Source organism: Chroicocephalus ridibundus, chromosome 4 (assembly GCF_963924245.1).
Source record: "Chroicocephalus ridibundus chromosome 4, bChrRid1.1, whole genome shotgun sequence".
Taxonomy (NCBI): domain Eukaryota; kingdom Metazoa; phylum Chordata; class Aves; order Charadriiformes; family Laridae; genus Chroicocephalus; species Chroicocephalus ridibundus.
The window spans coordinates 91,825,508-91,895,652 of record NC_086287.1 but is presented as its reverse complement, the minus strand read 5'-3'; the positions used below and the strand labels follow the sequence as shown (position 1 = coordinate 91,895,652).

Genomic DNA, 70,145 nt, shown 5'->3' with positions numbered 1-70,145 from the left:
TTTTAAGGCTCGAATAATGATGAAGAAAAGGGAAAGGTTACTACCTGATTGTACACGTTACAGCGCAAAAGCACAGTCTTATTGAAAGGTATGCAGGCATATGTTAAATCGCAACGGCTGCTGGATCTGCACGTATGTGGGGTTTTCCAAGGTGTGGTTTTGTGCTGGCCGGCAAAAGAACTTTTATTCTGAATTCAGTCTTACCTCCTGTCATTCTGCCTATAATAGAGAGTTTAAATTTCTTCACGCCTGCGTTGGCAAAGGAAATGCCACTTCGGGACCATCTGTTGGGGTTGCGTGCCAGCTTGTATGGCCAGCATTCAGCGTTTCCCCCGGCTGTGCGCTCCCAGCAGCCACGGCGCTGGCTCTCCTCCGGCACAGCCACAACGGCAAAGCAGAGAATTAGAGCTCAGCGCAGGCAGAAGTATCTGCCGACTGCTGTCACGAAGGCTTAGGATGCCTTCGAGCACCTCAGGCTCTCACTGGGTGTGAATCAGCACTGCATCAACTCCGCTAAGTGCTGGGTATTTGCGGCAACTGAGAACGTGTCCTGTAAAGCTGCCTATCTAATTTTTCTTTAAAATGCCAAAACAAGCAGTTTCAAGTTACCAAAACAACCGTTGGCTCAACCAGTGTAGCAAAATCTCAGCTTTTACACACGCGAGCGGCTCCCAACACCGATACGTGCTAATGATGGCACCAGTTAGCACTTCTGATTGCACACCGCGGGTGCTCCCAGTGCCTTATTTCTGGTTATTTAAACAGGACTGACAAGCTCAGGAATGCCTCCATTTTCATGGTCAAGTAGCACATCGGCATGTTAATACCTACCTCAAAGTGTGCCAAAATCATGACGTAACGGTAAATCTCAGACCAGTCCCGGATACCTGCAAAAAAAAAAAAGAGCAAAATCACCCAACCTAAAGTTCACCATTGCTGGAAAAAGTGAACTAATAGTACCCGACTTGAACCGAACTTCGGATAAAGAAATATCCAGTAATTCACAACATGGTAAGCATATGCGTGTCCTCAAAACAGTAATGGTATTTCCTATGAAATGTCTTAACATCGTGCCCAGTCATGAAATTGGTCATTTTTAAGGATAATCTATAGTCCCACTGCCCTGCCAGTACCAGCTACAGTGAAGGCAGCCGAGGGAGCGAATTGTTTCTGGTGCTGTTACCGTAGGAGTGGCTCCGAACGCCTTTGAGGGAAAGTTCCGTTTTCTCGTGATTTTTTATTTCAATTTCTCCAACAGACTGGCCCCACTGCTCATGTCGGAAATGTTGTTCCCTTTGCCTGGGAGACAGAAAAGGGTAAATGGAGAGGCCAAATCAACAAGGCAAAATCAAGGCGGCCCCAATGCCAATCTGATAGACTTATATTCCAAAATGAAGGAGAGATTTCAGAGCGTCTGGATCACGGCTATGCCAGATTTTACACATTAGCAACCACTTCTACATTTTCCAGTTATTGCTAATAATGGCTCTGAGACACCTGAAGAATGAAACGGCGACAAATTTCCACCCTGACAGACTATAAAATTTCCCTCTGTTTGACAAAAAGCTGCACTGCCAAACAGTCGCTGCTTAGAAGTCGGCGGGTATCGCCGAGCACAATACACTTTCGGTATACGTATCTTCTGCCTGTATTTAGACAACACGCTATTGATAACTCATTTTTTCTTCCCGTCTTTTCAGCTCTCCGGAGCTCGTGTAGTAATTGAAACACCAAGTTTGGCCCTCCTTTCACACGATTATGTTCGATCCTTTGCTTAGCTACACCTGCACCATCGGCTTTGGAAGCGGCCCAAATCAGGTTGTTAGCAATGAAATACAGTCAGAATAAGAAATATTCCTAATGCTCAAGGTTTTACAGACCAAAACTGTGGGCAGGTCCCTCCACCCACGCATCAGGAAGACCCCGTCTGTGTGCAGGATCCTCCTTAGATGAAGTAATGAAACCAGGTCTGATGTAGCAATGAAACCAGGAGACACCTGACAGGAGCCATGGCCTTTACTAGCTCACTTCAAATGAAACCCACCTTCTAAAATCACCTACAACAGCACACGACAGACCCTGAAGAGATCTGCAGAAAAATGACTATTAACCCCAGAGGAAATTAATCTCGCCTCTCACTTTTTGACCCTCTGGAAGAACTCGATGGTCCACGGTTCCTGGGCAAAAGCACGTGCAAATGTGCTGGGGTGACTGTCGACACTAAAGTTAAAGACTTCTGTGAAGTTCTCCCAACTACGGAAAGAGGGGGAAAAAAATAAGAGACATTATTAGCTTTCAGGTCATACCAGGCCAAGCTGTGCACTTGCTACTCTGGCAATGGCAATCTTTGGATGTTACATCATCATTGGAAAATTCTGATTTTTGTCATTTGAAATACGTTATGACTTTTCAAGGCAGCAAACAAAAGGAAACCAAGAAGAGCAACGACGGCCTGAAAGACCCAACAGATTACCCAGGAAGGGAAGCTGGCAGGGCAGAGCCACAAGCGACAGCGTGCTGCTTTCTCTCACATCGTCTCTTCAGAGGCACAAATGCAGCATGACTCCAGGACTGCTGTGCTACTTCGACAGCAGATCGTTTTTTATCAGACAAAAGGCCTGTATCAGACATCAGGCACAGAAGCCCATAAACAGAAAGCGGAGGCAGGGCTTCATGCGTTACTTTGTGCACATGAGCCTTTGAAAACAGGAACCAAATCTCTATCCATGAACTCAGCTATACATCCCGGAGCAAAAGTGAAATGCTCTTACTGGAAAGAGAATTTAACCGGCACAAGTTCGCCTTCCTCTTCACTCCATTGCTGTCGGTAGGCTCCTTTCCTGTAAGGCAAAGCGCTACAATTTTGTAACCCTCCCAAACGAACAGCAAAATGTTTCTTACGTGCTTGGAAGTGGACGCAACAGGAGGCGCCGCAGAAGAATGGGGCTCTTGTGTGCTAAGGTGGAATAGCAATGCTGTATTACAACCCTACGCCAGACACAGATATTACTAGCTGTACTTTGATTCCATAAAAATCAACGCACGCTATTGTTACCGAATAGCTTTTGGTTCAAATCGGTTAAATATATTGCCAGAGAGTGTTCAAAACCCCTTCATCTTAAGTGTAGATAAATGAAACTACAGGGTGCTGCAGTACCTGAGTAATCCATCGAAGCTTATTTTCCAGCGACTTTGGGGCTCCAGGTATTCAATAGTGAGCCCTCCTCCACTCCAAATCTCTTCAGACTCATCACTCACCATCATGTTTGGATGCTGTGGGTGCTAAAAAGGCATTTAAGGAAAACAATTGTGGGGATGCAACGCGGGTGAATTCCTGCTCCGACGGTCCTCTGCAGGGGGAACGTTTGGTTGAATTGGTTTTTCAGTTCTACCTGCTTCGCGTAATCAGATTATTAGAGAAGGGAAATTGCACCTAAACCACCTGCGTTCTAAGATAATACAGGATTGTTTCAGATAACGCAACTGAATTAGCTGCGTGCAGGGAGGTCACTGCAAGAGCCCCGCTCCTTGCGTTAGTGACTCTGTCGCTCTGGGGCAGGGCTTTGCGGGTGAATTTATTTTTAGACTAAACTGATTTAAATTTCTAGTGCACGCAAGCTCCCAAAACTCTTCAGCTGCTCTTCGAAAAATACATCTTGTTTCTTAAAGCTGCCGCTTTTCTAAAAGAGAGCTTACGCCTGTTGCTGTAGGGAAGGATCTAAGAAGATCCCGAACTTGGCTGGCAGTTCTAAATGACAAAGCCCCAAAGCGGTGTTGTTTTACTAAATATTCCTAGAAAACCGCATCATGCGCTTCTACAATCAATCTTCCCTGGTTTGTTTTTCGGCAAATCGGACATCTCCTGCTTTTTCTGGTCACGACTACTTAGCAAAACAAATTTGTGGACGTAAAGATAGTCAGTGGATTGCAAAGGGATCTATGTCAGATCTTCCCTCCTTCTTTACTACATTCAGCTATTAACAAAAAATAAAATCCACGGGCAAAATAATGATTAATACTGTCTTCCTTTTAGCAAGAATGAAGCAGATGTACATACAACTCTCCAATAGCTTTCCTTTCTCTCTGAAAAGAGCCAATTCCACAATGGTTTTTACAGTATTCACTCATTAGAAAAGGGGAAAAAAAATCACCCATAACCACACAACGTAACGTATTAACCATGTGCTGCACGTCACCAAAAAGACAGAATGCTCAAATTCTTCCTGGGAGACTTCCCAAGACGTATTTTAGAAAATATGCTCTGTTCTGTGCACATTATGGGAAAAAGGGAATGAGTGTCAGACACCTCACTCCTAAAACGAGACATAAGCAGTAATCTGGCCAGTTCTACCACTGCCTTCAGTCACAGCACCGATGTGGCACCGTTAGGGGAGTGAAGATGCAGAGAACATGCAAGGGCATGGAAAAAGGGGAGATTTAGATTAGATATTAGGAAGAAATTATTTACTGTGAGGGTGGTGAGCCCCTGGCCCAGGTTGCCCAGAGAAGCTGTGGCTGCCCCATCCCTGGAGGGGTTCAAGGCCAGGCTGGACGGGGCTTGGAGCAGCCTGGTCTGGTGGGAGGTGTCCCTGCCCAGGGCAGGGGGTTGGAACTAGATGATCTTTAAGGTCCCTTCTAACCTGAACCATTCTGTGATTCTATGATTCATTTTTGCCCGGGATCCTAACACAGGCTGAAGGCAGGAGTTAAGCGCTGCTCTTGAACGTCATTCCGCCTCCACCACTCACTTCAAACTCTCCTATTCCGTCCACCCTCAGGAAGAGCCACATCTCACAGGTCCCGTTGGGACGTTTGGCCAGACGAGCAATCACAAAGGTCTTGTTGGTCTCTGCAAAGCCGGTGAAGTAAACCGAATCCAGCGCCTAGGGAAAGGGAAACGGATTTCAGCTCCAGCTGCAGGCAGGAAGGGAGGGGGAGAGGGTGAGTAATCCTTTGTTTTCCATGGGCTTTTTTTCTCAGGAATCACATTTTACTTTCACTTTTTATATTTACTAGCAGGGACCCCAGCGAAGAGCCAGAGAGTTTTGCTGGCAGCAGTGAAACCTCATTCACAAGACAGGACAGTCCACGTCCTCAGAGAACATGGGGTTAATCCGGCACGCAACACGCACGGCATTTATTGACACAAAAGCATTTTTCCTTTCTCGTTTGCCCATTCCCTCATCAGAGAAAGCAGAGAGGGAGCAGATGAGAAGCAGTTTTAGAGACGGAACATAATTATTGCATGATAGCCACGGACGAGCTCAAATATTACCTGAATTGAGGCGATTATTTTGCAGCGAGAAGTTCCTTTGACCAAAATCCTTATGAAATGTGTCCTCAAGAAGAAGAAATTGAGCCACAAACATGCTGTTTCCCCATCTAGCTCCAGCATCTAGTATCCAAGTACCTAAGACGACTATCTAGTATCTAGGACGACTTATACGTAAGGGAAACAGAAATAAGAAGGAAAAAGGAAGAGAAAGAGAGAAAGCCGTAAGAAACCCAGCACTCGACTGACATGATTAGCAGCTGGGCTGGCGTAGGGCCAGTGTACAGCTCCAACCTCAAAACCCGTTAGGCACCGAAGTCCACAGCCTCACGTTCAGATGTATATTTTCATGCACTTGTGCAGAACTTTAAAAGTCGGAATGGGGAAATTAATATTTACGTATGCATTTTTTGGGCACGGATGAAGTTCTGCTTCTGAAAAACTATCCACCATAAAATGCAAAAAAAACCCAAACTGAAATCAGATTATTATTCCCTTTATGCATACAGACGAGGGGGGATTTTGAGGGCACGGGATCTGCAAATACCCACAAAGCGAGCCTACTGGATACCAACGCAAAAATTCAAGGACATCATCTCTGGAAGTATTTTCCAGGTCCGTTTCTGGACCTCCCTTCTAAGTGTTGCTCCAGCGCTGCTGCTGGGAGGAGCGGAGAGGAAAGCCCAGAGCCCTTGGCTGTATCTCAAAGCACCCTGCATGTCAGCTTGATTTGGGAGATGGTGCCACTCCTGCCCTAGCAAATTTGGGCGAGATTGGCAAAACACTTCAAAACGCTCTAAGCGGCAGCTTAATTAGCAGAAAGGAAAAGCTAGAGAAAACAGCTTCTTTTTTAAAAGGCGAAGCAGAAGCCTCAGTGCATTTGTTAAATATGTCTTCAGGATTCCCAGAAGGCTCCAGGAAATGTTAGGAAGAAGTTCATTTTTCACAGAAAATGACTTGGGATCCAAAATCTCAGCTGGCATCTGCAAGACGAATTTCGATGAGGCAAGGAAAAGCAAGGGAAATCCTCTCTCGTCAGCCTTCCTGGTTCCCCCTCTCCCCAAATAATGCAGCAAAGCCCACCCAGAGCTGCCTGTCAGGCACGGGGAGTATTTTGGCAGGGTGGTCCACGAACACAAGCGAGGTACAGGTTGTAGATAGGGGGATGAAGCAGACAAGTACCCCCGCCCTGGAAAATTAGATTCAAATCACCAAGTGTGTTAAAATGAAAGGTTTCTGTGTCCCATAGCGTGTCTGCTTTTCCCCACCAATATCAGCTGGCCTGATCAGAGGCAAATCCTTTTCCCTGCAAGGGACAGCCAAGGCGACATCCCCACCCTGCCCTCCCTGGGATGTGTTGAAAGAGGAAAAAGGATGTGGGTCCTGAGGTGTTATGGGTCAAGCACCGGGGTGCCAGGCACCAGGACGCAGGGGGTGGGGGTTCCTGAGGGATGCAGGTCCCAGGGGGGGCCGCAAGGTGCTGGGTTGCAGGGAGGGGTGCAGGTCCTTGTGGGGTCCTGCAGATGGAGGTGGTGTGGGTCCATGGGGGTACGGCTCCAAGAGGAATGGGTGTTGTGGGAGAACGTGGGGATGGGGGCTCCAGGGACTGGGGGGTAGGGGTGCTGGGGTCCCAGGGGAACAGGGGGTGCCAGGGGTGCAGGGAGATGGGGGTGCTGGGGCCCCAGGGGATGGAGGTTCCAGGGATTGGGGATGGGGGTGCAGCTCCAAAAGGAACGGGTGTTGTGGGGGAATGTGGGGACGGGGGTTCCAGGGACTGGGGGGTAGGGGTGCTGGGGTCCCAGGGGAACAGGGGGGTCCCAGGAGCGCAGGGAGATGGGGGTGCCAGGGATGGGGGATGCAGGGGAGCCAGGGAAAGGGGTGTCACGGAAGGGACTCCCGAGGAAGGGGGATCGCCGGGGAAGGGGGTCCCAGGATTTGGGGGGGTGCCGGGGGGGGGGGGGGGGGGGGCGGCGGGACACTCACGTGGGGGTCGGGGCGGAGCGGTCGCGGCCTCCGCGGCTCTGCGGGGGCTCCGCCGGCCGCCCGCTGCCTGCAGGCGCCGTGGAAGAGCAGGAGGCAGCCCAGCACCCAGCGCTTCAGCGGCCACCAGGCGCCGGGGGGGACCGCCCGCCGCGCCCCCAGCAGCGCCAGCAGCGCCGCCGCCACCAGCGCCAGCAGCCCCGGCATGGCCGGGCGCGGAGCGGTGCGGAGCGGGGCGCGGGGTGCGGAGCGGGGCGCCGGCTGCGGCCAAAGCCCGCGGCGGTGCCGGTCACGGGGGTGTCCCGGGGCCGGTGGCGGTCATTTCCGCGAGGGGCTTGTCCCGGCTGCCGGCGCGCTGAGGTCACCCTGGGAAGTTGCATTTGCTCCTTTTGGTTTTTTTAATTTTTTTTTTTATTAATTTTTTTTTTTTTTTTTCTCCCGAGAAACGCCATCTGTGCGCGCGGTTCACACAGCTGCGTGGAAGCGCGCAGAGGGAGGGTCAGGCAGTTCCCCTGGAGAGGCACTGACAAGTTTTCTAGGAAATCCTCCGGGATAAGCGTTGTGGGCCAGGAGAGGTGGGTTTTGGGGTCTCCCCCCTGGGGCTACCGGGGGCTATGAGGGCAATGTCAGTGGCTCTTCCCCGAGGCTGAAGGTTGTGGCTGTTTCCATCTCTTTGATCTGGATCATAGAATCATTGAATGGATTCGGTTTACTTCACCGGCTTTGCAGGGACCAACAAGACCTTTGTGATTGCTCGTCTGGCCAAACGTCCCAACGGGACCTGTGAGATGTGGCTCTTCCTGAGGGTGGATGGAATAGGAGAGTTTGAAGCGAGTGGTGGAGGCGGAATGACGTTCAAGAGCAGCGCTTAACTCCTGCCTTCAGCCTGTGTTAGGATCCCGGGCAAAAATGAATCATAGAATCACAGAATGGTTCAGGTTAGAAGGGACCTTAAAGATCATCTAGTTCCAATTTTAGATTTCTGACCCTATTTTATTGGGCTCAGGGTAAGTGGGTCCTGCGCTTGCTCCTGCTGAAGGGCTTGGCAGCCCCTTTCATTCAAGGGACCAAAAGGAAAATCGCAGCGGGCATCCCTTCAGCATCCCTTGTAGGTACCATTTCTAGAACCCATATTTTTGAAGGCTTTTGGCTGGCACAATAGATCTTTTTATTCCTTTTGCAATTAGTAAGCGTTTAGTCTCATTTCCCTACACTAAAATAAACCCAGCCTCTCAGGAGTGGTTGAAGTGCAGCTGATCTTGCTTCAGAGAAAGACGGGGCTCCTGGAACCCCTGGTTTCTTTTGTCTTCTGAGTGGTTTGACTCTGTTAGCTCTATGGACTTTTCAACAGATGTCCTGTTACTTGAAGAAGCATTTACTGTACATTTTTACGCCTTGCCTCAGTTGTTCCTCGATTTGGTTTTATAACCACCTCTGCTGTTGTTTGTGTGTAACGGATCAGTACTCATGGTTCTTTGGATTTTCTTCTTTGAATGCAACTGGTTTTTAACAACCTCCTTGGCTCTGCTGCTTCTTTTTGCCTTTTACCTCATCTTTTCTGATACCGATGTGCACTTACTCTGCCTCTATGATCATGTTTCTATCTATGCTTCAGAAGCCTTTAGTGTCTTAGATGTTCCTTTTACCTTCTTCTTAAAAAGCTTCCTTATTTTTACACAGTTCCCCGTTTCTGAGACTGGGCACAGCTGTTCTGTATCGCTTTCTTGCTATCCATAGACCACATCAAATCAAAGGTAGAAAGGAACTAAAAAGCAGAAGGCACCAGAATTAAGACAATGAGGTTCACAAATTTATTTCTGTAAATCGCCATTGCTTCGGTTAATATCCAAGGGGTACATCTTAAAGTTAACCGCATAGAGCAGGCAGAGAGCCAGAGAGCTAATAAAGGTTATTTTCTTCAGATTGTGTCGTGGAGGGACTGAAAATGGTACAAAAATAGGAGACATGTCACAACAGTATCACCCCGCACCTGCAGCACAGCAGATATGTCTCAGTACGGAGAAAGTCTGCAAAGGGAATGGATTATGAAAACCAGCTTTTATTTTTAGTTAAAATTTAAACACGCTATTGACACAAGGCAATATTCAATGGGGAAAAATCCACACAAATGAGAAACCTTTGGGACTTTACAAACATGCGCATAATTAAGCCCCCGACAGCGGAACAGTCTGCTCGAGATGTAAGCGCCTACGGCGAATGACGTATTCTTGTAAACTCTTCCTTTTTTCTCTAACGCAATCCACGAGCAGCTCTACTGCCCTTTGCCAAACTGCTGGAGTCCTTATAAAAATGATTTCAATTTCGGTATTTGCATTGCTGAGGGCAGGATAAATGGGGCGTGAATATTTCATATCTTCCTCTGATATGTGAAGTATTCAAAAACTCCCATAGTCTAAACAACGCATGGGTTAAGGTACTGTGGCTGTCTCTATGGAATCTATAACAGAGATAAGCTCCGTTCCTTCCTACCAGGACAGGAAGCATGGAAACAATTTGCTTCGTGCAGCATTATGTTTCAACATTTCTTAGGTAATTTGTTTGAGGACTCGAAGTTATCTCTGGCAAACAATTTATCTTGGCAATATTGTTTGCTGTGGAAATGGGTTCCAAAACAGCAGGACTCGCAGAAGAACCAAAGTCCTGACATGTCTGGTAATGTTTTTAGCATGGCAAAAAACAATGCTGTGCATATTAAAACAGTCTTAAGATCTGCTCCACACGCTTAGTGAAAATGCGGGGAGGAAAATATTCAACTGTTTTATTTGTTTTTAAGTTCAGGAGGAAATGAGAAACCTGTGACCTGCACGGCGCTAAAAATACAGAGAACAAAGCAAGCTGAATTTAAGAATTTCTGTTAACTTGCTCTTAAGCATCTGCAGTATTGACTGTCAAACTTCTCATTGCGATGCGAACGTTTTAAACAGCACTGCCTCTTTTATATCCAGCTGCCTGGCACAGGAAATTGGTATGTTAGGACTATATTCCCTCAGAAAAAAATGCTTCGACGTCCTCAGGAATCAAGGGCCTGCAAAATCAGAGTAAGCGTAGCCCTGAGGTCCGGGCTGGTTCTCCAGATCTTTGCACTGCAGTGAGCCCTGGCTGTATTTGCTGTACAAAGCTAGCCAGTCTCTCTAGCAGTGTTTGAGCAGAAATCAAAGCCAAGAGAAAAAAAAAAAAAATGCATCATGGCCTCTCCTCCTCAGAGAGCTGCCAATGGAACTGGATTTTCAGAACTACTTCCAGAAAGAATGGCCAAGAAAGCTCAGATCTTGGAGAGAATTTCCTGGTTTCACATTATATGTGATGTTTCTTTAAAAAATGTCAAATAAGTGCTTTGCCTATACACATTTTCTCCCTGCATTTGCATCTGGAGGCAGGCTGTTTGCCAGTGTCATATGGTCAGTATGACTAACGCTACTCAGGGCGGCAGAAATAAGCGATGCACCATCCAGTGGACAAACGCACTAGTTACAGTGTGGTGACAAGTCATTAAACATCAGTTCCACCGAAATCCATTGCAAAACTTCCCCTGAATTAGAAGCTGTCACTGATAAAAGCATGTGTGGGAACTGCTGAAGTGTACAGCCTCCTGGGTGTGACAACATGCAGAGTCCTGTCGAGTTGATACTGCTAAAAACACCCCAACACAGTACATAACTTTTTTCTAAGTTCTGGGTAACTGTCATATATCTGCCATCCCGAGATAAAAGCGCAAGGACAGCAACGTGCTTCAATTTTCTTAAGGGTTAAGCTCACTATAACCATCACTGTGCCCCTGTAATACGTACCCAAGAAAAAAATGCTTTTCTTCATTTCGTTTTTATTCCTGAATAAATGATGTACTAGTGATATCAAGGGAAAACATGGAGGGAGAAGGAAGTTTTAGAAAAAGATCAGCTCTTATGATTTTGCATCTATAGGTGTTGACATACTTTTGAGTAGCAGAGGCGTTGGCATCAGCTACCCCATTTCTTTTGGTGTGTGAAACCAGCTGTTGGGAAATAGAAGACTAGACAAAAAACCAATCTTTTCTGAGGTCCGTATTTTTTCAGCACAGAAGCAGAAGGAAACGCAACAAAAAAACCCCAAACCACACACAGACATGGGGGCAGATGTATTTTATTGCGCTTATCAGCATACACAACCCTTACGCACTTGCTGCCCGTGTCCCACTAGATGGTGTTCATGCTACAAGAAAAAAACAGGGTGCAGAAGCCTGCCTGAGCTGTCACTAATTTGCTTGTCACCCTTCAGCTTTTTTACCTTTATGTGCTTTAAACATATCCTCAGCTCACACACCGCAAGGTTTTTTATTTTACCTTTCGTTTTTAAAGCTACTGGGTATCTCCTTTTCCTGATATGCAGTGGAATACACTGAATGATTATCATGAAGTAGTATCACAGAATTGTCTTGGTTGGAAGGGACCTTTCAGAGCATCGAGTCCAACCATCAACCTAACTCTGACAAAACCATCACTAAGCCATGTCACTAGGCACCACGTCTACCTGTCTTATTTTTAAACACCTCCAGGGATGGCGATTCCACCACTCCCCTGGGCAGCCTGTTCCAATGCTTGATAACCCTTTTGGTGGAGAAATTTTTCCTAATATCCAATCTAAACCTCCCCTGGCGCAACTTGAGGCCGTTTCCTGTTGTCCTTTGGCCTGTTCCTTGGGAGAAGAGACCGACCCTCATCTCTGTACAACTCCCTTTCAGGTCGTTGTAGAGAATGAGAAGGTCTCCCCTCAGCCATATTAAAAATTGTCTAATTTAACTACTGATGTTGAAGCCTAGGTTCGTTCAGTGGCGCGTTTAGTAAAGGGCCACAGAACGGGCTCTCAACTTAGCTGCCAAATCACCCTCTTGAGACCGACTCCTTGGAAGTTACGAGGGACCGTAATGAAGAAGCATCTGGACCTGTATCCAGTGATTTCGGGTGCAGGCAGACGTGCTGCTGCCGGACGGCAGCGCTGCCGGTGGTGAAGACTCCCCAAGGGATGGAGGCCGGTGGGTTCCCGGGGTGCCGGCTCCCCCAGGGAAGTGAAGCCTCCCAAGGGATGGCGGCAGGCCCGTGCCCCAGGTGCCGCCTGCCCCATGGAAGGAGCCAGACGACAGGCCCGGGCTCTGCCCCATCCTGACGCCCGGGGGCAGCGGCCGCCCTGTCCGCAGGCCCGTCACCGCCGCTCCTCGCGACTGAGGTACCGCCTCAGAAGCCTATCGGTACCATTTTAGCCTGAAATCGTGATTCTTTGAAAAACCTGAGGGGGGAAAAGCGCGTAACCGCAGCGGCCGGAGAGGATGCGGGTACCAGATGGCGGGTACCAGGTGGCTGCCACCTCCCGCTCCGCGCCCTCAGGCGGGACAGGGCGCGCGCCGCACGCACGCACGCACGCACGCACGCGCGCCGGCGCCAAGGACGTCCCGCGGGGGGACGCGCATGCGCAGAGCGGCGCGCGGCCCCTCGCCCTCCCACCGCCCGCCGGCGCCTGCGCAGCGCGGCCGGGGCCGGGCCCCGCCCGAGGCGGCGCCTGCGCAGTGCGGGGCGCCCGGCTTCCGCCCTTCCCGCTTCCGGGAGTCCTCGGCTCTGCGGAGCGCCCGGCGTCGGGGCACGGTGGCGGTGGCGACGACGGCAGCCCAGTGGCGGGGGCTCGGCCCCGGCTTGCCCCACCGCGCCGGCGGCACGGCGCCAGGCGCAGCTCTGAGGGCAGCGGGGCCGCCGCCGCTGAGGTAAATTCAACCCCGGGCCACCTTCCCCTCACCCAGCCGGTTCCCCTCAGGGCAGCCGCCTTCCCCTGCCCGCGGAGGCCCGGTGGCCCGCTGAAAGGGTTAGCGGCGCTCAGCCTCCTCTCCTGGGGCAGGTCGGGGCCGAGGGCTGGGCGCCCCGTCGGTCTCCGTCCCGGCCGGTGTTGGGTGTCCGTCCTTAACGGGGTGTTTCTAGGTCTTGGCTGTGCTCCTCCCTCTTTTCGGGTTATTTAAACAAAAATAAATCAGCAGCCATGGAAACAAGTGCGTGGAAGGGTCCCTGCGCCCCGGCACAGTTGTGCTGTGGCGTCTCATCTGCCGCCGTGGGAAGCTGGAAGGAGCTGAGGGAGCATCAGCCATTTGACACACCACGCTTCCCAGGAACGTCCTGGCACTTGCTGTGGGGAGTTTGGCTCGTTTGTGTGGTGCTAGTTTTCCTTCTTTCCAGGAGAGAAGAACAGCGCTTACAGGAAGCGGGAATGCAGACAGTTCACAGTCTGGAAAATGAGGGGGGAGACTGGTACAGCACGGCACGTCTCTAATCCGTGCCGTCAAAAAAAGATTGGGAAATCATTGATGGAAATAATTCACTATTTTCTATACTACATATACAGTTGTATAATGGTATCAGGATGCTGAATTACAGCGATCTAATTGTTCGCGCTGATGAAGACGTAATTAGGTTGAAGTCACTGTGACTGTTCACATTAACAGGCTTAAATTAGATCTTTTGAAGTGGGTGCTCTCTGACTTTGAAAATTTACAGATAAAGTAGAGCCGTGCTGATTCATTAGTAGATGAAACTGATGTAAAATTTTAGTGGTTCTAGTTTGGAATTAAATAGCTGAAAGCTTTTTGTGGCTAAAAGAAATTGATAATACTTTTCATCTCTCTAAAACTTCCTCGGTTTTGCTCTAAAGCATTATATTTTGTATCATATACGTCTGATGGGTTTCTTTTTTATGCCTTTTATGGAGACATAGAACTTTTAAGAAAAGTAAATTGGTAGAATTTTGTAGCAGTTGAAAGGCTGAAGATGAAGAATATAGAGGAAATGTGAGGCTTTGCATGTGTCTGATATGAGGAACCATTGAAACAAAGGCTTTAACGCTCTTTTAATTGGTATTGAGAATTGCTAGTGAAAATAGTTCAGCTTTGATCTATGACATTACTTTTTGGCACCTGGAAGGAAGGATCATGTGTGGATATGGATATACTAACTGACAGAAAAATGTGCTTGCCAGCTTGATATTGCAGTGCGATCAGTAAATGTGATACCCGAGCTATTTTTAATTGAGTGTGAGGATATAGAGTATATTGATAAATGCAAAGATTACAGTATCATTTTTTACTCTATAAAGTAGAATGCCGTGCATCCAATTGACATTGGCAAATGAGTAAAACTTTCAGTTTCCACATAACAATACTGATATTGGTTTAAGCATCTAGCTTTCTGTAGTCTAATCTGAATTTGAGTTTGTGGCCGTATTCCAAAATAGGTAAGATATAAAGCGCAGCCATTACTCACATAGATTGTGTTCGTGTCCTTCTCTCGGGTAAAGGTTGTTCTTTAATCCAGAAGTGTTCTGTCCTTCCTGTTGTAGCTCAGTGAACTCTGTGTATCGGATAGTGTATACCTTTGCTGGGCACCAGCGTCTCATGAAATATATTTTCTTTGACTTCCACAGCTGTGGGGGAAAAAATCTGTTACCAAAAAGATACCTTGCTGAACATCTCAGGAGTTATTTGGTACTTATGGAAAAGTGACTTGATATCGCAAATCATACCAAGTTTATTGCTGATAGCAAAGCTCTTTAATACTTATTATAAATATGTGTTCTGAAGACATGCGTAGTTTTTTTCTTTCACTTTGCCTAACTTGTTTTACCCTGAATTCTCCTTGCTGTGTTTTGAAGATGTTTATAAAGATGCTACTGGAATAAGGACATAAGTAATTAGATGACCAGCTTCCCAGTAAGACATCCATACTTGTGCTTAAGTACTTCTATATCCCTTTTTTCTGAGATTATTTAGAAGAAGCATATCCCCTTTTCAGACGTGAAAAGAAACAATTCCAGTGTCTTCCTATGGCCTGACACTTGCTGTTTAGTAAGAGATGGGCGTAAGGAGAATCATTACAATAGCTAAAAACTTGACTGTGTTAAATATGCATTTACTGAAGATTGTCTCTTGAATTTGTTGCCAGGTGTTTGTGTATAAACAACATCACATTATTTACGTGTTTCCACTGTAAAGTGTCACTGTATGCCTGCAGTAGAGCAGATATGGGTCAGTACAAAGAAGGGCTACAAAGCATAAACAAGAAATTAATGAGATAAATATGGTACAAAATATATTAAGTTAGAGCAAAAGCAACAAGGATTTAGAGAGATGATGAGAAGTGTCACTGAGAGTGTGGGATAGGTTTGGGGATAAGTTGATAATAACGCTTTGGGGTGGTATCATGTGTTGCTGTCACAAGCTATTTCCGTTGCTCTTTTCCAGAGTTGTGTGCGTTGTGTTACATACACCCCAGATTGTTGAAATTGGGCATGTCTCTCTGTAATTACAGATAGCAAAAGTTGAGTCTGGCAGGGCTAAATTGGGGTTGTAGTTGATGGACTAGTTCTTCTGAATACTTGCTACTCTAGCAGTTCTTACACGTGTTATGGTTGCTGACAACAGCCTATGGTTAGGCTGTTGCTGGGGCTGAGCTAAAGGGTTTTCAGTACACTTACTGGTTGAAGTAGTTATTGGAGTAGTTTTATTTGTTTGCCGTGAGGCTGTTTGCTAGACCAGTCACTGAGAAGTTGAAAGAAGCCACAGTTTACTTACTAAACGGCTTTGCAGTTTGTATTGCAGGTATCAGTAATAAAAAGTAGGTTACTCACTTAAATTAGGCGTGATTACATCTAGACATTATCTGATGGATATTTATGTCAGCAGTGAATGGTCCAAATTGCCCATGGAATTGGATGCACTAGTAGGTGTGCCCATTTTGTTTACTTAAAATTTTTGCAGTTATTGAAGTTAATGTTTACACTGTGGCCTTTTAATGAGGCTACAGTTCTGTGATTTTGATTTGCTATTGATGCTGTGCTTTCTTGGTAGGATTTAAATCCATCGTATGCAAGCGCTGCAGGATTATTATTCTAGTGTGCAGTATCTGTTAGTGTCCCTACAACTATTGACTTATCAGGATGCAATCAGAAATTTGGAAACAAAAGCATTCTCTTTACTGTGTTGTAACTAAAATATGAGGAATCTTAGGAACTGTCCGTTGTACAGCTTGAAGGAAAATGCAATCAAAAAACATTTAAGCTTTGACAGTTGATGGATTTTTAGCCTGTATATAAATTCTTAGCTATATATCTGTTTAAAAAAGAAATAAAGAATTAATAATAAAGAATTAATTTTTTTCCTACAACAGTGTTTTTCCTTTCATCCTCAAAAAATAACAGGGAAAAGGACTGTACTTAACCCCATTTTTTTAAATTTAATTGACAGTGCAGGGGCCTCATGATACAATAGCTGTATTGTGTCATTCATCTTCCTAGTGCCCTTGGTAACCTTCTTCCAGTAAGCTTAGAGAAGGGAGGTTTGCTGTTGCAGTAGATCTTCTTTAGCCCCATTAGAAAGGTAAAAACATCTTAGGCACAGTCATTTTGCAATACTATCTTTCCAGTGATCATGAGTTTGTCATGTAACTTCTTCAAAAGTTCTTTTTATTCCAATAATATATCTGCATTTTGAGCCTGCATTTCATTAGCAATGAAGTGCAGGTCAAATGAGATATTCTCAATCTGAGAATTTCAAACACCACCAAAGAGTAGAATGGCATCAGATTAGGTTTAATGCAATGACGTATGCAAATAGGTGACATTTTTCATGAAACATTGAATAATTTCATTTTATCTTCCAATGCTAGATAAAGATTTTTAAACGGGTTGCTTGTATTAGAGACTAAAGTGTTGTGCTTTGTCCTGGAGGTTTGTGCTTTAAACATACAACAAAGACTCAATGTAAATTTGGTTAGGACAGGCATTGAAGCGAATAAATTAATAGTCTAGAGGAAAGCTGTGAGCATCTCAGTGGGGATGCTTAGCTCTTCATAAAGTCTAAGTGCTTTTCAAACATTGATCCCCTTCCCCTTGAAGGGAACCAAGGTGGGGGCTAATGGTGTAGGCAGCTGGAGAGGAAAACAACACAGAGAAGCAGAGGAGATGGAAGGGAAGGGAGAGATCACATGAGAATGACTAAATCTATTATTCTTGCAAAAGCTGAACTGTGGTGGCACTTCCATGTAAACCCGTAACTGATGAGGCTACAATAAACACTGAAGTTTTGCACAGAATTGCATTTAGGAGTAGGGAACTGACTGAACAAATCGTGTCCCTGTCTTGTCGATGAATTCTCCGTTAACAATTTCAAATGATTACTCTGACTTTAATATTTCACCTGCAGAGGCTTAGCATGTCATCTTCGATTGCTTGTCATCTTCAACTCAGAGAATGGGTGGGTGACACTGCAAATTAATGTGATACACTCAACCTGTCGTCGTCTTGTGTGTTTCTACTTAGCTTCCTCAAAATGCCATGTCAATGACAACTTAATGATTGTAGATTTCACAATATTGTGAAAACTTGTTTAACAAAAGTATAAAAGCTTATTTATGAAGCAAAACAGAAATCAGTCATTAGCTTCATGCAGTTATATATGCATAATAAGCATTTACATTACCTTTTAGGCTTGTAATAGAATATATGAGTTCTTTCAAATAAGATAAGGGGCTTCTAATTTTCAAGGGAAGTCTGCATTGGTATAATTCCACTTGAATTGGGAAAATTTACTGAACAACTCCATCATTAACGCTGTACTTGGAATATTTTTTTTTTCTAACAAGCTAGTTTCAGAAGCTTTCCTTTAGAAGTAAGTGGCTTAGTATTTTCTATGGCTGTTAAATGTCAGAATCCTTACATTACTCTCAAAATATATTAATTTAAACTAACCTTCCAGAAAAAAAAAAGTGAAGCTTCCATGTCACAAAGCTTATTTTAAATACTAGAAAATAAAACAATTGAAGAAATAAACCTAGGTACTTCTTTAGCCAACTTTAATCAGATGCAAGTTTGAAATTCCTACTCCAAGCTAGTAATTTTATTCTGTACTGTATAAAAGCAAAAAAAAATATTCCTTGGTCACGTATTGGGGATTTAATTGCCAGACAGATGTCACAGTTTGCAGCAGTAGGACTGGGTGAGAGAACAGCAATGGCAGTCAATGTTGTTGTGCAGAACAGGGGTCCCAACTTAATTTGCCAGAAACCAGCGCAGCAGCGCTTTCTGTGCAGCATGCGTGTGGTCACTAACTTTTCCAGTTAGAAATTGAGGTGACACCTCTTCTGTTCTCTTCCCCAAACAGACATCTAACTCAAGGTTTTGTGCTGCAGCCCTGCTCCAAATGCCACATTGTGATTTCCAGAAGTTAACCACTAAAATTTTCAAGCTTTGAGGTACTTCGTTTTCTAAATAAAATAAGTTCCTCCTCTTCTTTCGTTACGAAAAAGGAAATCTTCTACACTTTAAAAACTACTGATGCTCTCCTACTTTGCACAGTTTGTGTTGGATTTGAGTATTACATCCTTGTGAAAAGGAAGGAATGTGATTCAAGATTGTGGAACATTCATATTGTAAAATTAAGCATGGTTAGAATGGCTTATGCTAGCATTTCAGTCCTTATACTGATTTATATATCATAAGTCATATACGGTAATGATTTGCCTACGTGGTGTAATTCTAGCAAGGAGAACTTTCTAAGTGTGTATTCCCTTTGGCATAGTTGTGGGTCATTTTCTTTTACATACAGATTCTGGAGTGAGTAGCTTCTTTATTTTAAATTGACCGTAGCTTGGTCTAATAATTAGAGTTAAACCAATTTTTTCCTATCTTATCTTACAGTTATAAAAACAGTGGTAGGCATGCATGCTTGTTATTAGAAATCTTCTACCAAAAGCCTTGCTGTAAGCTCTGAAGACAATCAAGTAAGATTATTCATAGTCTATCTCTTAGTCATACAGGAGAGGCAAACAGGAAAAATAAGTAGGTCTTTGGATACATTAGTTTTTAATGCTAAAATCTGGATATCCAACTCCTCTTAAAAAACGATGAACGAGACATATATAATGTTCCTTGAAACACCGTTTCAAGTTTTTTAGTTTGTTCTTTGATAGCTTAATCTAAACGTTTTTTTGTTCTTGATCGGCAGCTTGTTTGCTACAAGTACATGCAGTGTATTTCAAAGTACTTCTATCTATGTATATTATTTGTGGTTTTCTTGATGAAGCAAGAGTGCTTTACTAATCAGTTTGATGATGTCTTTTCAGATTACATCAGATATGACTATGTGAATAGCCTAGGATAGCCCAAAGGAAGGCCATGATGTCAGAATAGCATACAAAACATTTGTGAGGTACGTGGGGCTTTTCTCCTGTTGTGCTAAAAAATTTCTTGATTGTTTTTAATACAGTTAAACAAATTGAATACAGTAATTTTATTCCATTTAATTTGTGTGCTAGAGAAAATAAGAGCGTATGAGAGAGAGAAAAGGTTAGACAATGATATTTCTTAAAAGTTTTATATACCCAGTTTTGATGAAATAGCTGATTTGCCTAATTATCTTTGTGTTCCAGCTGCTAATTATGTAGTCTTTATGAAACTTGACTTTTCTTTTACAAGTCTTGACCACAAGGAGTGGTTGATATCCCAGAGTGCTATTGAAATTAATTGGCATAGATTGTAATTTTAACTGTAAACATTTAGAAAGATTAGAATAACTTCAAGCAGCCAAAAGAGAGGGCCTTCTCTAGGTTAAGTTGTTTGAATTGCTTTTAAGGGAGGTGAAGTTTATTCTTTTCTTAGGTATTTTTCTAGTGTGTGGTTGCTTTTATCCCTGTCTTAGTAGCCGCATTCTGGTAGGAGAGGTGACTTTTTTGTTAAAAAAAAAAAACAACAACAAACAAATAAAAAAAAACCACCAAAAAACCCCAAACAAACAAAAAAACCCCGACCTGTGTATAGAAAACACAATGCAGCCCACATTTAACTGTCTCCTATGAGTATCCCAGCCAGCTATTTTAACTGTAACTTTGGGATTTCTACACTGCAATGTGCGTATACTTGTTTTCATCTAGTTTTTTGGATTATTCCTGCCTAGTTCTAGCATTAAGATTTAAGAATCAGAAAGATTTACTAGGCAGAATATGTTTATCAAGGCCTCAGTGTATAAGGCATATATTCAAGGTCTCGGGATGTAAACTGAAGTGCCATAATTCCTAACAGTCATATATAGGCTATCATTAATAAGGGGGGAAAACGGAGATTTCTGCATGACTGTCATCAGTCAATATAAATGCTTTCAAGTTTCTCTCAGACATGGCCTTTAATAGCATGAATCAATATGATTTTTAGAACATGGTATACTTTTAAAGTAGCGGGCTATTCTTGATGCATAATGTTTAAGCTTTAATTTGTCTCCTGTTTGTTCATAGCACTTCAGTTCTGCCATTTTTTATCTTTGCTTGTTAGACATGTCTGGAAAATAATTCTGTTTTCATGAAAACTATTAAGGTTTCAAGTCTTGTTTTTGTTTCACATTGGAACAACAACAAAGCCCTGAAAGAGTTTTCATGAAATTAATTACTGTGTTCTTTGAAAATCTGATACATGTAATCCATTGTTGTGCTAATTTAACCACCACCATTTGTTTCCCTGAAGTTTGGTCTGATCTGAGACCATTACAATATAACTTTGTAACAGGTTTGGGGTTTTTTTCAACACAATAGCACTTTTGTCAACAAAGTTAGCTTTTTTTCTTATTTGCTCTGAATTTTGTTGTGAACAATGTACTAGAACAGCCTTATTTCCATTCTGTTTTTTCCTCCTGCTCTTCCCTGGGTTGCTGGAGCAGTATTAATAGTGAACAGTCTGGTGCCATAATTTGCTATTTTCCAAGAGACATGAGTTGTCATTTAATGAAGACTTTGTGGCTTAAATTTGAGATAAAAGAAAGAGGTTACATTTTTAACAAAAGGGCAAGAATGATTTACAGGCACACCAAGATGGAAATGAAACCATTCTAAAATCCCTTTGTCAAGCATTGAAGTTGCAGGATGGAAAAAAAAAAAAAAGCTATGGGATTATAAAACTCGGTAAATGGCTTACAAAGTTGTTGATTAAATTTTGTAAACAAGTATCTTTCGATTACAGAAATATTTCATCTTCATGTAGTCATAGAACTGTTCAGGTTTTGATCAAGAAAAAATATCTCAGTAGTCTGTTTTGAACTTGGATATGTTTTATCTTACCGAAATAAAAACTGAGAGCCACCTGTATTTCCAGTTTCCTCACGCATAATAATGGTATCCGTGCTTCCTGCAGGGCAAGGCCAGAAAACCATGCAGTCATCAGGGCACAGATTCCGTGATGTTGAGCACCACCCGCTTCTTGCTGAAAATGACAGCTACGATTCATCTTCCTCAGAGGCCGACATGGCAGAGAGGGTTTGGTTCATCCGAGATGGCTGTGGTATGGTCTGTGCTATAATGACGTGGCTTCTGGTTGTCTATGCAGACTTCGTAGTGACTTTTGTCATGTTGCTGCCTTCCAAAGACTTTTGGTACTCTGTGATCAACGGTGTTCTCTTTAACTGCTTGGCAGTACTAGCTTTGTCATCACATCTGAGAACTATGCTAACTGATCCAGTAAGTATGCGATCATTCCTTGACATTGGATTGTTCTCTCCTGTAGCTCATCGTCTGCAGAGAAATTTGGAGAAGTGGTATCCGCTTTCTCCTGCTAGGAAAAGTAGTGTTAGATGCAGAACCCTCAAGTAGAAGGGATGATGTCTGTACTTCTCCTGTTGTTTTGTTAATGAATCCATAAATAATTTTTAACTTGAGGAGCAGGCAATATAAGATTAACGTATAAGGGAGACGTAGGATCGTGAGAAATACAGTTTATTTGCTAAGTATAACCCAGGTTCTGAAGAAGCTAATAAAGTTTTAGTCTTTACTGTCCTACTTTTTCTTTGTCAGATATATTTTCAAAACTTCATAAGATGTTGTAGCTTCATCCTGTCATATCATTTGAAATGTATCTTCCATTTATGGCACATGAAAGAACTTTTAGAGGTAGACATGCTGAAAAACCTCGGTCACATATTGACATAAAGTAAGAACTACTGTCCTACACGATTCATACATTATTGTGTTTAGGTATTTGGAGTCAGTGGGAAGGGAGATTTAAGTTGCATCCACATTACAACAGTGTAGGTGGTCTTGACAGTACTCATTTCTTAGGAGTTTTACTATTCAATTCCAGAGGTTTGAGAGATGAAATTGTAGATTTTGTATTAAAATCTAGTACTCTTTTTAGGGAATAAATCTGGTGAGAGGAAAAACATCCATTTTCTCCAAATTTTTTGAGACAGTAACAGTGTATATAGAAGTTATGGGAGTGTTCAGAAAAAACAACAGGGTGTTGTAGTTAATGTGTTCTAGGTCTTTGATTTACTTCAGAGCCCACACCCAATAATGAAATGTTGACTTCTACAGACTGTGACAGCTAAGAAAGTTAATCGTTTAAGGATGGATTGCTTCAAAATATGTCCTCGTAAAACTGTGTGTCTTTCTAGAGCGATGTTGTTCTTTATGGATAAAACACAGTAGAAATTGAAATGAATCACTACCTTTTTTTTCTTTTTCCTCCACTCCTTTCCTGCTGACTCCTGGCATGGAAGACATGACTGTGTTATAGAAACAAAGATTCAAGGAAAAAAGGAATAAACTGCCTCAAAACATATGTGAATTAAATTTACTCTTACAACTATAAAAACAGATTTTTCATTGAAAGGAATTGGTGGCAGCCTGAGACTATGAAAGATATGTTTGAAAATGAGCATATTTTTATCAGGAAAATACTAAAATCATGGCATGAAGTTACTGTCCGAAGTGACAGGTGAATAGGTGAATGTGAGATGTGTTTTATAAGCATAAAGTTGCCTGAACAAGATATATTTGTGCTTTAGGAGTTCTCTCTGAGATAATTCATCATGTTTACACCAAAGTATTAACTTCAATGAGAACATTCATATTGCAAAAAACACTTCAGCAATACAACGTGAGTGTTTAAGAAACTCTTTCAGTTTGTATCCCTGCAAATGCCAGCTGGCTCAAAGATGAAGCACCACTTAGCCAGAGAGTTCAGCTGGGGCAGAACTTGGGCTGTGTCTCGGGCAATACAAACACAGGATTGTTATTCCAGGCAAGAGGCAAAAAAACCCCCTTTCTGCCTAGTTGGAGAGGTGTTGTGCAATTGAATCTGAAGTGCCTGCTGCTCTGTTAATTCTGTCCCAAAAACTTCCTTAAGGTGTCTGTGTAAATTGGTGATGTTGCTACTGGGCTTTTTTTTGAATGAGAAATAATTATAGAATGTTGCAGATGATTTTAGCCAACCGGGAGAAGGCTGTCCCTGTCTGAATTTAAGTGCTGGCCTGGAGGAGTTGCTACAGAAAGGCCATTCCATTTACATTTCACATCCTGGTTTATTTCACAATCACTGACTATCACAGATAGGCCTTTTAACCCTATAAATAAGCAAGGTGGCAGTGTTACTTTCCATTATTTTCTTTTTACTAATCCAAAGTTAGATTCTGATCTTGCGAAGCTTTAGATTAAAATTGTTACTGGAAGAAGCAGTCTTGCCTACTATTTCTGTCCGATCATCATCTTCCTCATTGTGTTGAAACAGCTGCTAACGCAGCTCTGAGGTGAACAGCTCAGAGAAGTGATCGCTAAAAAATAATTTCCTGATGGATTATTTTTCTTCTGCATCAATTCCTTCAATGATTGTTGGTTCTCAAAAGCTTGTGTACGTGGGGCAGGTGGCTAAATCTTGGGTTTGGAGAGATGAAATAACATCTTTCAAGTAGTTGTTGCTGATTTAACTTTTGTGGATGGCTTGGCCTAATGTCTGAACATTGCAACAATTAACATATGCTGCTGTAAGAAAGCACGTCTCTTTTAGTAGTGCTCATTCAGATTAAATTCTCAGCAAATATTGTACCTGTAATACTTCTTATCTGTATGTAAAGATGCGTCTTCCTCTTCACTTTATGTATGCTGATCACAGCAGATTCTGTCAGAGTTATGCTAATACTTGGCCACAGATGGGTCTTGCCAAAGCGAAACTGAATTTGAGGTCAAGCAGAGGTAATTTATTCATTTGGAAATTATTCTGACTTATGGCAAAGTAGCTTTGAGTAAATGAACTTATTTCAGCAATTATCCTGAGATTACTGGTATGAAGTCTATATAATGTATTTTTAAACACTCTCATACCATTTAAGAAGCTTTCTCTCCTTTAATTGAAATGATTTCAGGGGGCTGTACCCAAAGGAAACGCCACTAAAGAATACATGGATAATTTGCAACTGAAACCAGGAGAAGTGATCTACAAATGTCCAAAGTGCTGTAGTATCAAACCTGAACGTGCACACCATTGCAGGTATGCCAGAGTTTTCTTTAAAGCAGTTACGCATATTGAGTCTTGGAATAACGTTCCTGATACTTGTTTTAATTTTTTTCCCCGCAAATTTCTTCTGATATCCAGTAAACTTCCAAATTCGTACATTGCAGAGTATTTTATAAGTATACTGTGGCCAAAAATGAATGTGGATGAGGGGAAAGAAGCAAGAGACTTGAGAAGTTTTAAAAATAATCGTACGGTGGTGTCTTAAATACTTTTTGATCTGTGAATATTTTTTCCTCTGCATCATTCTAATTATTGTGCCATACTGTTGATACTGCAGGGCAAAGGGAAGAATCTCAAGGAAATTTCTGATAGAAGCTGATTTAAGAAATGACTCCTGCAGTTTTAAATTAAGAAAATACAGATTAGTTTTAAACTATCTAAAGTGATAGTCTAGTTTGTGTCGCCTTGTCTTCATAGTGCATCGTTTGAAGTTAATGTGTGAATTGGCCGATTATTTTCCCAAAATTGTACACAGAATTGGTTAAATGCACTTTTTCGGGCACTGTGGATTTGCATTTGTAATGGTTATTGTGTGAGAGTTGCAAATAGATATGCCTGCATAATTAAGACTTACATAAACATGTAAATGTTCCTGGTGGCGCTCTCTAGGTGTGAGGAGTGATGCGTATTGAATTGTGTGGCATATTAAATTTAAAAGTCTCTGAGTTAGTTCCCATCAAAAGAACAGAGTGAAGCCTTGTCAGGGCTCTCAAATTATTCTGTAAATTTGTGGTTTCTAAATTAAATGTCTTGGTGTATTACACTTATCTGTGTGAAAGCTATGGCTGAGGAGCTATTTCCATTATAAATACTCTGCCTTGGCACTGAAATCTTGCTCTTCTCTCAGATGTGAGTGGGTTTTTGTATCTGGAGTGTGAAGGGAGAAGTTTCATGTATAAATAGTCAAGTTTAGAATTATCTTCAGTTAGTTTATCTGTATTGTACGTTGGCTTTTGCAGATACCAGGTCTGCCTTCACGTGCAATGAGTTTGGTTCCGGCTGGCTTTATTAGCTCTAGATGAGTGTTACATGAACACAGCTGTACCAATTGCTGGATGGCCCTGGGGGTGGAAGCAGTGCAGCTGCTTTCTTGTGGCAGAATATAAGCTGTTAATCTCTGGGGATCCAGAACAGCTTTGTGCAGTCTGCTCAGATGTCCTGGCACTGTGTCCATGGGAAGCGGTGAAGGGACACCTGAGAGCCTCTGCTGAGCGTAGGTTGGATCTTGCTAATTTTCTCGTCTCAGATTTAGGCTGGCTCCTACGGAGACTTTGCAGGCATCTTTGTAAAGTGTTTCCCACATCCACGGTCCCGATAGGATTTGCTAATTTAGAAGCAGCCCTAAATGAAGACGTCTTATGTTGAACTCTATATATGAGTAAAGAAGCTGGAGTATTGGAGAGGCCAGAGCTGCTGCAGCTCTGTGCCCTGCAGAGTCCCTTGGGTGCATCTGGGCCGTCGTCCTCAGCAGGGACTGGATTACCTTGGATGTTCCAGTAGCTTGTGATCCCAGATAAGGCAGTCTTGATTGGAAAATCATTATTTCTTCGTGGAAGAAGAATAAAAATAAGCTGAGTAGGGACTTTAAATACATTGTTTGTATCAAGAATTTGAGAGGCATTTCTTGTTAAAGCAGAGCAAGAACGGGTAGTGTCTACAGCAGAGGAAATCTGTGATACTTTCAAAGGGTTTGTTTTCACTCACCACTGGTTCAGGGACCTAGCTTTGCAGGTCTTGTGAATTGTTTTACTTTTCTATGCCTTGGTAAAATACCCTGTGGGATGTTCCACGTAAGGGCAAAGGATGCGTTTTAATGCTTGCACAGTGCATAGCTGGCTTCCCAGAACATCTGAAAGAGAAAGCCAGAGCCTGAAAGTGTATGTGCTGTCCTTTTGTAAGCCTGCTGACATGTTTTTCTCAGCAGTTGGATATCTGGTTTAATTGCCGTAGTTTCTGTTACTCATAAAATACATGCTACTGGTAGTTGCTGTTAACTTTTCTGAAGTAAAACAAAAGATTCTTCTGTGATTTTTTTGAATGCTGAATACATACGGCATAGACCAGCTACCAGAATCTGATTCTTTGCCATAGATTTAGCACTGCAGAAGTGTACCGAATAGAAAAGAGGTTTGTTTGATTATACTGCCAATATTTTATTGGTTTACAAACCCATTCGAAGGACATTAAAAGGATGGTCTAGTCCCAAGTAGTCAAAGTGGCAATTTGCTGATAGAAGAGACCTGAAAATGGAAATTGAAGTTGGTTCCTGTTGGGAAATAGTTAGGCTCAAAGCCACAATGCATGTTTTGAGTAGTAAATTATTAACAGAAGAGGCTCTCATGATGTAGTTATGAAAATTGTTGTGCAACACTGCAGCAGAAGTTCTTTTGAGGAAGAAAAATAGTTTCATAATACACATTAGTGTTGGGAAAAAGAACAAGAAACCTTTATTTACAGCTAAATATCTAGCCTCAGTGAAAATACATTAAACAGATTTTACTAAGCAGTTAACATTTTCAGCACAAGGATGAGGTTTACCCTGGATGAATGCTATTTCATGTTCAGTGAAGGAGCACAGCTGTCATTATTTCTAGCCTATTCTGAGAGCCTGCATTTGTGTGTGAGAAGTTTGCGTCGGTCTTCCTGTGAATTTCTGTTCTCCAGACCAGTTTCTCTTTACCCATTAGCTGTGTCTTTCTGAATGTTATATTTGGCATTCAAAACTGTAACTGAACCTGCAGTTTGCTGAGTGCATTCAGCAGCAGTGCCAAGCTGGAGAAGACCTTCCCTCGTCCACAGCTGCTTGTTCTCACTACCACAGTGCTCCTGCCTCTTGTGTAGGCGTGAGCGTTCATGCATAGTGAAATGACCCAGGTTGCAGCTAGTGGAATGACTTCCCAAAACTCTTGCCACATGAACATCTGGGCTTGGACAGGGGAGGGAAGGAGTAGAATACAAGTGATGGAGGTAGGAAGAAGGCAGAACCACTGTTTTAAGCATTCCTGTGAGTTTGTTGGCTGGAAGCGTTCGTTGAATTGTGGTGTGAGATTAGAAATGAAGGCAAGGTTCCAGACATCTGATGTCTTGGAGAGCTCTGCGTGGGCTTGTGAGAAATACTGAATGAGCAAAAGTGTGTCCTGCCCACCCCACATCCTCCACTGTTTGGTTTGATTGAGTCTGGATATGATTTTACTCATTCTTCACGTTAATAGTCTTTTTAGAGTGACAGTATATATTCTGCGTTACATTAGGAGGCTTGCAGGGTTGTGGGGACTGGAGTTAGCTTACCTTCCCGCAGAGCTTGGGAAATTAATGAGAGGCTGAACAGTCAGCAGGCTGTGAAATGAAAATCTTTTGGAGAGCCTTCTGACTGCCTTCTCCGGAATGATACCTGTTTCTTCTGCGCTAGAGAATGGTTGCAGTGTTTAGTTACGGTATTGGGATTTTCATTTGTAACTGGTGGTATTTAAAAAGTAATTTGCATAAGAGGATGAATTGTCTTTAATGTCCGTAAAACAAGAGGCAGTGGGAACATAAGGCCTGGGTTATGATAGCTCAGGGCAAAGGGAGCTTCAGAGGAACAGTGAAAGATCGTATAACCTGCACGGGAGTGTGTTCTGCCTCTTGCTGAATTACCTTATAATCAAGAATATGCGACGACTTTAAAATTACTTTATGCCTTGGAGTATTGATTTCACACACACACTTTCCCCTTTCTTCACTTTACTTCATGGCTTCTCATTGCAGCCCTCATGGATATCGTACATAAATAAGCATGCATTGAAAACAAAAGATTTTGAACAATAGTGCCTGCATTTTTTAGGCTTTGTAACTGCTGAAATGAAAACGTTTAATATTTTGGATGTTCTGCAGGAAAATCTGAAACACTGAGTGTGTGACTATCTTAAGTACAAAGCTAGGAAAATGAAATATCAGCATGACTTAAACTACTGATTTATGGAAGAACTTCAACACATGTTACAACTCTTCTGTTTCTCTTGTATAACTGTTGATGTGTGGCTGCAGATGGACCTGAATATAAGAGAAATGAGCCCAGGGGTGCTGTACGGCCTAGCAGATGTAAAATGGACTCACTGAAATATTTGACTTTTCTTTCTGGAAGTAACCTTGCCTCAAAACTGGGAAGAAACTAAGCAATTACTTGCAAGACTAGCAAAGAACAGTAGTGTTTAAGTATTCGTTAACAAATATGTAAAGAATGTGTGCTGCCTATAGTTCCAATATTTTTGTTTTATGTTGAGGAAGTGAAGTGTGACATGGTTACTGGGTTCACTTGATTGTGTGTTTGGAGATGTAATAGTGCTCATATTAATACTGTTTTTCTCATGTGAAGGGTATCTTATCCTACACAGTTATCTACACGGTTTTATAACAAGCGAAAGCTGCGTTTTAAGTGAGCAAATAAAACATGAGTAAAATCACTGTTTGCAGTTTTTCGAAAAAGTAGATTTCAGCACATTGTCTGATGACCACTAGATATCCTTGTTTCTACATTAAAATGCGAAGTATTCTTTCTCAAGAAAAGTCTTTCTTCCTTTACTTTAGTATTTGCAAACGATGTATTCGAAAGATGGATCACCACTGTCCATGGGTGAATAATTGCGTGGGGGAGAAAAATCAGAGATTTTTTGTTCTGTTTACGGTAAGTGAAAATCAAGAGCAGCTTGATCTCAGTATGAATCTACCTTGATTATGGCAATTTTAGTTGTTCTTGCTATTGAGTTATGGCTTAAGGTCACTTTTTTTTTTTTGTGTTGGCTTGTTTGTTTTTTTCCTTCTATGCAAGATATTTTCCAAGCAGGAATATATTTCTACTCATACTCATTTTAATCTTGTAAAGTACTGTTACTTTAAACTATCTTAATCTTGCTGTGCTTTATGTAGTAACAATGAGTGGAACGGTTCTGTGATTTAGGGAGCTATTCCTTAAATTGTCATTGTTGCCCACATTTTTAGGTTCAAACTTAATTAGAATTTGTTTTTACATCATTGTATTGAATTAAAAATTGAAATAGGAAAGTATGTTCACTGTGCGGTGGTGAAGGCTGGCTGAAAGGAATGTCTGGTTTCCTACCTGGCAGCAGTAAAAGTAAGCACTCTCTCTTATTTCCAGATGTATATAGCCCTAATTTCAGCTCATGCGCTCGTACTGTGTGGGTTTCAGTTTTTCTCCTGTGTCCGAGGGCAGTGGACTGGTAAGGAAATACTTAACTTTCACTGTCATAATCTAGTAGATATTAAGAGAAAGTCATGGAATTCCACCTGTTTCCATCCCATGTATGAAATATTCTGGGATTTCAATCTTTTTAAAGTGAGGTCCTGAAAATGTTTCATATGTGTTTACCTATCTCTCTCTTTTTTTTTTTTTTAATTTTTTTTTTCTTTCCTTTGATTTAATCATTCACTGCAAGAGCCGTGGCTCTCAAAGACGTTCTCACTCCCTTTCCACATAGTAAAAATTTACCACCTCTGTAATCGGAAGGAAACAGATAGCTGGTCCTCAGCCACCTCAGCAGCACATTACCTGAAGCTGCCAGCTGGGCTTTGTGTGTCCCACCACAGTTCTTTGAACAACAGCTGAAACTTAAACAAATTTCTCCCTCGTTCTGTTACTGGAGCCAACTGTGGGGCTCTTGCAAAAAAAGACATTTCCTAAACGGTCCTAGTTGTTTGTTTAGGGCTCTGACTTGCATTTCTTAATGCTCCAGTGTGCCAGGGCTCATTCTCATCTTGTGCTTTTGATGAAAGATGGTTGATCATATGTTCTTCCTGGTACCTGAAGCAGTAGGGGAATCAATGTAACCGTTTTTTCCTGAATATTCCGTTAAATGGATGGAATCAGTCCTTTTTTCACTTGAAACACTCTGCTTCCTGCATACCATCACATTTGTTCTTTGTTTAACTATAATTGAGTTAATTCGTTGATAAGAGGATCTCCAGAGATGTGACCATAAGTGTAAGTCAGAACCTGATTACTTTGTGTGGTGAATTAAAAAAATAATAATAAAGCAATGGCAACAAAACGGAAATCTGGATTAACTAGCAAGCCCGAGCTGACAGCGGCGATGGTTTTTACAGCGTGTGTCATGCATGAAACTTACAGCTGCTCCGATCTTTATATATGTGCAAACGTTTATTTGATATCCTTGAAATATTGAGGCAGGATTGCAGTAATGCAGTACCACGTGCTTTATACAAAGGCTAAAGTGTTACTTCCTTTAAATTCTTTATTTCCTTGGACAGCAAATAAAGCTGCTACAGTGCTAGAAATGAGAAGTTTGTTACAATTGTGAAATGTTGTTTCAAGTGTCAGATATTTAGATTTTATTGCTGTTTGTTGAAGGGGGGGATGTCTCCGTATGAACATGCTCTGTGTATTTTTAAATTTTTTTTGTAACTACACGTGTTGTTTTCACAGAATGCAGTGACTTCTCCCCACCTGTAACTGTGATCCTGATGATCTTCTTGTGCCTTGAGGGTTTTCTGTTTCTCACGTTCACTGCAGTTATGTTTGGCACCCAAATCCACTCCATATGCAACGATGAAACGGTAAAGAGCTCTACTTTTGTGGGCTTTAACAATTATGCTAGGAAGATGTGATTAGATATTGGTTTATTTGCATGAGGGGAGGCTCTTATTTTGGAGAAAACCCCAAATCTGAAATAGGTCATCGTTGTTATTTTCTACAGTTGTAAGTTTCGAAATACGTCCTTGGGGATTGCTTTCTACCAGAAGTTCTTGCATTATTTGCTTTTCTGACATAAATTTTATAATTTGGTTTTCAAATTTCTGACTTCAGTTTGGACTTGCACTTCTCAACTGTCTCAAACTCCTGATATATGCCATGAGAAATGACTGCTTTTCTCAGGTTTATACTTAAACTGGCTATCTTGTATCAACCCTTCACGCTTTACTCTATTTTGATATACTTTATTAGACTGTAACCATGAGTTGGACGTTTGGCCTCCTTGCCCTTAGATCTGCAGTGTTAAAGCCTTGAGAGGATGTTGTATGACAAATAATTGACTGGACGCATAAGGAATTTGCATCTTATGGCTGTTCAGAATTTTCTCATATCAGGCTGTTTTAAAGTGTACTTCTGTACTGAGGAATAGCTGTGAAAAACAATTGGTAAATATCCAGCCTTCATTAGTGGGAAGTACGGAAATGATCATCAAAATAAAACATTTGGGAGAGCAAGCCTAGCTTCAGTAATGGCAATACAAAAGCCTTCTTGGAAGCCTTATTGCCTGGTTTCATTAACTGAGTAAACAACTGCTAGTGTAGGTATATTGCATGCAGATCCTCTACTTTTGCATCAGCTTTTTTGGTCATTTTTGTCTTTTACTTTGGGGATGGGGTGAGGGAGAGAGGTAGAGGTAGACCAACCTTCTGGTATACATTGTGTGTTCTAAGTCTTCTGCCCTGGACCCACAGGGCTAAATCAGCCATCCTTATTTCTTCCTTACTAAATAAAAAACAGTAAGAAACTAATCAGCTCACTAGCTATACATTAAAAGAATGCAAAATAGTCACCAGTTTTGATAACTGCTATTAGAGTTTACTAATCTTTGGATTTAACAGTACGTCACTGCATGTCTGTCTGTATACAGGAGATTGAAAGACTGAAAAGTGAAAAGCCAACATGGGAGCGGAGACTACGTTGGGAAGGAATGAAATCTGTCTTTGGGGGTCAGCCTTCTCTCCTGTGGATCAATCCTTTTGCAGGATTTCGAATCAGGCGACTTCTACTCAGAGCAAAGAAAGGAGGACCTGAGTTTTCTGTTTGAGTCTAATTATGCTGGAACTTGCAAGAATACTATATAATATTTATTTGGGGCCAGAAAAGGCTGTCTACGTATAATCTGTGACCAGGTGAAACTGATACCGGACATTTGCTTGTAGCAAGCAGAGTTTTATACGTTTATCGTCACAGACATCTCATTAACTTTCAGAGACGTGAACTGGATCTGTAATGGTCTTAACAGCAAGATAACAAAGGAAAAGCACGTGCTCACACTAAAGAAGCCAAATGTTGTCATGCTACTGTAATTTATTTTAGGAGATTAATTACCCATTTTTGTTAAACCCTTTTTATTTGATAAATGTTGGGGAATTACCTGTGTGTTTTTATAAAAAAGTATATACTTAGTGCAGTTGTCAATCATAAGGAGGAGCGCTATGGTGAAAGTTGATCTCAAATGAGACCTAGCCTTCTAAATCCGGTTTTCAGGGAATAGTGGGGTTTGTTCCGTTTTTAATTTATATTTCAGTTTGTCCTAATAAACAGAGCTGTACTCTCGTGTCCCACTTCAGGCACACATTCCTCATATGCAAGTGATTCAAAGGACTGGTGCACACAACAGCATAACACGTCAGAGGCACTATTACACCCCAGCCAAATGTCTTCCCAGGCTCACAAAAGCACGTCTTGTGTTTGGCGGTATTAATCTCACGTGGCATTTAGGTAAGTTCTACATCTTCAGGAAACAACACGTTTAGCCGACGTCTGTGGGCCAAGTCGTGCCCTCAGGTATGCATCTCCGATTCTTAACGCATTGATTCTAGAGGAACTCAAGTGTAGGTCTTTGAGGATTATATTTAGTCCTCTGTGCAGGGGTGAGTGGGACCGGTGACTGTATCCTCCTGCGTGAGATGAAAATGAATGTACCGCGGATTGGAGTAAACTAACTGAAAACAGTTGTCTTCGTAAGCTCTTGCTCTGCCCCTTTTTTTTTTTTTATTGTACAGACTTTGCGTAGAAGGAAAGCTGTTAACTTCATGATCCCTTGAACAAAGGCGTGAGAGGAATGAGGGAGGTTGCCTCTTTCTCAAGTACAGCAGATCTTAAATGTAGAAGTATCTGCGATAGAAGAGATTATTTTGAATTTAACCGTTTTCCAACCAAAACTACTTTCAAGAATCGAGAGCAATATAGTTCTAGAACTGCTTTATGTGGGCCTGACAAACAACAGTAGTGCTAAGAAATGTTTATAAATCTGCAGGTAATGAAATACAAGCTGCAAGTAATGAAATTCAGCTAAAAGTGGATTCTTTAAAAATTCCATTTAGACTATTTTTTATATTATTGTTAATCTGTTCTATAAATTACTGACAATATAAAGGATAAAGCAGGAGCCTTGATGCATAGCTTGAAATCGTGCCTAGAAAGTAAATAGCTCCCTGTTCTGGGACTTGCCTTAAAATTGTCCTGTTCGTGCTTTTGCTTTGCCAGTAGCACTGAGGATCTGTCCCACCTCAAGCAGTTCAACGTGCTGAAGAATCTTGCGTTAAAAAGTTTACGTACTACGGAAGCTATACTTTCTTTTTTTTCAGTGACCTGCTTCTCCATTTCTTCGTAACTGTTTGTGGCATCCCGATTCCAGCTTCGTCGGGTTTTATACCATTGCGGGGGGTGAGATTACTAAGGGATCCATTTGTTATCTATGGCCCTGCGAACAAAACTGTGCAATACGATGTAATATGTTCACTTTGCTTGGGGGCGACAATGTGTAACGCTGGACGGTTTCTAGGTGGACGCGTCTGATGAAATTGCAGTCAAACGAACAAAACCGATGTCTCGTGTAACTGAGGGGGAAGTTGGAAGTTCCACAAGGATCTCTGCGCGCTCAGTTGCACACCTTAAAGATTGGGAAGAAAGGTGTCTGGCTTTGTCATGAGGCTCTTAATGTGTATATTGTTTAATAAAATATCCTGGTGGAAATCAGAAAATATCACTTCAAGCGGTTGAACCCTGTGACTTAGCAAGTGTGTGCGTGTGTGAAATCAGGTTTACTTGGCTTTTCAAACCCTTGTTACGTTGTAATTTTTTTTAATGTAAAAAATAAAGTAATGAATTGAAGTCTTAGTTGATTAACTGCTGCTCTATATGTCACTTTTTTTTGCACAGGCACGTGCATACTCACATACGTTCAGGTTACAACAACTTCAGGGTAATGGTCTTGCATCCTTTGGCTTGTAACTTGTATGTGCGCATGTATCAAGTAACAGATGGTACTGCTCCAAATTGAAGATGCTACTCTGCTTATGAAGGGTTTTAAGCTATGCTAACTGCTCGTTTCTCTGCACAAATGGTGACTTTTTCCACTAATTCTGTAGCTCTGGGTACAAAGACAGCCAATTATGCAGCAGCAGTTCAGGTAGTTGTCGACAGGGAACAACTGACCCAAGGAGGGTGAGGGCGAGGAGCAAACAAGGTTTACAAAGGCAGGAAAGGATGGAGAGCCTGGAAACAGTTTATTTCCCGTTTGCAACAATTCTAAAAAAAATACTTTGGTACCTTTCCTGGGTGTAATATCGCACTTTTGTATGCTGTTATTTCTACGGAGAAAATAGCTCCAGATACATTCCTGTAAACTTTGTGCCACTTCTGCTTGTATTTTGGAGCAGGTTGATGGTTTGATTATATTTGTATGCCGCAACAGTTAGGCTGTTCTGTGCTTACGTGTATTTTAGGGAAGACCTTGTTTACTCTCCATCCGGAACAGAGGTCTCCGCAGATGGATCCTGTTAATTTATCTCACTTTTGTTTTCTTGTTTAATTTCTAGTAGTAATGTCAGGTGGTTTCATGAACCCTTTTCTGAAGTCGTAGACAGCAGCAGTGACAAGCCAGAATTCATTTATGGACTTCTTTATGGCTATCCTGTGTGGAAATGTTGTTTTTCTGCGATTGTTCTCACTTCTTTCTGTTGGCGCTGTGTTAACATGGGAATGTATTCAATGCTATTGGAGAGAGAGAAGTGGCGTAAGAGCTTTTGAAATACAGAAATTGGACTGTAAAATGATTCTTGGATCTTTTAATAACACTAAGTGAAATGCACCAGCACTGCAGTTGTGTATATTTATTTTTTTAAGTGTTATTCCCCTGAACAGCGTAACAACTCAATGCACGCGATGTACTTTGTGGTTGAGTCTGGATCGGTGCTTCTTGACTGATGAGATTGTTAGATTTTTTTTTTTTATTATTATTATTATTATTTTATTTTTTTTGCTTCTGTCACTTATTCGTTCTTTTTTGTGTGTTCTGAATTTCTCCATGGAGAAGCACTGTCATTCAGGTGTTGCAGTGTTTCCCGCAGTAGCGTATTGGCTGCTGTAAATGCCCCTTACTCTTGTCACACCCAAATAGAGCTCTGGAAAATAGCCAGCATGCGTCAAAGCAATCACAGTCTTAGTTTCTTAATAACTTAACTGTGACTTTGCACCTCCCAAATATTTTTGCAGTTTCTCTTAATGCTGTAGTGCAGGATAAATTTAAAATAAGACTTAGATTTGACGTTAATAAAGTCAAATGTTATAATTGGCAAGGTGATGGATAATTTACGGAGAAATAGGTCAGATCTTATTACCTGAGATGCACAATTCACGTCTTGCCGGACAACTGAAATATTTTTAAATGATGGCTTTGAACTTCTTTTGTTAACAAAATCACGATTCCGATAAAGCAGAAATCTCATAAGATGGACTCTTCCAAGGTATGTTGGTTTAATTTAGCGCGGGGTTTGATGTAGGGAAGCCAGAAAGAGATTTTTGCTGTGAGTCTGTTCTGGCCCTTGATACAGGCCCCTTGTCAGACAGTGAATTATTCTTGCTGAACGCTGGAGGCTGAGTCTGACACCTACTTGTTTCTGGACAATTTTATTTTCTTCTACCAGATAATATCTTAGATTGTTAATTACATCAGTCTCGAGTGAAAGCTGGGCCTTGCAGCTGTGGATGATTCTTTTTTTATGAAAAATAAATCCCTGAGGGGAAAATCCTTAAGGTATTTGCACTGGGGAAATCAGCGGAGAAAACTGAAAACTTTTTGTTTTGAATTAAAGGAAAAAGGCGAACCGGCCGTATGAAATATGAGAATATGAGATTTATTTCCCCCATAGATTTATTTTCGTACCATTAATGAGTATAAATGTGCATTTAATTTCTAGAAAAGTAATGTAATCTGCACGATGGAGGAACTGGAAGCAATGTTAGGTAAGTGCAGTTGCATCTGTCAGGCAGCAGGAACGATTTCCTGCCACAGCTGTTTCCAGATAGAGCTGTTTCAAATCAAAGTTATCAGCGTAGAATGTCGGATCAAATTCATCATAGACAGTCGAAAAATAAAACTCTGTGATCCTAGGTGAAATTCAGCCCAGCCTTCGGCGGCTGTCAGACGGCTCTTGTGCTGTAGGATGGCGACTCTCAAGTGTCTCCCCGATGAACGAAAGGTGGCCTGAGTACAGCGTGTTCCCCTTGCGATGAAGGGTCAGATGCTCTTCCCAGCTTCTCCTTCAGTCCATAAGATTGCATTTCCATCGTGTCCTCCATCCGAGGACCTCAAAGTAGTGAAATAAGCCTCACAAAGTCACAGCTGGGCACCGTCACCTCATTTCTGCCACCAACTGGGGACGCGCGTGGGTTGAGAGATGTGCGCGATGTGGCAGAACAAAGAACCCTCCGTGGTGTCCTGCTGTTCAGCACGGCCGCCCAGAACCCTTCCAGAGGTGTCTGACGGAAGTCATTGGACTTCTGGGCAGATGAGCGTGAGTTTCGTAGAAGTCCATCAGTCTGCTTTCTACTGAGGCTCGATTTATGCCAAATAAACACCGTACCACAGCGACCGCGCTTTAGGGAAGTTTGAGGTTGTATAGTCATCCGGTGGGGTCATTTTAAATAGTTGGAACGTGGTTAGTAGTTGGTCACCTACTGCTCATCAAGTTTTACAATGAAGTGCAGAAGCACCTCGTGTTTTTAAATACAAATATTCTTTAAAATCCATGCCTCACAGGAGACCTGCTTCTCCCTTTTTTCTGTTAATTTAGAACTTTGACAACTAAGTCATGGACGTTGCAAAGATATCTAAAACTACAGCAACATCATATCTGTGTGCTGGGAAAAGGGGTCTTTTTTGGCGTTTTAGTTATGACTGTTGCTTCTTCCAAATATGTTTGCAATAACGGTTTGCAGAAGATACAAAGCCGTGCTTTGGGAAGTCAACAGCTTCTCGAGCTTCCTGCCAGCTGTGGGTTTAATGGTCTGATGCAGAGATCCTTGCTGCCGTCTTGGAGCTGCGTTAGATGTGCACACAAAGTAGAGGACGCACCAAACGACTCACAACTGGACTCTAGATATACTGGAAATTATGGAAAATAACCGAACGCTGGCATTCCTGATCACAAATAATCACTGACCGGCATTAAATGTTAGCTGGTCGATGTGGAACGAGACACGTCTTTGTGGGATGAGAAAGCACTGGGCTGCTAAGGGTTATTAAGATACTCTTCCTAACGCTTAACATGCAGCGGGAGAAATGGGAGTGTAATTAAATTTTTAATGGGAATAGACCTTTTCATACTGCCAATTCAAGACACGCTGTACCCATTAACGGTTACCAGGAGCGGCGTAAGGCATGGGGTTTCATGAAGATAGCGGCCGAAGGCTTTAAAAGGGTCGTGATCACACCGGGCTAGGTGGTAACGAATGCAATCGGAAGGCCTGCTCCAAAGAGCTTACAGTCTTGGTCCTACTGAGAAGAGCATTAACCCCCATCGCTTGTGAAGTGGAAGACCCGTGGCGAGGCTCCTGCTGCACTCCGGTACCTGGTGCTCGACTCACGGCTGAGAAAAAGTGTGACCGACAGATCCGGCTACGGGCGGGGGGTTGCCGTGCTTTGCCTCTGCAAAGAGAAAGGGCCCATTTCACTTTCAGCACGGTTTCCACATTGCTCCCAGCTTCTCCTTCCACCTCTCCCTATAAAATCTCCTGCTTGGGTATCACTGTCTGAGGCAAGAGCTGCGCTACGGCGTTGGGTCCTGCGCTAGAGCCTAGTTTATAGTCTTCACTGCCTGTGCTTGTAGAAGGAGATGGAAGGGATGTTTCAGGAGATGCTGTAGGAGAGAAAAGAAACAGAATTAACGTGGACCCGGATGCTCTTCAACAGAGCAGTGCCCAAATAAAAGCAGCAAACCAAGGAGCAGGAGCCTGGGAGGGGGGGACGGGGCAGGGGGATCCATCCCAAATTCAGGCATGGTCAGGCACATTCTTCCTTCCCGGCTTGTGGTGAGGCGCAGGGTGGATTGATAGGCACGGACCAACTCCTCTCAGTGGTTTACACTTGGGAAATGCCCCCAACTGGTTTTTAATCCCTCGTCAGAGGAGAGCTCAACCTGCTGGCCACTGCACCTCATTTACAGAACACAGCAGCTCTCTCGCCTCCCTTACCGCAAGGGGGCTTAAAAAAAATAAATAAAGCAGGCTAAAAATACGTGATGCCAACATTTATATGGCTGAGAAACAGCAAAAATATACAAGAGGCAGAAGACCGTAACTGGCAGGAGGAGACTCTGTGTGCAAGACATTGCGATTACATGGCAGCGGTTGTTAAATTGCAACTCATCTTTTACTTCTTTTTTTTAATAGCATGGTTTACTACTACAGTGGATAAATACCTCGACAAATAGCCATTGCCTAGCAGCAGTGCCCAGAGCGGTTGAAGAAGGTCTTGTACTCAGGTCATATCGTGTTCTGGTTGACAGCAACCAGGACGCTTTACGTAGGGAAACTCTTGCCACTAATGACGGTGTGTGCTGCTTTGTGGTATTTCCCAGCGCTGCCTACGCTCGTAGAAACACACTGTCGCCAATCTAGATTTCTTTTTTTCTTTTTTAATCTTGTGATCTAGTATCTCTAAAATCCCTCTGGATCATGCTGTTACGTGAAAAAAATCTCAGCTTCTCTTTTGGAAGCATGTTTCCAGACTTCATAGTAAAGAATTCAGCAAGGGGGGGCTGTAAACGCATAAATAAACCTAAAGATCTTTTTCTTGACGGCTTCTCCAATTCAGTCCCTTCATTATGCTGACACTAATAGGGTAAAAATGGACACGTACGGTTTGGAGCGGCGTGAATCACAGAGCCCATGTTGCTTGGGAGGACGGGTCCCGGCAGCTGTTCCAGGTTGAGGTTGGGAGGTCCCGACTGGTACTGGAGATCAACGGTGGTTCCTGCGGTGGAAGTGGGAAAAGACATCATTCTTTGCATAGTTACCGAGAAGCCAGATATTCCGGGCCAAGTCTCTTCTTTTCAGAGCATGTGGGAGACCTCTGTGGGTGGGGGTTAATGTCCTGGCTCCGTCTTTGCTTCCTTCCTGTCCTCTTTGCTCTCAGCCTTCCCACTGTCTAGGGGCAACCTCCCGGGGTGGCTGAGGTTTCAGCTAATATCCAACCGCACGGCTCATCTGTCTCCATGCGTGTCCCAGTTACTGCTCGTATCCACGTTTCCCACGTAGTTATAACTTCTGCATATTGCTAACAAAAAAACGTGTTGTCTTCCCGGAAACTGCATCAGTTTGGTAGGTTGCCTAAAATTCGAGTGCCCCGCTGGTGTGAAGCACCACAGAGTGTGCTCATTTCTATAAAACTGTCCCTGGGTCAGATTTTCAGAGATAGGCTGGAAAGAAATGTCTTGGGGTTGGACTGGAGTGAGAAGAACCCATGCTCAAGCTGCAATTCAACCTGAGCCTTCACCTCCCTCCTCCCAAGACCAAGTTCTCTCTACCCTACATCCTTCAGAGAAGGACTCGAACCCAGACGTGAAGCCCCATAACGGCTTTGAAATTAAATAACTTTGCTGTCCTTTCCAAGCAGGGTTCGTACCTCCCAGCAGCATCTCCTGCAGCAAGCTGTCGATCCTGGCCACACCGAAGAGCTTCACGAACTGGACTTGCTCTATCATCTGCCAGGTGATGCTCTGCAGCGGGGGCAGCAGGAGGAGGATGTCGCTGAATCGGCCTCGCGAGTCGTACTGGCGATCGTTGATGTAGTCCTCCAGGTTGACCTGGACCTGGAAGCGCATGTTCTTCACCTTCCCAGGCTCGCTCAGGCCTTTGCAGTCTGGGAGGGGGGAAAAAAATGAGGTTAATTGCTGATCTGTGTAACCAGAAAGCGTTAGCCTGTCAGTCAGGCTGTGCAGAGGGCAACGGATGAGATGCCAATGATCCTCTGACAATTACCCCTCGGAGTCTCCAAATTTATCTGATGGACTAGCATCGGGCTGCCACTATTTCATATCTCTCATGGAATAAGGAAACAGTATAGGGAATTTGAGGGGAAACAGTAAAACAATAAGAGCTTACTTCAGATGGGTATGTCTGGTGACTGCCATGAGTGAAGAGGGAGCATTTAGAAGTTCAACTGTATATGTCTTTCCAAGGAAATGACCTGGAATTTCCACCTGAAAACCCTGAGTCCCAACGACTGCCACTAAATCCCTGCAGGATTAGTGCCTGCCTCTTGCAAATACGCCTGGTGCAGCATCAGATTCTTGTCTTGATTTCCTGTCTTTGACCTGTGGTTGATCTGTTTTTCATGGACCACTGGTTTCGCTTAATCATCAAGTAAATGTGCTCTCTGGGTAGGATGAAGTGCCGGGATTTACGGATTTCCACTCCTGCCTTTCCTCCCAAAACTGAGATTTCTGGCTCACTGGAGCATTTCCCTCACTGTCTACAAAGAATCCACAAGCACCACATTTTAGAGACCATCATGCCAAGAGATTAGACAAAGTAGTCAACAAATTATTGTATGTTAGCGTGTAACTCCATGGACATGCCTACTTGTTAGCATGAATGAATTTCACTTCTGTAGAGCTTCACACTTTTTCATTTTAGATGAAATCACAGCCCCTCACTGTCGCAATGATCTGAAGCCTCAGTGAGACACTGAGCAGCTGAGAAGGTAATTTGTCAAACCCAATTTAATAACTCGATCCTTATGCAGATTTGCAGCAGGCTCTTTGGCGAGCCGAAGTTCGTGACGTTCGTAGAACTCCTGTGTCTTGATTCCAAATCAGTGGACGCAGCAAAACAATAACTAATGGGAGGTGCTCTAATTTCTCCCTGCTAATAGATGCCAAAGGCAAAAGGGCATTGCTCTGGACTTGGGATTGTTCCCCCATCTCTTCTCCAAGCTACAGGGCAGAACACGCTAAAGGCGCTGGAGTGTTGTACCGAGGGGGGGTTGTGGGGGTGCTGCAGACATGTAGAAACAGGAGCGTCCGGGGGGAACCTGGGCTGAGACAGAAACCCCTGTGTTTGTGGAATGAGAATACAGCAAAGGTTCAAAACAAGCTTTCGTTTCCCTCCCTGTGTTTGTTTCCCTGCTCTCCTCTCCAGCCTGTGCCGATCAGCCCTGCCCTCGGTCGGTGCTGGCTGCCAGCAAGATCCATTAAGAGACATCCTCGGTATTTCTGGGTTTTCTGAACGGTCCAGCTCTCTGTGGTTTTTAATGCTGCTTTCTGAACCCCAACGGATGCTCCACGCTGCTGCTCATAGACTCACTTCGCTTATGCATAATTCACTCAAGGCGTATATGTCCTTAACAGTCATCCCCTCCATTTCAGACCCATGGGCTTTCCTGAAGCCGAGCTACAGAAGCAGCAAAACTCCTCTAGGGCCTGCGGAGTCTTACACATCCATCTGGCTGGAGTTAATTCTTGCTAAACAGTAAAGTGTTCAGGAACGGGTCACCTCAACGCGTCCTTGATGTGCTGCTAAGTATCGCTCCTTACAGCAGAGGCAGGGGGAAACGTAGAGCTGCTGCCAAGGGGTTTTCCTGCCGACCGGAGAGTCCTCAACCCCTTTCCAAGCCCTGTGCTTGGCAATCAGGAAGGAACCTTACCTGGGTCAAAGAAGATGATGGCTTTAAGGCAAGCGTACTCATTGTCATCGATCTGGATGTCCCGCAAGGGCTTCACCAACTCATCCAAGATTCTGGTGGCCACACGAGCGATTTCCAGTTCCGGGCAGTGCATTGGGATGATGAAGTCATTCCCTGGGGAGACAAGAGAAATTCACCATCAGATTTCTGCTCTAGCTCTGTGGACACGATCTCACCCAGGACTTACCCCGCGGCACGGTGCCAGACAGTCCCAGTGCCCACGCGGGGGAGAATTCCAGTGTGCAGCTTCATACTCAGGTTCACGATTGAGAAGCAAGCCGTGGACCTCACTCTTTGGTCCTTCGTTATCTCGTTTGCATGTGTCGGTGCACCCCCACCGTACGCAAAGCCTGCGCCACGTTCTGCTCTGCTTTACCCCCTGCTATGCCCAGCACCTGTTTGCAAGCGGTGTTGCATCTTTATTTTTGGTGTGATTTTTTTTTTTTTTTTTTTTTAAACAAAGTTCTTCCTCCCTCTTTTCTTTACTGTGTGGCTTTCAAGGTCAGCATTCTCATTTTTTCCAAGAATAACCCCACCTGTGTTTTTGGTGCCAGAGAGATGCATGAAAAGGAAATACCTATTTCCACTATAAATTTTAATAGACCTTTCTGCTAAGTTTTTAAGCGCTGATACCCAAATACCTCATTGCCTGTGTCCTGGCGATTTCTGTTACAAACACAAGGCAATGCAGTTCGAGGTTCCATTTAAATATCGGGGGGGGGGGGGTTTCTCACCCACAATTTCAAAGCAGCAAGGGAAGGGTTGTAATAGTCCCAGTGAATTTGCTTGCTCCTTTTTAAGCACCTCCAGAGACCTTCTCGAGCACTCAGTCTAAAGCCAGCTGTGCAGAGAGGGTCTCAGGCAGGCAGGATACTTGGCAATAACTCGGGTGCGCGAATTAATGAAAGCAGGAGTGTATTTCACCACTTTACCTAATAAAAGAAAATCGGTGTACGGTATGGACCGCTTGGCTACCCCGAGGAGCAGGTGTTCCCCCGCGTGGGCTCTGAGCAAGGCAACCTGGAGACGGCAGAGAAAAAAGAAACGATATTACATTTGAAAAGCAGAGAACGGAACGGTGAGCTGCTGCTGTTGCGATTAAGCCAAATTTGATGTTTGTTTCGATATGTCAGATCTACAGATAAAGTGCTATGAAGAGCTAGAAATTATTAGTATATCTTTACTTTTCAGAAGCGCTACGCTCATGGCAAGTTAAATAAAAAGTTGTTTTCAACTGAAGGAGCAAAGAGGGGCTTGGGTAATTTGAGTTCTTAGGAAATAAATGGCTTTTATATTCAACTATTGGGTGTCCACAAAGGGAAAAGCAGTCTGTTTTGGCTGGATCCTTGCGCATACCGACGTGATCAACTCTTATTATATTTCTGGGGATTCTGGCTGCTGGACTAATTTTGATTGTCCCCTTGTCCTTTATTATTCTTCCTATCATGCTAGTTTATGGCTCTGCACAAGGTGATCTATATGTTACTGTCAGATTCTCCTGTTGAAAGATACGGCTGGGAATGCCTACGGAAGGCGGTGGGTTTGCAGGGAAGAGGCATTTGTATTTTACCTGGTCGTCAAGCGGGAGCTCACAAAACGCCGGAATGTATTTTGCCCATTCAACCAGCACCAGAAGCTGCTGTTTCATGGATTCGCACACATCGTTGATGGTTGCAACCTTCTTCATTGCGATGTCCGCGCTGTGCACCGGACTCAGCGATGAATACTGAAAGAGGAACAACCCGTCTGCGCTGGGACCGGTTCTGTGCTGTTTTATCACCCTTGATAGCAACGATTCGTTGATGGCATGGCGTGCCTTCACAGACATTAACCTCCCCAGGTCACTGAGAAGATGCCGGCTCTTGTGGTTGAGCACTCATTGGCTCAGCGGGGAACGGTGTCCCACGTACAGCCCATGGCGAAGCCTCCACGAGGTGGTGCTCGGTCCCAACAGACACCCCTCCCTCCTCCGCCTCCTTTCCCACTCTCCAGGCTGGCTCAGGACGAAATCTGATTAATATTCCCCTTCCTAGCAGTAGCCAGCAGCACCGGGTCTCAGCTTCCCATCAGTCCCTTAAGCCAGCCTAATGCATGAAATGCATCCAGCCTTTCTCCCCCAGGTAGCTGTCTGGGACACGAAACCACCCATTTCCACCTCTAAAGAGCTGCTTGAGGGGAGAGGGTTAAAACATAATAATTTTTGAAAAAGAAATGGACGCATTGCTGCATGCAATACGCAACATCTGGACCGTACGTTTCAGTGGAGAAAGGATATTTGCATAAGAATTTAAAGGACGCGCAGGGTGAAATTCATCGTGGAACATGAAATAAGAAAGCAATCAGCGTTAGTTGAAGCCCAGCGATTTTATTAGCTTTCTTTTTCTCCCCTAAAATTGTTGCCCGGTAAAGAAGTTACAAGAAAAGACATAATTGACCATGACGGGAACATTATGTTCTGAGCAGGACAGAGCGTGCAGCAAGGAGGGATAAACGTCTGCATGAAATGCAATGAGTTTTTAGGGGTGCGGCAACAATTTAGGCTAGGGGCAGAGGGGACCCGGAGTCTGCTACATCCCTCAGCCCCTGGAATTTCAGCCTTGCATCTCACACGCCAAAAGCGGCATCTGCCCCTTGCAGGACACGTTGTCTTGATATAACGCACAGAGGAGTTTTACCGTCTGCTTTCGGATATCTCTAATGCGTTTGCTTCCCCGTGGCTTTGTGCAAGAGCCATCCAAGGGCAGAAGAAGATCCAGCCCCGGTTGGTTTAGTGAGTTCATAACCCCGTGTGGAATAGCTGAAGGCCACGTCCTCGTTTGGAGGGTTATCCCTGTGTTTCATACCTGCTGCGCCATGGCCTCAGCCTGAGTGAGCACGTTGATGGAGAGAGAGCCGTTGTCCTCGTAGCTGCTCCTGCGGATGCTGATCCTGTCGCGCTCATTCTGCACGGCTGAAATGAGAGCGAGCGGTGGTTGTGTTAGCCAGAAACTTCCCACACAACCCACGGCTGCTGTTACCTGCGCTCCCCGAACAGGAGCGGATGGGGCTTTAGTGCCTGCAGGACCCTCCACCCTTGTTGGATGCTGGAATAAGATTAAACAGGTCCCTGGGGAGAGGAAAAGGCCACCAGAGATGGGGACGACCAAGCACAGGAGTAATGGAGGGTGATAGGGCCATTTGGCAGCCAGAGCCGCATCTGTGGGATGTTAGCTGGTCCCACTGGGTTTGATGCAGCTCAGGGGGGAGTTTGGGCTTTTGATGTCGACTTTTTTCACTTGCGTAATGCAACCATGCTGCTGGATCCTGGCCTGCGATACCCTGTTTGCCATGTCTGCGCTGAGGACTCCCTGCCTGAGCTCCAGTGCAGCAGGACGCTCTTGGGGTCACATCTCTTCTTACGGCACCACTGCAAAAACCATCCCCTGATCCCACCTCGGAGCAGCCTTGGAGTGTCCCCTGCCCCTGAGGCACGGCACGTGGTGGTACCGGGGGACATCTCCACCGCTCACGGGGAGGAGGAAGAGTCACCTCATTAAGGAAGCTCCAAAGAAAGCAAGCTTAAATTTGCCGATCCCACCTTAAAACCACTCCCTCAGCCTTGCCCATCACACTGCTGCTTTCAATGCGCCTGTAACCCCGATGGCAATGCCGGCACCCAGCGAAGGGAACAAACCAAGCCGGGGTTTGTCACCAGCTCTGCTGGCACCCCGTGCAAATCGCTGCCGCAAACCATTTCAGAGCGTCCTGTTTAACAACAGCGACACAAGGCACCTTGGGCACGCTCTGGTGACCACACCGGAGTGAAGATCAGCCCTGGGCTTTTTGCAAATGGAAAGGTATGGCGCGCCATGGAGAATCAGAAGAAAAACACCGAATTTCTGAGGCCCGATCCACCCTTTAAACCATCCTTTTCCCTGAAGCACAAGCCACAGCTAACCCCACGCTCCATCAACCCTGCGCGGTGAACATAAGGGATTTCTTGCACTTCAGCAGCTTATTTTCGCAACACAGGCTCCAAGAACCGACTCGCCTCCACTGCAGCCGTCAAGTAAAGCAGCAGCAGAGAAAAAAAAAAGCAGAATTCCGACCTAGTCCAACCTTGTTTTCAGTGTTAGTTTCTCCCCCGAGCTCTATTGCCTCCGTCCAGCGGCAAAGAAGCCCACATGGGGCTGGAGGAAGGAGCCTGAACGCAGACTCGGCGTTTTCCCGACACCTCGTACATCTTGGCTACGAACAGCTCGGAAAGGCCGCTGTCAGGTCCTTAAAGCAGAGGGAGCGGGAAGATTTAGCATGTGGTGATAATGCAGCACATCCCTCCTCCTTCGTGCAGCAATTCCATGCTCCGTTTGGTTTTATTTAAGGCCCATGACTCAGGCAAAGCTGTCAAAGCACGACTCACTCTCTGCATTAACCCCTTGGATGTGAAACAGTGCGGTTTTGTCTCAAAAGCGGCCACTGGAGAAGATTTTTCCAGCAAAGACTTTTTTTTTTTCCTTTCTTTATTTTTTTGCAGAGTCAGCAAAATCATTTTGCCGTCGCTCTTTTGAGACTTTACCTCGCTGCTGGGCCTTGCTTTAGGGGAAACACCGCTCTTTGCACGGGGCCCGTTTCTCCGAATTCCTGCAAAGGAGGAGACGCGGGCACCGTTTCGCACCCAGGGTGGGAAGATTTTGGGGTTCTTTTGCCAGCCCAGGTCCGACCATTGCTCTGGTTTCTTAACCGGCCTCTGATGAGAGGCCAACAAAGTGAAAGGGCAGAAAACAAGCAACAGCGACAAAAAATCAATATCCGCCCTTATCGGCAGCAGCGTAGTATTTATCTTCCAGGCGTTGGGGCTCAGCCTTGCTGTCAGTCGGGACCCGCTCGCTGCTGAGCCGGGTGTGCTGGGGGGGCAGACGCTGGGGTCCATCCACCAAAGGGATTCTGCCCCTCGGAGCCCACCTTGCCTGAATGGCTGCAACGGGCTGGATGGGTCCGTCCATTCGTAAAAGATGCAAAACACACAGGTATTACAGAATCACAGAATGGTAGGGGTTGGAAGGGACCTCTGGAGATGATCTAGTCCAGGGTCTAGATTAGGGTCACCCAGAGCAGGTTGCACAGGCAGGTTTTGGATGTCTCCAGAGACGGAGACTCCACCACCTCTCTGGGCAGCCTGTGCCAGGGCTCTGCCACCCTCAAAGGAAAGAAGTTCCTCCTCATGTTTAGCTGGAACTTCCTATGGTCAAGTTTGTGCCCGTTACCCCTTGCCTTGTCCCCGGGCACCACTGAGAAGAGCCTGGCCCCATCCTCCTGACACCCACCCTTTCAGTATTTATAAGTGTTGATAAGGTCCCCCCTCAGCCATCTTTTTTCCAGACTAAAAAGACCCAAATCCCTCAGCCTTTCTTCATAAGAGAGGTGTTCCAGTGCCCTCAGCATCTCGGTAGGCCTTGGCTGTGGCTTTTCAGGCTATGGATGCTACGCAGAGGCAATTAGACAGCAATTTAGAGAAAAAAACAACTACAGTCCTTGGGAGGCTCTGCTCACCCTTAGACAGCAGCATACATCACCCTGTGCATGGCGGGGGGGGATGGAAAAGGCTGTTCAGCTGGGGACCCCCACCAGGCTGAAGGTGAAGGTGGTTATAGGAGCCATAATCTGTGATTAATCTTCAGAACAGATTAACCCTTCACAGCAGAAAGACGAGCAGCAACGTCCCGCACTGAGTAGAGACAAGCCCGCCCGACTCCATGTCATCGCCGACGTCCTTGGAAAGTCCCCACCCAACCCTCTACACCTCCTCCCATGTCAGATGCTCCCCCATGTAGATCTCCGGGGGTGACGGGGCTCTTTTTTGCTCACTTACAAGAAAAGGGACAAATTTTGCCTTTCCAACTGGGTTACACATCTTATTTTACGTTAAATCCCACAAACCTCGGCAGACCTAGTCCTAGTCCCTGATGACGGACTCCTTTAAGAGGCTTCAGCCTGTTTTTTTCTCCCGGGTCCTTTTATGGCACATATTTCAGTGCTTCCCTCACGCTCTGATAAGCTCAGTCTCCAAGTGTAAGTGGATGGTACAGACTGACTTTCTCAAGGTGATTTGGGTGTTATCGCTGAAAGTACCCGAGATGCGATGGAATTAGACACAAAAGGGAGTTAATGTTTCACCTGCCACAAAATTAATCTCTTGCTGTGTGGTAATTATATTGCTATATTTATTGTGCTTGTAAAAGGGAAGGGATAGGTCACTTGTGGTGAGGCATCGGGAGTGCTCGGGGGTGGGGGGGTGCTGGCCCCTGAGGGTGCTCGGGGCCGGACGTGATCTTGGCTTTGCAGCCAATAAAACTCAGCGCAATCGCAGGAAAGTCTAAAATCCCAGTGCTGGATCCCACTGTCTCCCAGGGACTACTATTTCCAGTATACGCCTGGCAAAAGCTTTGCTCGCCCGTTTTGTTTTTTCTCTAATCCTGTCCTCTGCACAGCGGCACTCCAGTTCCCAAAGCCAGGAAATACCGGGAAGGGTCACTGCAGCCCCACGCGAGGGGACGGCAGTGGGAGCGAGTCCCTACGATGCTGCCGGTCAGGGACAGCGTGGCCCCGAGCCGGGCTTTTCCTCGGGGAAAGCGAAGAGAGGGCATGACGGTGCCCGTGTCTCCCCCCAGGGAATTGCCCTCCGCTACGGCATGTCCTGACTGTGGGAAGCGGACGGGAGGACAAACGCCTTCTCCGTCTGACGCAGAGGAGACGTCGGAGGGGTTTTGTCGCCCTTTTTTGCCAGGAGCTCCCCAGGGCTGCGGGCGGCCGGGCAGGCTGCGGAGCACGTGCGGCGGCCCTTGAGCAAACAGCGGCGTGTTTGTGAGATTGCAACAAACCCCCGTTTCCCAAACATTTTGTCCTTGCTGCCTTGCCACATAGGCGCGGGGCATGTGACGGGGACCCTCCGGGGAGTCCAGTAAATATGGGCACAGGCACTGGTTGGAAGGGGCGAGCAGCAAACCAGTAACTTTCCACAGTAACTGCCGAGGTTAAAGCCCTGCCTACACAGGAGTTGCCGTTTCCGTTAGTATTCCGCTAAAACCATCCCTATTTAATGCCGATGGGGCTGGAAACATATGAATAAATGGCATAAAGAGAGAGCAGGGGGAGGGAGGCGCGAGTGCCCCAGTGCTCACCGTGTTTCTGTCTCCACCGATGGATTTACCCCTTCTGCTGCCTGGTTAACTTCTATGCACGAATAATTTTTTTCCCCCAAGATACTTCTGATTTTGTAGGAGCAGTATATTTTATTTGCAAATAAATCCCCACGGTACTTGCAGATTTAATCCTTCCATGGGCTTTAGGCCTGATTTATGACTGTCTCACAGCAAGGAAGATCCTGTAACTTTTCCACCCACCTTTGCAATAAACTGCAGCCCCAGAAAAAGCTGGCAGAAGAGGTGTGCAAACAAAAGGTATGGAGCAAGACAGAGGTCCTGTGAAACGCCAACAAAACTGTCCTATAAACCTGTCCAATTTAACAAAAATAAATAAAAAATAACCTCAAATCCTCCCACTGTGTTGTGGCTGTAAGTGACAACAATAATTCTTTTTACATCTGCGTAAAAATAAAGGAGTTCATGTACATTCGCAAATTACTTTAAAGGAGATGAGAGGTTAAATATTAACCCCTCTTTTTTTTTTTTTCTTTTTTTTTTGCCAGCAAACCGAATCCCAACAGTGCAGTGTTGGCATTTCAAAAGGCTTCCAGGTTTTCGGACGCCCAACTCCATATGAGTAGATGACCCGGCTGCCTTGAAAATCACACCCTGCTAATTTATCCAAGGTTAAACATGATCTCAGTAGGATGCTAAAAATAGTATCCTGCTGTTTTCTTTGGGTTGTTTTAGTATCTAGTGCATTCTTCATCCACTGATGCCGTAGTGACCAAAAACCTGCCCGGTAGCATTGTGCAAAACAATAGAAATCGAACCTGCTCCTCTGCAAAGAGTGAAAATCAGAGACGATAGCCAGAAAATCCCCAAAACACTCAGACCACCCTGTGGTACAGTCCCAGCCTTAACCACAATGCAAGAATAAAGGAGTGAATCTCCTGTAAAAATCTTAAATCCTGATCGTAGTGGCGTTTCAGGAGACAAGAAAGGGTTTGTGTTCAGACGAGCCTTTTTTCTCTCCCTTTGTCCCAACTTTAATAACTGTTTACTTGTAGTTATTAAAGTGAATTATTGATACCAAAAATGTAATTGGGATAGGAGTGTTTCTGAATGAGCTAATTTCTAGGAAATCTGGGGACTGGCCTTTCCACAAGACTCAAGTTTTGGCCCTTCTCTTGCTCTCGCTGGCGCCGATGGAACCTGGATCCCATCTCAATGCACGAGCCTGGCGGCAGCGGGCTCATGTGTGGGACAGTCCTGGTCCTTTCCGAAAGCAGGCTCCAGTCGAGGGTGCACAAATAAGACAATCTGAAGGACCCTCCTGATGCTTTTCTCAACCTCTGCCCAGCTGTCCCAAAGCCCTGTAGAACCTATAGCTCGTGCTGTGCCCCTCAGCCCTGCACCTACGCTGCTGCCCCTATAGACAGCCAGCTTAAAGCTAGCTCGGGTATTTGCATCCTATGGCTTTTTCTTTAGGCAGAAATATCCCTTCCACCAGGCGAGATAACATAGTTCCTATCTATCTATCGATCTACCTACCTACCCACCCACCCACCCAATACCTATTGGATAATATGGACAATACAATAGAAATTATCCACTAGAATTGTTACCAAAATGGGGGGGAAAAAAAAAGAAAAAAAAAAAGAGAGAGAAAAAGAAAGATCCAAGTGTGTCACATCATGTCTTACAGCCCAGGAAGATTGGGGAAAAAAAAAAAATAAAATAAAAAAAATCACTCCGTATCCAAAATTCCAGTTTATCAGTTAGTTTTGGTGGGGAACACTGAGTTTTCCGATACTGCACACACCCTCGTCAAGCAGTGGGTCGGTGGGGAGCGGGCGAGGGTGACACATCCCTGCCAACCCCACCCCAGGTGTATTGTCACAGACAGGCTGGGAAAAAGATCGTCTCCAGCTTCTTCCCCTCTGCGGTGAACAAACAATGCTGTTACCCCACCCTGGAAAGTCTGATTGCTGTTACACGGGCTGGCTGAAAAGTGGTGTGCCAGAGGAAGAGAGTGACGAACTCTTGCGTGCCAGTGCTGGGACAACGGGACACGCTGAGCTGTGGAGCTGTGGCCTCCCAACGTGGATCGGTGCATGCCACCAAAAAACCAATGCACAAACCCTTGTATCATCCTCCTACCGCTCTACCCCAAGACATGGCTTCTCTTTTTTCCCCCTAACGCTTCGCAACACTGTTTAATATTAATCTAGAACCACCCTAAAGCAAATAGTTGTGTTCTTTTTGTGCACACAATTGTGCAAGAAAATTTCTTTCGCCGTCCTGCACACAAGCTTTGGATACAGCTAAACTAATTTCTGCAAAGCAGTTGCTCAAGGTGCTTTAAAAATCTTCCTTACCAAACACGTGAGCGGTTTGTGAGCCCACAGAACCTGACTGTGCACTCATAAAATGGTTTCAAAGAATGTGACTATGTGGAACTCGAAATGAGTCATCTTCCATCAAGCTGCAATCAATAATGAAGGCATGAGCCAAGGTTTTATATCTTTTACCATAAACCCTGTAAAAATCATGCTTCAGCTCAACGAATGGAGCTGATAACCAGATTTCAGCCTTTCCGAGCTGTGGAGATTGCTGCATTGGCAATTGTCTCCACCCCCACCTAGAACTGATGAGATATGCTTCGGTTTGGTCTCTATGGTTTTGAGGGCTATTTTTTTTTTCCATCTGCTGTATTTACTCCATTTCTCCTAAATTAAACCAGCAGGCATTTTTGCTCCGTCCGTGACCTATGCCAAATTGCAAGACACCCTTGTTCTTGGTCGGGAGGTTGGAAAGATTTTTTCATCACCAGTGAAATCTTACCAATTACCAGAAATCAGTGACAAATTTCCCCTTGGTTTCAGTGGGACCGTGATTTCACCCGTTGGGTAAGGGGTGTTTAACTTGCTGGCATGGAAAGAGACTCTCAAATTCCTTTCTAGTTCCCTGACCCATTAGCTGTTCGTGGGTTGGAAAACAGCACAAATGCAGGGTCAAGAGTGCTGAAACCACCACCCAACCACCTGCACAGCAGGGGGGGTGTACCATCTGTTGGGGGTTGGGCCCCCATTTTGCCAAGCACTCGGTGTACAACCACAGTCCCCGTCCAGAAAGCTTGGACTGAGTAAAATAGCATCGTCCATGCTCTCCCACTATGCCATCACTGACCGATCAGAGATCAGAAATCATAGAATCATGGAATGTGTTGGGTTGGAAGGAGGATGACCTTTAAAGATCATCTAGTCCAACCCCCCTGCAGTCAGCAGGGACATGTTTAACTAGATCAGATTGCTCAGAGCCTCATCCAGCCTGGCCTTGAATGTCTGCAGGGATGGGGCCTCCACCACCTCTCTGGGGAACCTACTATGATAGCTCCCAAACTTCCCCAGGGAAGCTGGCTGTCGGGAGGAAAGCCATCGTTTAACAGAAGTGGTTTTTCTCTTGCTTAGCATTAGGCACTGTAACACTTAGTATTTCCTTTGGTGCATTGGAAGGGCGCTTCCCGATGGTCACTGGTACCCAAATGCTCTACAGTGCCCCACCATACAGCCAGTGTGACGTACAACAAAAGGCATCAGCCAACTTTGGATTGGCCCCTCAGCGCTAGTGCTGATAGTGGCTAATACAGCCACCAGGACGACAGCACTACCAAAGGGTTTGACTCTTGACTCGGGTCCCAGCTGGGGGGACACATGAGCTGGCTGCCTCCTGGCTTGTGTGCCCTGTGCCACGGAGGAGCAGCTCTCACGCCGTAAGGCACCGTGTTCAGGCTGTACCTTGCCCTAAGGGCCGCATCAAGCTACAGGAGCATCAGCCAAGCCAACTGCCAAACGCTACCCTGCAGTAGTCAGCTGTTGGCATTTATGAGATTAAGGATGACAGGTCCTCGCTGAGATCGTCACAGCTGGGGTTAGGAGCCGCACTAGCAGGTAGGTAGCAAAGGAATTGCTGTCGCGAAGCGCTTAGAGACCAACTAAACCCTGAGGGAAGCCCATCCCTTTTCCAGTACAAAAGCATCCCAGAGACCAGCCTCCCAAGGCTGGGTGAACACTGTCACAAGGCTCTAACTGAAATTCCTATCTGATAAGACAGGAGACGGCGCTTTCAGCTTCGACAACAAGAAATCTCTCACTGCGATACATGAGCATCGTCTCCCCTGGCCAGCGCTGCTGCTGCTGCTCTCCACCATGCCCTGCGGTGGGAGTAGAGCTAGAGGTGGCAGCAGGCAGTTTCGAAATGCCTGTTTGCACCTACCTTCTTTCTTCATGCCAGCTCTGAAGCACTTCTTCAGCCTGCAATACCTGCACTGGTTCCTCTTGTCTTTGTCTATCACACACTGTCTGCTGAACCTGGGGAGATGGGAAATAAAACATGGAGCAGCCAGCCCAGCATCTGTACCCCGCTCACCCCGAGCAGCCCCAAATACAGCCCCAGACCTCACTGAGCTCCACGTTGCCTGAACCCAGAGAAGCGCCAAAGGTTTGCAAGAAATGGATTGAATCAACATCGGCTTGGCCCAGTTCCTCATCTTCCCCACCGCCGTTCCCGCCAGCTGAGAGCGCAGCGATTTCAGACCACCCACCCAGCCAGGACTGTGATGGTTTTGGCTGTGAAAGAGTGACTGTGACTCAAGTTGTGCCGGTGCCTGGCAGTGTAGGAGCTCCATCTCCCACTTTCAAACAGTTATTGGGTGTTGGGCGCTGGAGCTTGTTTGATCCCGCTCGTTAACACTACCCTGCTTTGTGTAGAGTAATTACACTATGGACCACAAGCCCTTTTGTGTCTGCAGCCTAGTTTTGAGGCACGTGGCCTCCCAATTCCTATTCATTTCAACGGGGGATTTAGGAATCTATGTGCTGTTCAAGGGGTGGCCCACGTAGACTTGGCAGCTCTTGCCATGGTGGGTGAAACGAAAGAAGAGGAATCTGCCACGTAGAGAGGAGACGACGTGGGTTGCTCTGGGACCATCATTAGGTTGTAAAAGCTGAGGCAGTTTCCCAGACTGGTGAAAAGCCAAAGGCACAAAGGGCCGAAGACTTTCCAAGGAATTCACGTCTGCGATAAACAAGAGAGCTCCGAGCTGGGCTAAATACAGCGCGGCTCACCAAATAAGGATTTGCAGACGAGCGAGCATTTGCCATTTGCTTGGCTTCAATGCTGTGGATCTTCCCCGAGCTGCCAAATATCACAGAGATTCATGGATTCCCGGGGAGGGGCAACAACTCTGGTCCCAGGAGACTGAGAGCCAAAATGTCAAAGAAACCGGTAGTAGCTGTTGCCCCCTCCTTCAGAGATCCCACGGTTCCTGGGATGGGCACCATGTGGGTGGACACTGCTGTCACCCCAGGTCTCTTTCATGGCTGGTGTGTCCCGGAGTGATAAGGACCCCAGGATCATTTGGAACAAACAGGGTGACTCGTGTTACAAAAATTCGGAACGCCCCTAAAGGAGGAAGAGCTCTGGAACAGAAAGAAAACTTCCAGGTTTTAATTAGACATGAAGGGCTTGAGTGCATTTGGGTTTTTTTTCTCCCTTCCTCCTGTGCTAAAATAAACACCATTTTTCTAAGGTCAACCAAGAGAGCTGCTGTTTAATTTATAGCCTCCCCCGGTAAAAAAAAAATAAAAATCTCTCAAATGTATACCTGTGTGCCAAAGGGGACGTGAATCATCGCTGGTCCATGCTAAGTTCTCAGAATGATTGTAAAATCATCAGTGACATGTCAGCGTACATAGTTTAATGTATTTCAAAGCAAAAACGGAGAAGCTGTGGGGGAGGTGGAGGCTTTGGAGGTGACAAGTTCTTGGACGCTTGTGGCTTTTTACCAGGAAAAATCAAGAAGGGCTGCGTTTGACATGAAATCTCTGGAGCTTTGGTCCTTTGCCGCCTCGGCTTTCCCTTGCTGGGCTGTGACAAGGCCATGGTGTCACTCCACACCCAGAATCTGTTCTTACGTATTATACACACCAGTCAAACCTCAGGTCTGTAAGTCTCCCTTGGTTTACGCTGTGGGGAACGCAGTGACAATGAACTTGCCAAATGGATTGCTCAGTGCCACAAAAGGTGTCAGGGTCCAAGATGAGATAGGACTTCGTTTAATCCTTGACTTCCTGTCCTCCGGCCATAAAAAAAAAACCCTGCAGTATTACTCCTAGCATTCATGGTATGGTGATTCGGCGTTTGGGATAGGGCCCCCAGCGTACAACCTGTTCCCCACCCCAAATTATTTACAGCGTCAATAATTTGTATTTATTTATTGCAGAAATGGCCAGTACCTGCAGGAATAGACATGGTTCTTGCGGACACTCCTCCTGAAGAAGCCCTTGCAGCCGTCGCAGCTGGATGCCCCATAGTGTTTGCCGGTCGCCCGGTCCCCGCAGATGGAGCAGAGGGAGCTGATGCCGTTGGTGAGCAGGTTGGTGTTTGCTGATTCGGCTGTGATGGCCTCTGCGGGCAGAGAACAGGGACCATTAGACCCCTCTGTGCTGGAAACCAGAATCAGCTGGCAGCAAGTTGGTTTTTTTAAGCACGGCACGCACTGACCGAGCCCCACACACGTGTGTGCACACGCAGTACGTGCTGCTAATAAAGCCTCCGGATTGATGGACATGGTCTTCTCAAACTCAACTGAAAGTCACTCACTCGCTCTGTTTCTGATTTGGTGTTTTGCTTTGCTTCTGTGAACAGCGAGACTTCAAAAGCTGCGTAAGCCAACACGCTCGTGAGGGTTTAACAATTACCACTACTTTTCTCGACAGATGCAGAGAAACCTTACCTGGATGTGAGATATATGCTTTTGAGGGATGGGGAGCCACCTCCTCAGTTAGACACCTGGAGAACATGGTTCAAAGCTGGTGGAAAGTCAGTGGAAAGAACATCATCAACTTGAAGAAACAGAAAGCAGAGAAGAGCCAGCAGAGGCAGGAAGGATGGACTGCTTCACGCGCATGACAGAGGCATTGGAGATAAAAGGCTGCTCTTGAGAGGTTCTCTGGAGCTGGAAGACAGAGACAGCAGCCCCCACAGGGGTCACTTTAGTTCTCCTAAGTCTGGTTCCTGCTCTGAACTGCCCTCTGAAGAGGCTCATTGCTTTCCACTGGAAAGCAATAGAGGAGTGCAGGAAGATCGACCTTCTAAATTAGGGACCTAAAATTAGGTCATATGAATGCCCTCTGTCATGTCCTCCACTTGTACCCACTCATTTGGGGCAGAAATAGCTCTGCCCCTGCCTGGCCTGTGTATACACTGCTGAAAACTCCCCTTTAAACTTCTCCCTTGGCCTTAACCACCAGACTCGCTGCCCTCTTAATCCTCCTAATTTGAGGCAGAGCTTGGGGAAGGCAAAAAAAAAAAAAAGGGAAAAAAAAAAAAAAAAAAGGAGACACTTGAGGAGACGCAAATGACAGTGTTTACATCTCGCCGAGAGCAGGAATGTTTGTGGAGTCTGTCCTGACCTGGGCACTTGCTGCAGGCCGGTTTTATGAATTTATCGCACCTCTGGGAGATACGTTCTTCGCTCCAGGGGAGCCGATCTCGTGCTACAGTGACCTCAGCAAAGTCTCTGGGAGAAGACGCGTCCTGCCTCGCAGAAGAGCCGGGCGGTGATGAGAAAAGCTCAGCTGCTGTTAACGTTGAGCAATGGCCAATCTTAGAGAAAAGTACTCAACGGGGAGGATTGCCGTCTGATCTGGACTGTCTAGAGAAAGTTTTCTAATGCATAATGCATAAAAATAGCTTTGGGTAATCCACACACAACATGTATATACACAGAGAAGAGAGAGAGAAGGCTATTTTTGTATAGAAATACACATCAAAAATTTATAGTGAAAATATTTGCTATGCAATGAAAATTGTAATCAAAAGCCAAAAAAGAAATAGCCAGTAAAGCTTTAGTTTTTCAAAAACTGCAAAGTCTTTCAGTTAAGGCTAAGACTAAGACGTTTCTAGCTAAGACTTCACAAATGCAAAGGTCAGACCTCTTTCACCCCCTCAAAAACCCCTTTTGATCTATATTTCACCTTCTAACGTATGGATGAATAAGCAAGTAGGTTGTAGCACGACGGGAGCAGCAAGACAAGAATGAACGACAGCATCAAAATCACTCCTAGGTCATGACAGGAACTGAGATTTACCTGTTCGCAAAATCCGTGTAAGATGCTCCCAGCTCTGACATTTTTCAGTAAGTTGCACTTGGGTCCTTTGGGAGCATTGTCTGCGTCAGAGGTGCTTAATGGTAATTTCCATTGATTTTTTAGGGGTTTTTTTACATTGATTCTTCATTTTATTTTGCTTGATAACTCAGTATTAAAGGAGCTGTACTAGAATATTCCTTCAAGGGTAATCGTACTGCTAAACATTCGTGCATCTGTTGCTCCATTTATTTTTTTGAAGGAGCATATGACTATAAACAAATGCGAGGAGCATGCTGGATTCCGTTAAAAAAAAAACAATTGCACAACAAAAATAAAAGATAAAAAGGCCAATTTTCTCTTCGCTCCACTCGTGCTTTCTCCACTGACTTCAGAGGAATCAAGCCAAGGTCATACAGTTTGGGTCTCAAATGGACCATTCGTCCTGGGTCCAGATTGCAAAATGTTCCCTGATGCTGAAAAGCTTTTACTCACCAGAGAGGACTTTTCCCCCCCCCACCTCATGTGAGTAGGATAGATGAGGAGCTGCTTGACGGTATAAGGAAGGAATTAATAATCTGGTCTTAAACCAAGTATTACTGGAGGAAGGACTGTCAGCACCGAGCATGTGAGGCCCCAGAAAAATTAGCAAACCAAATTTTGTCCTCGCTTGTGCCCATGGAAACACAGACAAGCCCATGGGCTACAGCTGAGTATGGTGGCTCTACGTCAGAGCAGATACATAGCTGAACGTTCAGTCCCTGTTAGGTAGCCACGTGTCCTTTTCAGCTTGGTTGGAGGTGAACAGAAATTTTGAAAAAAAAATAAAGAAAAGGAAAGCCCTAAGCCAGTCCGCACATGTTAATTACGATTAATTTTAATTACAAAATCCTACCACCAACTAACGATGAGTTCCAAATGAGAGTCAGCTCAGGGAAGAGCAAAGGCATCAGAAGACTGTTTCGATGGGGCTTTCAAACCTACCCGGATTTGGGAAATGTCTGGGTTTTCCCTGAACTGATCGCTGCTAGGAAAGGCAGCGGAAAGCCAGGATCCCTGCCAGCGCGGTCGCCTGCCTGTCAAATCAGCTGAAAACTGTAGACTGTTTGCTTCGGCCCTGCCTGACGCAAGGCGACAACCTGCTCGGAGCTTCATTTAACACGTTGTGCCTTTCTAGAGGGGCTGCCACCTGGAGCTCAGCACCGCGCCGAGTTGGGCTCGAGGGCTGCTAGGATGGGTCTGGTCAGAGTCCAGCTGGCTCACAACAACTGAAGCAAGCTCACGGCTGTCCTCACCAGCCCGGAGAGAGATGCTGAGAGACGTGTACCAGCCTCTCATCACCGTGGTATAACAGAACAGTTCCTAAGCCATGCCACAGAGCCTCTGAAATTTCTCCTGGAGAGATGCAACCAATGACGTTCTCCGAGAAGAAACCATAACTCATCTTCACCTTGTGTGGCTTCCAGGATGAGCTGAAGGCCTGTGGTTGTGGCCAGATTCCTCACTGGGACTGTCCTAGACATTCACTGGCAGAAAAATCTGAAGTTTCAAACATCTTTTGCAAGTTATACGTAAGCAGCGTGTGGATTGGGAACTACAGCCTACCTACGGCTGATGAAAGTACTCCAGTGGCTTCACCAGCTTTAGGGTCAACCAAGCTCGCAACCAAATTTTTGCTACCTGCTGTCTCTGTATGTAAGTCACTACTTAACCAGGGCTGAAATGAAGATGCCAAGTTTTACAGTGATAAGAAATGACGGTAAGGATGGTCTCAGGGAGGATGCTGCTGGGGAGTGGTACCTGGCTTCCATTCAGAGCTGGAGCTCTGCGCAAAACCTGATCACTGCAGACCTCTTTGCTGCTTTTCCTTTCGGTTACGTTACTGGCTACATCTCTCCTAGATGCACGTTGTGTAAGAGAATAACCTTGCAATACCTTCCAGAATGGCTTTTGCACTTATCTACCCAGAAATCCAAGCCAGTCTTGGCTCATGGCTCTGGTGCACATAATTTGCAACTAATGAATCCCCAAATTACATGTGCTGGGCTAGAATGTAAAGAGATCATAAAGGTTTCAGGGCATACACATGCAGTCGAACTTGGTGGCCAACTCCAGCGTTGCGAAACCTGTGCATACAAATGCAGGGCTGAAGGGGGGCTAGCACTGAAGCCCTGGCCGTGTGCAGGTCAATCACTTTCTACATCAGCTTTTAGCAAACAGAGGGGGAGGTTTTGATTTAGTGTTCCCAAATGCTATGGTAACAATGATGAAGAGGTCAGCCAGAAAGGCCAGAGCTCCTCACAAGCACACGTGCAGCTTGGGGGATGGTCAGGCCCTCTCAAAATATCTTTGATGGATTTTTTAAGACCTGAATGGGGTTAGACTGCGGCGGGGCTGGGAACGGTGTTTCGCCAACGTTGTGCCCAAGCGCCAAGGATCGGCGTGGAGTTTGAGTGCTGAGATGGGAAACCGAGCGACACCGTGAGAGAAAGTGTTTGCCGACACGCAACGAAAGAATTAGTGCAATATTTCAATAATGCTTCATATTTTAAGCAAAATGACAACTCTGACAAGAGTGTGAGGAAATGGGTATCAACAGCACATAAAAACCAAGTGAGAACATGGCTTGCAGTGCCAGCCAAGGTAAAGGAAACAAGTTTGTACAGAATGGGAAAGTTGCTGCAGTTACAACGCGTATTTTATAAAGGAAAGACAGGATTAGCGTTGATTTTTATTCATTTCCTTTTGCCATTCTTTCTATATAAAACAATTTTTTATACTCCTCCTCCACTCCCATAATGGATTCTACTCTTTACCTTGAACTCGTCTCAAAATACTTGACAATTATGAGCTACTTAAAGGTGGTAAACCCAAAACGTGTTATCTCGGCAAATCTCAAAATGACAGCAGCTTCCGGGAGCAGAAAGCTTAGCACCGGAAGTGCTCCACACCATTAATCAACTCAAAAGGTTAATGAAATAATATTCCAAAGAAGGAAACGGTTGGTTTTAAGAAAGCATGACCTTATTTGAAAGTATTCAAATTTTCACTTTAAGAACTGTTCAGAATGTAAGAAACGATCCTGAGTCCAGTAAAATAAATATTGCACCCCTTCCTGTTTGTATTTATATAGGGGGCAAAACTGCGCCATTACATTTAGTAGGGGAAATCATACAGAATAATCTCGCACAGTGGGAAAGATATGATTTAAAACAGCGCAGTATGACTTGAAAAATTACCTAAAATGAGATTATTTCTTGATTCTAACAACTCCGAAAATTTTTCAGAAACCACAGAGTATCCGCGTGAACTGCTATTTTGGGTTACTTATAGGAACCGAACTCAGCTGATGAGCAATATACTTCCACGCATGGACATTTCAGGTCTTTTTTGAAGTTATTTTTACAAACTATAGAAGAGGACACTTACCCAAGACAAACAAGCTAATTTCAAAACAGCTAGTTCCTGAGAGAACCAGTTACTCATTAACGGCTAGACAAATAACACAATACTCATTCTAGATAAACTTCAGAAAAAACTCAACCTGTCAGTTCCACTGCACGAAACAACAGAGAGCCCCAAACAGCTTTTGGAGTTAATTTGCAAAATTATATTGAATTTTGAGGAAACTTGCACCACTCCAAAAAGTAAAAAAATATCCTGTTGTTCAGCAGCAAGTGACAAAGAGAAACATCTGTGTTAAATAACATTTCTGGAGTAGGATGGCAGATGGAAACCTTTCTGCAAGAATAAGAAATAAGATCCAGTCTATCTGGAGCTGGCAAAAAAAAAAAAAAAAAAGTATTGAAAATCCTTTATTTGGGGACAGACGGAGCTTTTCTTGAAGTCAAATTAAATTCAAATTTCTTTGGGCCTTTTAACTTTTCTTGTCTCCTGACATCCCTCCATGTCCCACCACAATAATAAGTCCAATCATTTTGTATTGTAGACAATAGCCCTACTGAAACTCTGATTTTTTTCTTATGAGTCAGCTAATGAGCAAACGTGAGACCCTGAAAATCCCATCTTAATTTCACTAAGCTTCTTAACAAATTAAATGAAATGCTGCCAAAACTCTCCAAAGGCATTGCTAAAGTCGGAATCTCTTTCGGTTACACGATTGGTTTCATGCTATATGACTAAAACGCCCTTCATTTTTCACCCAGTGAACAGTTAATTTAACAGAAAAGTGTCCGCTTATGTCAGAGTACTTTGGACTACTCAAAACCTAAATATCACGTAATACACTTTATTTCTGTGAACAAAGCGGAAGTCTTTGCGTATAAACATTCACGCCTCACAGCCAAGTTCTTTGTGTGCTGTAAAGGCTTTTAGACGCTCTTCATAGACAGAAAAAAATATAAGGCGAGTAACAACTTGAATATTGCTTCTCAATTTAAGTTAAATTGTGCCCGGTTGGGCACACGGTGTATTGGCTGAGTAATAGCCAAATGCCATTTAAGATGACTTTTTTTTTCCCCAGGGATTAAATATGGACCTAAGCCATATATGGGGATGAAACACACATTTTAAGGAAGAAATATTAGTAATAACTCCTCTCGTAAGTCATACAGGGGGACAAACCTATAGCATGCCATCAAGAGGTCCACCAACATTTACAATACCTTGCGGGCTCTCCAGGACATGACGCTCAGCCCGTCAAGGAAAAGAATAACTCAAAATAGGATTGGCAGGTGAAGGGGTCACATTTCAGCCCAAACATAACGGCAACTGCAACACAAGTTGACAGGTCAGCTGCTTAAATATTCCCCCTTCCACCCTTTGCCCCACACCTCCTACCTGCCTTTCCTGGGTGTTCAGCTTTATAACAAAGGTAGTGGAGGTTATTCAAGAGGAAGCAAAGAGAAATCTCACCAGGGTTATTTGGGAGAACCCGAAGGTTGTCGAATTCCAGCATGGTATAAGAGGAGTCCAAGGAGTCGACATAATCTGGCATATCCATGTCCATGATGGACTGACAAAGCTTCATTCTTACTTGTCAACAGGGAGGGAAGCGGCAAAAAACAGCCCTGCTGTCAATCACGGCCAAGGTTTCCTCCACAGAGAGAGACACCCCAGCCCTTGCGATGACAAATCATTACCCAGCTCTGCCCGCAGTCCCCTCCCCGCGCCAGGAGAGAAGGGCCGAAGCCGTTCCCTCTCGCGCACGCAGTCCCCTCCCTTCCCGGGGTGCATCTGTGCTCTCTCGGTCCTGATAATATGATGTAGATAAGGCCTAGACTCAAATGACTTGGATTGCATCTTCGGGGCAATACAGCCCGGTTTATGGCTGTTCCTGCTCAAACATTTTGAAAAGGGCTGCGAAGAGGCGTTCGTGCACATGCGTGTTCTTCCAGGGCAAAGCAGTGGTCACATCAAATAACACCTGTGCCGATGTCACCTTGCTCGGCTACCAGCCCTTGGGAAAAGACCAAATGATGTCACTTGAAGACAATGAGTCAGTGTCACCACTGGCTGAAGACCATCAAGACAGGCCAACACTGAGAACCTGAGGCATTCCCATGAGACACCAACGGTCCTGCACACTAGACCACACCCTGAGTTACTCCTGGAAGGGAAAAATGAGGCCGCATGGTTTCACCCTGCCCCATAGGCAGAGGGGAGGTAACTTCTCCCACCCAGCACTCAGCATCCCTGTCACCTGCGTCTTCTCCCTCCTGACTCTAGGCAGCCCCAGTCTTCCAGAGCTCCCATTGAGAAAGAGCTCGGTTGTGGTTGCGAGTTGTTAGGGCAGAATATTTCGAGTGATGGCAAATGATGAAAATGGAAAAGACTGGAAGGAACCCGGCAGACTCCCTTGCACATATGAGGTGTTGCATTTCACATTGACCTGCGCCTGGCTTTTCTGGGAAAGGCCCGTTTTATGGAAATACAATTCCAGTTTTTCCCCGCAGGACTGTGGTTTGGTTGTGGGGTTGGTTTTTTTTTTAATTTACTGAACTTCGCACAGGAGTTCTTTCCTTGTTAAGACTCATGAGCTGTACTGCATAAGACTGGAAACAAAACACAGGCGTACAAAGCGATATAGCTTGAAGCGCTTAGTTTATTCTTGGTTTCATCTTCCAGATGCCTTCCCTGACATTACAGCTCCCTCTCCAGTGACGTTGTTTTGTGTCAGAAGGCCTTTCCTCTCCATGAGCTGTTCTGCGAGATCCAGTTCAACATCCTGTTGAATCTGGAGTAAAAGAAGAGTCTTGAGAAACAGGGAGATGTGTTGCCAGAAAAGGAGCCTTGGCCAAAAGGACTGCCAGACTGCCTGAACTCTCACTGAACCAAGGAGCAGGGCGGCCCCGTGTATCCTAGCAATCTCCAAATAGCAAGAAATGCGCCAAAACTGAGTTTTGAAATGTCTTAGATATACTCATCTTGATTTTATCCCCATTTTACTTTTTTTTTTTTTTAATGGATTTTTCCATATCCTGGGGACTTAGCGTGGAGACGCTGCCATGGGTTAACTCTAGATAGGCTTTTCCCCTATAAAGATTGGGTGCAGGAAGATTTAGCTTTATTTTCTTATCATTTCTGGGGCATAAAATAATTTCATGTGCCACAGATATTTTTCTTTCCTTCTTTCATTTTTTAAGTACATGTTGTAACTAGTGGTGCACAAATGACTCCTTGGTTAGATAAGACGTTATGTTTTTATCCTTGGACTATGCCCCCAGGCTTTCAGTAATGCCAGCATCAGCTAAGTTAGCATCTGATTAGTCGTTCTGGCCTCTTACTCAATGTCGGTCTTGATTATGCCTATTGATCTGGCACATTTTTTTGAACTGCGCTATAGGCACGACCCTGCCTGATTCTCAGCAGTCTGCCGCGATCGCAGCTAGGAATTCTCACATTTCTACAGTTCCAGGGGGGAGCTGTATGGGTTTGTCACAGTTAAAGTAGCCATATTGGTATTCACCATGCTTTTGAGTAGCTGTAGCCCAGAGAGAAGACATTTGAGCTCCAGCCCCTGCTCATTGGCTTTAGGGATCCTTCGATGCTCTTGATCTCTCAGTCCAAAGTGAGAGTTAAGACTTATTTCCAAAGAAATCTGGGCAGTGGGGATGCGCTTGGACATTTTTCATTCTGGGAATGAGAAAAGGGTATTGGGAGCGAGAAAAGGTTACAGAATAAATTTCGTAGTTCAGGACCAGATTTCAACATCCCATCCATATTGATAATCAGGACTGACGTTATGGAAGGTGGTGTTGGAGTGATACTACATGGCATTTCCATCTATTTCAAACAGATGTCGGCACCTTGTTCCAAACCACTCCAGCACAAAAGCAGCCCTGAAGAGTACCAAAACTTTGCTGAGGGTTGAACAGTTTCTTCTTTTTCCTTTCCTCGGTTTCTTACGTCACTTTCTGAGTCACAGCTGCAATTCAACTGTAATCTATATTCAAGGCTGGGACTGAGTTTTATTAACATCAGAAGAAATCCAGCTCACTTTGAGGGGCCCTCACATCTGCTCAGCGCGGTTCATTATTGCAATGAAGCAGATACCTCTCCCAGACGAAAGTCTCTAGCTGGTTTCTTCTTTACGTTACAATGGTTTAACCTGACAGAGTGGACGACTTGGGGAGCTAGGGAGAGATCTCTCTCCAGTTGACCTAAAGCAAGTGCTAGACGTAGAAATCTGAGGGACACCCTGAAGGACGTGGTTGGACTCGATGATCCCACGGGTCTTTTCCAACCTAAATGATTCTATGATTCTATGACAGCAAGCCTGCAGTTCCTTTGCTTTCCTCAACAGCATCTCCCAGGGTGTCCACAGGCCACACATCAGCCTTGATCGGTCTGCGGTGGAAACAGTTCTTGAGCACACAAGAGGCACTTTGGGGACAGGAGGAATCTCAAATCCTTCACAGAGGCGGGCAACAGTAGGGAAAGATTTGAAAGTGGAGATTTGTGGGGTTGGCCAACAGCTTTCTGCTGAGACACTGTTCGCAGGACTTGAGTTCCCCATGGGGCAGAGACATGTCAGCTCTCAAGGAGCTACTTCAGCTACAGCTAGGCATGTCTGCGGGCTGCAAGTGCATGTTTTGGGCCTCCCTGCAATGTGCCAATGCTGAGAAAAATTGACCAGGTTAAACAAGGGCTACTACATTGAATGCACAAGGCTCTGGGAGAAACTCCTGGCTTCTGGGGTGAGAGGAGACCTGGTGGGACGCAAGCCAGGCTCTGATCTTTCTCCACCACCTGTTTCTAAACTTCTCTCAGTGCAAAGATGGGGTTGCTCAGGTCCTTCCTAGGCCAAGCGCTGACCACAGGTAAAGGCAACTCCAACATGGTTCAGAGATATTAACCCCAATTAGGTAGATCTACGGGCTTGAAGAGCTTTCACCGGAACAGATAAGGGAAGCACAAAACCATCTGCCTGTCCCATACTGCTGCCTTTTCTCACCCAGAGGAGGAGGAGGGGGGGAGCCTGTGCTAAGCACAGATGTCCATGCTGCTGCGGGGGCTACGAGAGGGGAGCAGCCGCCCAGCTGTGGGACACGTGAGAAGCCCCGCTGGCAACAGCAGCAAATATTCCCCCTTGGGGAAGCGGCGCCCCGCACGCCAGCCTTAGCAAGCAGTCCTGCAAGAGGGGAGGAGCTGCTGTGTAAGAGCACTCCCTCCGGGCTGCCGAACCGATGCCCGCGGAGGCGAGCTGACCACAACGCATTGCATGCAGAGGTGACTGCATTTTTTTTGCAAAACATCTTGCTGGTTTTCCAGCGAGGGGAGAGGACTGGGGGCATCTGTCCTTTTCCTCAGATGCTCGGGCATTGACCCACCTGCACAGGCATCTTCGGTGTACGGATAACCAAAGGCAGAACCGGACGGTGTAACACAGCATTCCCAGTCTGCAAATCGATGTCAATCCTCCTCCATATGGACATAAGCCTCTTTAATGTTTTCCGTTTATTCTTTTTTTGACTCGTCGAGGCTGGATCTAGCTGGAGGGTGCAGGGGAAAGGGGAGAAGGGAGAAAAAAACCAGAGTTCTGTTTAATAAAAATAATATGAATGTTCAAAGATAGTGCTCTGGGAATGAAACAATATGGTTTCTCGTGCGTACTGCAGAGAGGACAGGGCAAGCTCTGGAGAACACATGGTCCCAATAAGACAACGAGCTTATTCCTAGAAATAAAATTCGGATGCTTTGGGGAATGCTTGTTAAACAAGATGAAGTGCAGAAAAGATAAAAACTCTTTGATTAATTAAGAGAGAACACAAAGTACCGCGAGCAAGCCACCAGAAACAACATTTCTTTGGCAAGGTAAGCGGTGGGAGATGTTTGCAAACTATGGCAGCTGCACATCCATCTCTGGAGGCTGGCTTTTAAAGTAACGCTGCTGCACATGGGGAGAGGTCTCCGAGACACTAAAACTGAAGGACAGACGTGTTGCTATGCAAAATGGTGAGGCGGACTTAAGCAACGAACTGTATTTTTGGTGCAGAATTTTTCTTCTTTTATTCTTAGAAGCACATTTAAAAGCCCTACCACTCTTTTGAAGATTTTTTCCAACTGAAATGCAGCAATAATTATACTTTTCCCTGGCCTTGCAGGGATTAGTGAGCATAAACCCACCAACATTCAGGTGGTTCTCAGGTACCAGAAGCAACTGTAGCTGTAAAATTACCTACGTAGGGGCAGGGTGTTTGGATAAAAACAATAATTGAAAGCCAGAAGCAAGCAAGGCCTTTTTTCTGAGTAATATATAATTAGAAACAGTATGCTTCTGAGATTATAAGCAGTGCGAAATCATATCATTAGCATATAATTACAACAGCAGACATGACAAATGTATCTAGACCAGATGTCTATTACATCAGTTCCCTTCTTTCTTGGGTGCAATTTCTTATGGTATATATCACTGAATGATATTTGTGACACAGTTAGCAGCAAAATGTCTCTTGACATTTTCAGGTATCTCTTTTTACAATAAATATTACATTTCTACAGTGCTGTGGCTTTCACAGTATAGTGAGGGGCTACTTGTTCTTCCAGCTGTTACCACCTAGAAATATTTTGTCTGTCCAGTGATTATTCATAAAATAAAAGTAGTTTAAGAAATTTCTTTCTATTTTTCCAAAAAGCATCACGCCAATTAATTTACCGCGCTTTAAACTCAATGTATGTTTAAAACACGCAGGTACCCATTGGGAGTGTCAATATCACAGCAGCCCAAGCTGGAGGTCTCAGGACTGATCATGGAGGATGCTGATGAGGTTTAACGTTGACATTCAGCATCTGGTGGTGCTGGGCAACAGCCATGGGAACGACCATCAGTTCGCATCTCATCCACGCTCTGAATAGGTGGAAACCCAAGAGAGGCAAATTACTCCATCAGTGACATCGAAGCAATTTATTTCTTCTGGTGCTATGGAAGAGCTATGTGAGCAAGGAAGGGGAAATGAGATGTGGCTCCAGTCTTACCCCCTGCTCACTTTTCTACAGTCCTCAAAAGGCCCCTCCACCTCCAGCTAATACCACTCCCATTGAAGCTAATAGCAACTAAGAAACAATGTGCAACCCCCAAAATAAAAAAGAAAAGAGTTAGGCAAAACTCTCAACACATCTTGGGTCTGGCTTGGTGGCAGTATTGTATTAGCACTCACTTCTTCCCCTGCTGGAGACCTACCCTTCAGTAGCTGTGCCTCAAAGACCTCCAGGCATGACAGACATCCTTTAGAATCCAAACCCACCAAAATCTGGGGGTGTTCAGAGACATACCAAATTTCTGGAGCAGTCATGAGTCACACCCTGAGGTGGTGAACAAAATTGAGTAAGGACATTGGCTTTTCTCTGCAATGACTTGACAGCATCTCCATCAGGGATGGCACCAACCATACAGCTTTCCTCAAGTCCCATGATGGACATGACATGATGTTCAGTGACGTGATGGGATAATATCACTCATCACACAGGAGGATGGAGAGGAGAAAAGCAAAAGAGATGAGGATCAGGATTTTTGCCTCCTTTCCCTCCGTACAAACTTATTTTTCTTTACTGCTGCCAAACACATTCATTTAGCGTTCACTCATGGTGCTTTTAGATCTATTAGATTCAATCTTCCATAGCAACTCTTTGGGAAAAATAGAAAGTTAAGCAAGCTCCAATCACTATGCTGAAAAAATTCCTTTAGGATGATTCTTTTTAAAAAACAACGAAACAGAAAACCCACCAAAAAACTTTTTCCACTAGGTTTGAATGACAGATTCTGGTCTTTACAAATTGTTGAGCACAAATCACACAAAGACCCTACTGCCAGCAATGACTTCAGGTTGGTTAATCCATGAATTTCCCAGTTATTTCCCTGATGTACTGCCTGTTCAGTGCAGATGAATCCTGAATTGGATTTGGGGAATAAATCTAAGATGTTTTACATTCTTCTGATGACCAAAGGTTAACCTGATGGCTTGTTCTTTCTGAGTTCATATAACTTTCGTTCTTGGCTACAGTGTGTTTGGCCAAGGCCAGAATCTCAGAAGCGATAAGTGCTCGTTTAGGTTTCTAAAAAATGAAGCAGCCTGAATTTCAGATCTCTTGAGAAACGGGAGCTCCCACTGGGAATAACGACTGGATTTGCGAAGGTATCTTCATGTAGCCACAGATCACCGATATTTTAGAAATAAATCCCCTTTTTTGGACACCTGAGTAAAGCCTCATTTCCCAGTCTACATGGGGTCTCCTGGAGTCCGATGCCCTTTGCAAACCTGTCCCTTGCTGGCAAATGCTTCATAGCAAACACCTGATGCCCACATGCACCAGTTTGAATTTCTCTTCTTTGTTTTCCTCAAGCAGGAGTAAGTTCGCGGAAAGAGGAAATGCCTGCAATATTTTTGAAACGGCATGTTTTTCCTCACATCAACAAATACCTCTAGCAGCGGGTATTCCTTGGGGATATCTCAGAGGACTTCTTGTTTGTTCTCCTTTCTTGAAAGAGATCAGCTGATCAACACTTGAAATAATTGTGAAAAAAGGGAGCACACTTCATCAAATACTTTTGGGGGAAAAGAATATCTGTTGGTTTCAAAATGATTTCTCATTTGCAATTGAACTTTGAAAGTCACAGAAGAAGGGAGGGAAATTAAAATATTTAGTAATGAACAAAATGAAAAATGCGGAAATGACAGAAAAAAAAATCATTCTTGTTTTTGTTTGCAAACATCAGCCATGGTACCAGCTTCTGACTTAAGTTTGAGACCCTTGGCAACTTGCTTTCTGCTCAGTGCATGTGGCTGAGATTTCAAAACTCACGATCAGCTTTATTTTACCTTCTGTAACTAAGAGGAAAGCTGTGTCCCAGGAAGCAAGACCGACAAATTTGTGGGGGAATGACAAGTTTTGTCTGAGAAGGTAAGGATTTTAGAGTAGATCGTGTCTGACATCATCAACTCATGAAAACATGAATACATTTGTGAAACTCCAGCTCACTCACCAAAACGGAACATGTAACTTATTTCAATGAACTCATTTTAGTGTCTCACAGGTGAGACATTTTGCAATTCGTTCATTCTTTGTCCGG

At 44.6% G+C, this 70,145-nt stretch overlaps 3 protein-coding genes across 6 annotated transcripts in view; 1 reads left to right on the top strand and 2 right to left on the bottom strand.

The window, feature by feature from the left end:
* The window catches only part of LOC134515609 (uncharacterized), an 11,484-nt gene extending 3,871 nt beyond the window's left edge, over window positions 1-7,613 (bottom strand). Inside the window, exons 1-7 of one of the 2 annotated variants that reach the window (XM_063334752.1) lie at window positions 7,256-7,613; window positions 4,749-4,883; window positions 3,158-3,282; window positions 2,772-2,840; window positions 2,140-2,253; window positions 1,184-1,299; window positions 832-887 (exon numbers count right to left, since the gene is read on the bottom strand). In XM_063334752.1, the coding sequence (XP_063190822.1) occupies window positions 832-887; window positions 1,184-1,299; window positions 2,140-2,253; window positions 2,772-2,840; window positions 3,158-3,282; window positions 4,749-4,883; window positions 7,256-7,459 (819 nt within the window). In that variant the 5' untranslated portion in view covers window positions 7,460-7,613. Of the gene's footprint in view, window positions 1-831; window positions 888-1,183; window positions 1,300-2,139; window positions 2,254-2,771; window positions 2,841-3,157; window positions 3,283-4,748; window positions 4,884-5,275; window positions 6,347-7,255 lie in introns of those variants that run through there. The other variant, XM_063334753.1, reaches the window with a different exon arrangement.
* A 5,199-nt stretch (window positions 7,614-12,812) lies between these two features.
* ZDHHC7 (zinc finger DHHC-type palmitoyltransferase 7) lies at window positions 12,813-35,508 on the top strand. 2 transcript variants are annotated; one of them, XM_063334751.1, is made up of 9 exons: window positions 12,813-13,001; window positions 18,438-18,528; window positions 19,399-19,484; window positions 21,452-21,774; window positions 24,453-24,577; window positions 29,171-29,267; window positions 29,739-29,820; window positions 31,044-31,174; window positions 32,239-35,508. In XM_063334751.1, the coding sequence occupies exons 4-9, from the start codon at window positions 21,469-21,471 to the stop codon at window positions 32,413-32,415; spliced, it is 918 nt and encodes a 305-aa protein (XP_063190821.1). In that variant the 5' UTR covers window positions 12,813-13,001; window positions 18,438-18,528; window positions 19,399-19,484; window positions 21,452-21,468; the 3' UTR covers window positions 32,416-35,508. The 2 variants fall into 2 exon arrangements, with proteins under 2 accessions (XP_063190821.1, XP_063190820.1); XM_063334750.1 differs by lacking the exon at window positions 18,438-18,528.
* A 982-nt stretch (window positions 35,509-36,490) lies between these two features.
* On the bottom strand, window positions 36,491-62,721 carry LOC134515606 (hepatocyte nuclear factor 4-beta-like). Of its 2 annotated transcripts, none has more exons than XM_063334748.1 (10): window positions 62,492-62,721; window positions 55,763-55,934; window positions 53,742-53,836; window positions 45,186-45,292; window positions 43,913-44,068; window positions 43,275-43,362; window positions 42,304-42,456; window positions 40,282-40,518; window positions 39,517-39,630; window positions 36,491-38,515 (listed from the first exon to the last, which is right to left on the bottom strand). In XM_063334748.1, the coding sequence occupies exons 1-10, from the start codon at window positions 62,604-62,606 to the stop codon at window positions 38,379-38,381; spliced, it is 1,374 nt and encodes a 457-aa protein (XP_063190818.1). In that variant the 5' UTR covers window positions 62,607-62,721; the 3' UTR covers window positions 36,491-38,378. The 2 variants fall into 2 exon arrangements, with proteins under 2 accessions (XP_063190818.1, XP_063190819.1); XM_063334749.1 differs by having other exon boundaries at window positions 36,491-38,304.
* Window positions 62,722-70,145: the final 7,424 nt, after the last annotated feature.

What these genes read in the sequence shown, in the direction of transcription:
- ZDHHC7 (XM_063334750.1), top strand. Translation starts at nt 21,469, where the DNA reads ATGCAGTCATCAGGGCACAGATTCCGTGATGTTGAGCACCACCCGCTT. An exon ending in GAACTATGCTAACTGATCCA is followed by an intron (nt 21,775 to 24,452) that starts GTAAGTATGCGA and finishes AAATGATTTCAG; the next exon opens with GGGGCTGTACCCAAAGGAAA. An exon ending in TGTCCGAGGGCAGTGGACTG is followed by an intron (nt 29,821 to 31,043) that starts GTAAGGAAATAC and finishes TTGTTTTCACAG; the next exon opens with AATGCAGTGACTTCTCCCCA.
- LOC134515606 (XM_063334748.1), bottom strand. Translation starts at nt 62,606, where the DNA reads ATGAAGCTTTGTCAGTCCATCATGGACATGGATATGCCAGATTATGTC. An exon ending in AACCATGTCTATTCCTGCAG is followed by an intron (nt 53,837 to 55,762) that starts GTACTGGCCATT and finishes CCATCTCCCCAG; the next exon opens with GTTCAGCAGACAGTGTGTGA. An exon ending in CTGAGGCCATGGCGCAGCAG is followed by an intron (nt 44,069 to 45,185) that starts GTATGAAACACA and finishes TTCCTCTTTCAG; the next exon opens with TATTCATCGCTGAGTCCGGT.